Raw genomic sequence first — 72,089 nt, 5'->3', positions numbered from 1 at the left:
ATGTAACATTCTAGCTGTAATATCACGTTAATCCTCTTCACAATGACATTAACCCTGCTAATACAAGACCGAAATCTCCTAGCATTTCATTCTCTCCAAATATGATACAAAGCAGCAGCAAAGGCAGCACACAAGATCTTTGTAATAGCTCTACCGTCTGCATGAGAAATAAACCAAGCAATCTCACCGAGCCATAGCAAAGGATATCTCTCAATGCAAATCCAACATAAAATTATCTTCCAATTTATTACAGAGAAGGGGCATTGAAAAAAAAAAGATGAGCCAAATCCTCATGAACATAATTACAAAATGCACTTGCTCTTATAAATTATATTGAGATGCCTGCTTTGAGTTAGAAGCCTACACCAAAAAGCAATCCACATGATAAAAGCGTGTTTAGGCATAGCTAACCTCTCCAGATAATATTAGACCATGACACAAGGGGATATCTCTATGTAGAAAGCGGTGGAATGTAGAGCCTTAGCCATAGAGAACTTGAGTGCAATCGTCCATCCACCAAATTTAACAATCACAGCCTCCATGGATCCACACTTCACTATCAATCTCTAATGCTCAGGATCTATTTCTTCTAGTCAACAGACAACAAAGTCTTTAATGATTGCAAGTCATAAGTTGTGTTACTATCCTCCATTCAATCTCACTTTGCAGGTTTTCTCGCTTGGAAGCAATTGCATCTATCTCATCAATTAATATGATTAATGGAGCAGTTCTATATGCCTCTTTAAAACGGCCTCTTATAGTTTCTTCAGAAGCACCTACAACAATCATGAACAAACTTAAAATAAATTGATAATTGATATTAAAATAAATTGATTTTAAAATTTAAAAATGTCATTTAGTCATGAACTAAATGACAGTAATCACTTAGCATTTCCTATTGCATGTAGAATGTGGAAGAAGCATATTGGGAAATTAAAATGATAAGGATTTTCTTCAGATGCATTGTTCATGTTCTTTGCTAGGTTTTGTAGATTTATCTGTGCTTAAGGATCTATAAAAAAGATTATGATTTTTACACATAAACACGAAATAAAAAAAGACAAAAACACATAAGTATTGTGGAAAAAGGGCAAAAGCAAAAGAAAGTAAGGCTTTATACTCTCAGTTATAAATTACAATCTGCATGTCTGATGAGATATCCATGATCTAACACCAATAATCCCACACCCACCAATAATCCCTCATGCATTGTCTAACTTCAATAGGCTCACACCTACACAATAAACTCGCAAAGAGAGAACGAAAAATGAGCTTTTATATCACAAACAGTTGAAAAAGCAAAGAGATGAAATCACAATGGAAAGTTTTAGTCTTGCCTTGTACCCAAGCTTGAGATGATGATCAATGCTTATTTTGAGGTAACGAAGAGCAAGCCTCTGACCATCTACCTTGATTATGTACTTTGCACAAGTCTTACCTGGTGGAGGATGAGTGTCATATTCTACAAGTTCTTTCAATTTGACAATAAATAAATCAAGTATCAGCTAAATTAAATTGATACCTGAGATGTGGAAAATGGAAATAGTTGAACATTATCAGAATAAAATAGATTATACCGTTCAATGTTATACGGAGTCACAGTTTTTGGGTACGTGCAATTTATAAGTCACAGATTTTCAATGTTAAACTTGATAGTTGAATATACCTAGTCCGTCTAATCTAGTAAATAATGTCTCACCCGAGGGATCCTGAAGAATTTTTTTTGGTTTAGCCATTATATCAACAGAGAAATAAAGAGCAAACAACTCATAAATATACATGCTTAATTCCTGGATGTAAATGAACTGTGGAAAACCACACTGGATCCTCATTCTCTATAAAGATTTATAAAGTTACTGCTCCCTCTACTTCCTCATGTCATGTTGACGTCTATGTGAGAGTTAGCTGGTCATGATTATTGCACCTGATGAACTACCCAAACCCACCAATCTTCTATAAAACCCAGCAACATGTTTTATGAGTTTTAAACAAAAATATTCAGAAGATCTTATGGTTTCCAAACCAGGTCCCCTTACTGAATGACCATGGTGTTTTCAGCGAAAGTTGACTCCATTATCGATTTCATTAAACTTTGATTTGTTTACACGAAATTACAATGAAAATAAATAAAAATATAACTTTCGAGAAAATAACACAGAAATTGTCTATCAACTCCTGCTTTGTGGGACTTTGCCTGTGCCGTGAGTGCTTTGGCTCGTTGACCACCGATTCAAAGATCGTGTGGGTGCTTAGGGATCTCTCCTTCGTTTATCGAAGTAAAGATTTGAAAGCAAATATCTTATCGATGTAAGATGTTCGCTCTTCCAAAGATCAAGTCTGAGCTTAGATCTCTAGGAATCACCGAATGATACTTGTCAAAGGGTGAAAATTCTCTCTTTTTTCCTCAAAATCACCAAAGGCTTAAGTCTCTTCTGCTCTAAAATGCTCTCTCTCCTTTTTTTCGTGCCTAGGGGGGTATTTATAGGGGTCTTGGTGCACCACTGTTGAAATGGGGGCAAAATAACCGACCAGATAACTGTTCTTTGGCCGCTGCAGTCTACACTGCCGCGGCCATTGGCGCGACAGTATAGGCTGCCGCGGCCAAAGAGACGGTTATCAGCACGTTCCATCGTGCTTAAAACCGTTCTCCCACGACCTTTAACCACTTTTTTCGTGGTTTAACTGCTTGTCCACGTCAGCACACGTTCTATTTCTGATAGATACGTCGCCACGTGGACTTCAAAAACCATCAGATAACTCCTTTATAACTGTCACAACATCCTCTGCTTTAACTGCCGCGGCACCATAGGTTGCAGCGGTTAAGCCGCGACACCATAGGCTGCCGCGCCTTAGCCGCGGCACCATGGTCTGCCGCGCCTTAGCCGCGACACCATGTCCTGCCGCGCCGCCATGTGTTGCTTGATGATGTGTATATTGTTCTTCTATGTTATCTTGAGTGGTGTTTGGATGTTTGTAAGCATTTTTGACGCCTACAGATACCCCCTACAAAGTATCTCAGACTCATCATTTTCAGAGAGGGGTCTGGGACACTTTAGATATGATAAGCTTTCCCTGCAATTTCTCCAATGCTTTGTTGAGGAAATTGCGTAGAATGGTTTGTGAATGGCTTCAATCCTTGACTTCTTCATCTTTTAGCCTATTCAGTGCTTTGTAGAATAGCTAAAATTCCTCCGGTGCTACGTTTATCGCGTGGCCGTTGTCGAAGTCTCAAATTAGAACCGCTGTCGAAGAATTTGAGAAATAGTTTATACTCATATACTATATTGGAGTGTTTGGGAAATAGTTTAACCTCATATACCCGTTGGGAGGTTCAGGGAGATGCAGTTTATACTCACATACTCATCGGAGTGTTCGAGTAGGTATTCCAAATACAGAGGGAGATGTATGTATCAAGATACCCAAAGAATTACTGTATATGCACAGTGCTCTTGCACGACAGAATGGATTATGGCGTGTGAACTGCCGCGGCAGCTTCTACTGTCGCGCTTGAGCGCGGCAACATAGACTGTCGCGCTCGAGCGCGACAGTGTCGAGTGCCGCGCAGCGCTTCGGCCAGTCAGATTATAAATCTGATGTTGGGCTTCTTCGGGTCACTTTTCCCCGCCTCTCTGAGTTCGAAACCTCTTCAAAACCCTATAAAGGGATTTTCCTGGCTTTCCCCCTCTTCATCTCTTTGGGCTTCGGGTGCTAGGGTTTTCTTGAGACATCAGTGCCTGAGGAGGTCGAGGCTGCCGTTCCTTCTTTTGGGGGTAAGTTTCTTCAACTTCTTCTTATCTAAAATTGTTGATTATGTGCATATAGCCTCGTTTGTCTCCATTGAGAGGCATTCGGGAAGAGTTGACATCCTCCATCGAGAGGATTGATGCTTTAAAATACATATCTTGTTCAATCAAGACATGTACCACAGTCAAGATGCGAGTTTTCGTCGAACTCATGCCTTTTCGAAATCAAAGGCCACTGTTCAGTTACCGCGGCAGCCCGTACTGCCGTGGCTGAACACGGCAATATATGCTGCCGCGGTAACGCACAGCATCAACTGCTGTCGCGGCTATTTAGAGCGAGGGTTTTGCTCTATTTGCCCTTTTTTATACAACTGTTTTTCAACTTTTCTTTGCAGTCCCCTTTCCCTCTGTGGCCTTCTCTGATAGAGAAGACCCAGGTCAGAGCGGTATTCTTCATGCCTCCTTCAACGGTGACTTCCTGGTTAGAGAAGCCCGCCAATTTAGCGAGGGTTGTGATGATAGCATTCCCGGATTGATTCGTGAAGGCAATCGTCATACCTTACGTGCCTTGTTGACTGATTCGCCTTTAACTCCGACCCGGGATTCCACAGAACCTTTAAAGAAGACAGATTATTTATTCGGGGATTCAGTTGAAGATCTAGATAATCTTTGCCGCGGGCCTGAAATTTGGTTGAATGAGCACGAAAGTGCTTTTCTATTCCTTCCTCCATTCCCTCGACAGTATTCACTTCTGCAATTAAGGAATTTGGCTGTTTCGAGGAAAATGACGTGGCACCTGACAGAAGATCATGAGCGCATTCATTGCGGATTCATTGGTAAATATGTTAGTGCTCCTGGCTCTATCGGTAGGCATAATATCTGTGGTCTTCATCCGGGAATATTCGGACCAGATGGCGGGACCCAGAACGAATTGATGATAAGGGCCAACACGGTAAAGAATAAGCTCGCTCGGGTTGGTCGAGAACTTCCCATTCCAAAATTTAGATGTTACGGATGAGTTCACTCTCTTCCCGACAAATGGTGGGCTAGGATGACCAACTATGTACTCCATCGTTGGGATCAGGAGTTAAGGAACTTGGGGTTATACGTTCCAATCCGAGCCAGCATGCATGGTCTTCCAGTAAGTGTAGATCACTTTCTTGCTTTGTTTAAGTCTTATATTCCGGAGACCAACATATTTCTTACCAAGTATGGGGAGTTAGGGCTTCCGCTCCACGAAATGATGAAAGTATCCGGATTGCCATTAGGGAATACTCCTTATCAAGAATATTTTCCCAACAATCGTCAGCTTATGAAGATGAAGAAGGCTGGCTCTCCTGCTTATGACATTCTCTGGGAATTGACTTGTCACTACCAAACAGCGATAGCCAAGATCGAGGTAAAGAGTAAGAAGGCAGCTCGAGTCAGTTTAAAGCAGTTTGCCGATTACTTGTTTCAGAACCTTGAAAGCCCAACCAGTGAAGCAGTCTGCGAATCTCCTATTCTGACTCCTTCTGAAGTTAATATGCTGATTACCAAGATTAACGCCCAGTCCTATAGAACCGAGTCATCCGAAGGTGGTTTTCTTAGGGGCACGAAATTCAGTACCTTCTTGTGGCAATCCACAAAGAAAATGAGGCCTGAAACTCTCCTTTCTGGCTACCTGGCTATATGGCTAAAGAGATGTGTAGTGCCGCATCAGTCTTCCGAGGCGCTTCCTCTTGAAGTCCTCTTTCCCGCCGTGCAACTAGTTGTCAGAGGCAGATTATCTCTTCTCTCCTCTATGATTGCTGACCTCCATAGCGGTTTGCGTAACCTAGCCAACACTTTTACCAAAGTGGGTGCTGAGCCTTCAACTAAGATTCCTTTGTCGAGCGTCGAATTGTCGTACACCTATTTAATAGCGTGGTTAGTTCTCCATCGAGCGGACATGATGTCAGCACCTGACGTGTCAGATCCAGAAATTCCTTTGCTGCAACTCTTAGAAGGATGTAAGTGGTTGTATCCTTCCCGACAGTGGCCTGACAGAGTGAGGCAGTTTAAGAATGCTAAATGCTGGGAATTTTACAAGTGTTTCCCTTGGTTTTCTAGTGCTTATAATGACACGCTCGTTGATGAGGAAATACCTGGGGCCAACAGGACTTCTCTCGACACGGGTAGTTTCCATTGGCTCATGAACATTCGACCAGGTTATAATGTTTTCCGATCGAAGAACCTTTGCAGGATCGAGCCTTATTTTCCTTGCCGTTTTGCGCGACAATTCGGCTACGATCAACTGTACGTCGGGAATCCCAATAAATGGTTAATAAACTGTGGAGGCCTCATTGATGGAGTACGAGCCTGGTTCTGGAATGTTGCTGGCTGTACCGAAGCTCAATTTAGTTTGCCCGTTGCTGAGCCTGAACTCCACATGACCTTTGTTTATTGCCGGTGGATTTTAGCCGCCAACACTCCTCTTACGAAGAAGAAGCTTTCCGAACTGGAATCCGAGGCTGTGGTTCAGAGAATTGTATCTAAAAAAGGAAAGGAACCTGCTACATCTTCCCGCAAAGGAAAGCAGGCAGCTGATTCCGAAGAGAGTGACGACTTCGAAACATCCAATGAGGAAGATGAGACGGAGATTAATATTCCTCCTTCTCCTGTGGCCTACAGAACTCGTCGGGCTTCTTCACCCTCGTCACCGGGTATTCCTTCAAAAGGTATACAGATGAAGGAAAAGAATATTCCTTTGTCGACTTCCAACAAGATGACTGTCAAATGGCCCGCGTGGGAGGAAGAGGCGGAAGAAGAGGAAGAAGACGTTGTCCCGCTTCTTAGCAGGAAGAGATCTCGGCCTACTGCTCCTTCTGAGATTCAACCTCGGCCAGCTCAAGGAACCGAACTATGTACCAAGTTTCGCCATGAGAGCTCCGAGATTCCTCGAGATTCTCGTGCTTCAAAGAGGATTAAGAAGACGGCTCATCGACAACGTCAACTTTCCCTGTTATTTGAAGAGAACCTTACTCAGGATCTTCCAGTTAATGAAAGGGGTAAGATCTCATCCTTATCTCCTTTTTATTATCTTATCTTTGAATATAGCATCTTATTTATTCTTTTGCTATTGCAGTTGAGCCAGAAGAGGAAGGAGAAATCATTCCTGAGCCTTCTTCTCCGGGTTTAATGGATGTTGATGAATCCAGCTTCACTCAACAGGTACAAAGAGCGATGAGTGAAGAACCCCTCAATATAGACACTACCCCTCCTCCGGCCAATACATGACCTCGCCAACCACCGACACAAGTACAGATGTTTTCTCATTTGGGGGGCATTTCCGGGAGATAAGTGAATCGGAACGTGTTCCTCTCCTACTAACTTGTGCGCTTTATCTTCTTTTAGTTAAACTAAAGGAGGTGAGTGCGGGTAGTAGCGCTGCTGATCCCGCAACTGCTATTGAAGGTAACCTTATTTTGTTTGCTCTGATTCTTTCATACTTCTTGCATGTGCATTGACGGATTCTTTTGCTTAATAGACATCCCTGTCAACGAACCGAGAGACACGGAACTTACCCATAATATGGGTATCGGAGATTTCGATGAACGTGATTTCAATCTTGATATTTCCGAAGATGTACACCAGGAGATCTCCGATATATTATCAGCTCCAGCTCCGACCGCTACTGCAGGACCAACCACTAGGGTCGATTCAACTGAAGTAGGCGTATCAGAAGGTATGTACTTTATGATTCAAGTCTTCAATTGAGTTTTTTTTTAATGACTAGAATAAGAAATTTAGGTGTAGGACCAACGAATGAAGTTGATGCGTCTACTGTCATTGGTGAATGTGATCAACCCGAAGGCTTGGGTTTCCTTCTCTTAACGGGTCTCCCAGCTAAAGTTGAACCGCCAGTTACTACTCCTCCAACTTCTGCTATCGTCGAAGCTGAACCCGTCGTAACTTCCGATCTGACTCCAGTTGTTCATGACGCTGGAGGGTCGAACGTTATCGTGGAAGAACAACCCCCTGCAACCTCAGCTCAACTTGGTATGCCTCATCTTTGATGTATCTCGTAGTTGGATTTACACTTGTAGAATGTTCATTCATCCTCTTATCATTTATAGAGCTTATTCCTCGAGATCTTGTCGATTTGGACCCGACGCCATCAGAAATTGTAATTGAACAACAGCCTGATGTGGTGAATCCATCGTCCAACATTATCTCTAAACAAACTTCAACTGTCGTGGAGCGTGTCCCAGCATCGACAAATCAAGGTAATCAAACTATAGAATTTCCCATTGAATTTGGGATAATTCTATTCATTGCTGTATGCGAGCGTGCATATTTTATATCTATTTCTTTTGTTCTCTTTGCAGATCTTTCTTCATCATTGTCTGATCGTATTCGAGCTTTATTGGCAGATGAAGATCCAGACAAAGTTGTTCTTTGTGCTGACGTCCAAAGCTTCGTTCTTTTCTTAAACGTTATGGTTGATCGAATTCTTCTTAAAGGTTCACCCTTTGAACTTTTCAGGAAGTCTCTCAATCACCATGTATCAGGAATTAAAGAACAGGGGTGCACCGAATTATCTAACTCCATTGAAGCTTACTTGGTCGATCTTAAACACAATATTGAACAGTTGCAGAACTTTCGTGTTAATGGTGCACCTTCTTACATTGCTTCCCAAATGGATCTGAGACTACAAGCATGGCGTGATTCTCAGAAATCCGCTGAATCTGAACTTCAAGTACTGAAAACTCGCATTAATCAACTCCAGGTGAGCGCTGCCAAGAAAGCGCAAATCAAGGTAGACCTGTATCATGACTTGGAATCGCGTCGGACAGAGATAGCCCAGTTAGAAAAGTAACTTGCCGAAGCTAAGGATGCTTGTGAATTTTTGGAGTCTGATCTAGCGGAAGTAACTCAAGCTGAGATGAATACACTCTGGCAACTGAATCTCCAGGACAAGATTTTTGCTGACAAAGAGCAAGAGGTTGCCAGAATTCAAGGCGTTAATGATGAAAGTTTTATGGCTAGCTTGATACCTAAGCTCGAATTATCTTATGCAACAGAGCTCTCCCGATTAGAGGATCAAATCCGTCAATACAAATTATTGTAATTTGAGAACATATATTTTCCATAGCTCTGTTTGAACTCTTTTGGTAAATATAATGAACTCTTTGCTTATTGAGATTTTATTATGATTACTCATTCTTGTTTAGAATAAATAACCATAATACTCATAGGATTTTTGGCAAATCCTCAGCCATCAACGGATTTGATATGCCTTTACCGATTACCGTTTGAGTCGGGCTAGTATGTGAATTATCTAGGTCCGTTTCACATATAACGTTGTGCTAAAAGAATTAAACTCTTTTAGACTTTAAACTACAATGTTGAATATGTAGGCTACATGTGTTAGATGTAGGCTTATCTCTGATAAGAGATAGAGATAACATCCCCCATGTGTGAACGACATGGATTTTAAAGTGTGAGTAGGTTGCGTTTCCTATATAGGACAACGAACCCGAAATCGGAGAGGAAGAATTTTATATTCTATCTCCTGGTCTCTTGTTTGTTGGTAGAGATGAACCCGATGATGGAGAGGAAGAATTTTATATTCTATCTCCTGGTCTCTTGTTTGTTGGTAGAGATAAACCCAGAATTGGAGAAGAATAATTTTATATTCTATCACCTGGTGCAAAGGGAAACTCAAAGTGAGATCTTCACTTAGAGAATCTGGATTGGTTTGAATAATCCTAACTGTCATAAGGTTTGATTACTCAATTCAAAAGTGGACCTTTCGTTCGCAAAATGAATCGAAAGGAGATTTTGGTTGTGGTCCTAACTGTAGTAAGGTTTGACCACAAAGTGGGGGTTTTGAGACGATCCTAACTATAGGAAGGTTTGATCGTTTGATTTGTGGACCTCTCGTTCATTGAAAGAATCGAGAGGGGATTTTGGCTTTGGTCCTAACTGTAGTAAGGTTTGACCAAACGAGTAATGGGAGTGAGGTACAAATAACGATGGGAATGTTAACTTGTACACAAAATGAAAGGGTTTGATAATTGCTATGAATCAGCTGCATGAAACTTTGGAGGTTGTGTTAGGACTTCAACAATAGGAATGTTAAAGGCTTAAGCACAGTGGGGGTTCGAATGGTTTTAACCCATGTCAGATTATAATGGACCTCTCGTCGATCGATTTGATCGGTGAGGGAGTTTGCGAGGATCGATTTGAATCTCATCTCGACAAAAAGAACTTTATGAAAATCAAACAATGAATCATTCGAATGATCAGTTTCTCATTTAGAATAATCGACTAATCTCGGGTTATCCCGAAATATCCTTATGCAGGACTCTCTGGGAACTTCCCGTCTTACATAGGTTATCCTGAATATATTACGGATAATATTTTTTCAGGAACTTCCCATTTATTGGCATCATTAATTTATTGCCATCCTGGGTAATCAGGTGGTAAGCACCATTTGAATAGACTGTTTCTACTACAAACGTTCCTTCCCATTTGGGTTCAAATTTTCCTTTCTTCTTGGAGTTAAGGATCATAGGCCGTCTTTCGGCTAAGACCAAATCTCCTTCTTTGAAGCTCCGTTGTCGAACTTTCTTGTCGAAAGCTCGGGAAATTCTGGCTTGGTAGAACTCAATGTGCTATTAAGCTTCTAAGCGTTTTTCATCGAGCATCTCGAGCTCTTCGAGGCGTTTCTGATGTTGTTCTTCGGTTGTCATCTGGGTTGCAAGAGCAATCCGAAGAGATGGAATTTGTATTTCCAATGGAAGAACGGCTTCACATCCGTATACCAACGAATACGGAGTCATTCCCGTCGGTGTACGTACCGTGGTACGATAGGCCCATAGAGCCGCGCCAAGTTTATCATCTCAATCTCGTTTATTAGTTTTCACGAGTTTTGCCAAGAGCTTTATGATTGCATTTGCTGTGGGATTATAAGCTGTCGACGAAATATCCTGAATTCTGAACTTCTCGCAAAACCTGATGAAGGCGTTGCTGATGAATTGAGGACCGTTGTCATGTATGATTCGTCTTGGGACACCATGCCGGTAGATGATATGATGTTTGGTGAATGCAATGACGTTACTTGTTTTAACTTCTCTGAGCGGGATTGCTTCAGCCCATTTGGAGAAGTAATCAGTAATTGCTAGGATAAACCGATCACCTTTAACTGATGGTGGATTTATAGGACCAACTATATCCATTCCCCAGGTCTCGAACGGCCATGACGTTGCTGACGGGTGTAGATGCTCTGGAGGTTGGTGCATATAATTTGCATGTAATTGGCATGCTTGACATCATCGAGCATAATCAGCCGCATCCTTAATTATAGTTGGCCAATAATACCCAATTCTCCTAAGTCAGTCGCAGAGTTTAGGACCGGGTTGATGTGCACCACATGTCCCCTCATGCGCCTCTTTAAGTGCTTGTTCTGCTTCCTTATCGGATAGACAACGTAGCAATAGACCGTCGTACGATCGTCGGTATAACATTTGTGATTCAGCGTTGTAGTAAAATCTCGGCGCCCTCCGCCGAATCGAATCCCTTTCTTTCACGTCTTCAGGTAAGATACCGTGTAAGACATAATCAATAATCGGGAAACGCCAATCTCGAACTTCGGGTTCAACTCCTGTTGAATATGCTTCTTTAGCAACCGAATCGTAGATAGGAACAATAAGTTGGTGAGTTCTCACTGTAATTAATTGTTCTGTCTTGGGAGGCTGAGCCAGAGATACCGACAATGCCGCTAATGCGTCTGCATATATATTTTGGAGACGCGGAACGTACTCGATGAAAAATTCTTCAAACAAGCTTGCCATTTCGATGGCCACCTGGTGGTATGGAATCAGGTCTCGATTTCTGACTTCATACTCTCCTCGAATCTGATTAACTACCAATTGAGAATCTCCAAAAGCTTCAAGGTATTCTACCCCCAGCTCTTTGGCAAAATTGAGTCCAATTATCAATGCATTGTACTGGGCTACGTTATTAGAGCATGGTTTGGTTAATGAGTATGCTCTAGGTAAGACATGTTTTCCCGAGGAAACTAAAACGACCCCCACTCCTGAGGAGATTTTAGAACATCCGGAAGAACTTGCCACGTTGGTTGCTCGGGAAGCCCCATCGAAGTACAATTGCCACACTTGTTGATTTGAGGTGGTATTAACTTCGTGAGTTTCGTTCGGCAGGTCGTCGTACAACTCAACTACATCTTTTGTAGGATTTTCTGCCAAAAGGTCGCAAATGGCTCGTCCCTTGACTGATTTTTGTTGCTTGAAGTATAAATCATATTGCGACAAGAGCAAAGCCCATCTGGCTAGACGCCAATTCATGGAAGCCGGTTGGGTCATGAACACTCAGATGGGATTTATGTTGGAAATGACATAGATTGTCTGTCCAACTAAAAAATGTCGTATTTTCTGAATCGCGAATACCAAAGCGAGGCATTCCTTCTCAATCATTGGATAACGAGATTCAGCTCCTACCAATGTACGACTCAGATAATACACAGCTTGCTCGTGACCGTTATCGTCGTCTTGTGCAAGTAATGCACTTAACGAATGGCTCGTCGCTTTGACATAAATCAAAAACGGTCTGCCCGATTTCGGTGCAATGAGAATAGGTTGATTCGCCAGATATTTCTTAATATCTTCGAATGCCTTTTGGCATGCTTCATCCCAAACGAACGACATGCCTTTCTTCGCGAGTTTAGAGAACGGTTGACATTTTCCAGACAGATTTGATATAAACCGACGGATGCATGCCAATCGACCTTGCAACCCTCTGAGTTCTTTAAGATTTCTCGGGGGTTGTAGCTCGTGTATTGCCTTCACCTTATCAGGATCAATATGAATACCTTTTGTGGTGACGACGAATCCAAGAAATTTACCGCTCGACATTCCAAGGAAGGATTTAGTCGGGTTCATTTTCAACTGATGAGTTCTCATAAGCTCGAACATTGTCTTCAGATCGTTAATGTGGTCGTTTTTATCACGACTCTTAACGACCAGATCATCAACGTAGCATTCGACGGTCTTCCTAAGGTGTTCTTGAAAGATCTTCGTCATCGCCCGTTGATACGTAGCACCGGCGTTCTTCAAACCGAAAGGCATAACGGTATAACAAAAGACGCCAAGAGGTGTTCTGAAAGTTTTCATCTGGTGGGAGATCACCGCTAATAAATATAGGTTTCGGATTAGCTTCGTCACCCATATTAACTTGGACCACTTTATCTTCTGTAGGAGGTTCTCTTTGCTCAAATCGATCACCGTATTGGATATTCATGTAATGTATCCAATGATCTTCCCAAGTGGGTAACTGATCGTCTTCTTCTATTGTAGAAGGGTCAACCGTTGCCATGTTTGACATGAGAGTTTTAAACTTTTCTCCAATGCTCACATCAGAATCCCAATTTGAAGTATCGGATGAATGTTCGCTCCTATCTATTAATTGGTTAATGATCTGTTGTCCATAATCGTCATCGGATGATGAAGTATAACCCAGACCTCTATTACGATTGTAATAATTATCTGGTTTTTCTTTTGGTACATAGGCAGGACGGGGTGGAACCCTAATACCTTGACCAAAATAAAGACCTTCACCGAGCGAGAGGTCATAACCCTGTTTTGTCATATAACCATTCGCTTGTGAACTATACCGAGAGAAATGTCGCCCGGGTTTTTCTTCATCCGAATTGGTGTCCAAGAAATGATCTGGAGTAGGGGATGATTCCCCTTTTCCAAAGACTATCTCTTTTTCACCCCCCGTCTTCGTGGGTAGTATCATAGTTGTTCCGAATGAATTTTGGAGGTATTTTGTCGTCGTACAGGATGAACGAAGTGGCATATGTAGACTAGGGTCGTCGTACAATTAAGACAAGGCGAATACTCTAAATCATCCTTTATTATTTCATCGGCAAGTTGCCAGTTACAACTTTCGTCCGACGATTCATCACCGTCAAGATCGATTACAAGAGGTTCAATGTCATTTAGTACAAGACTTTCACTATAATCGAGCCCGGTTTCGGTATCAGCTTCTTCTCCGCTGTCCGTGCCATGGGCCGATGGTTCAGTATCGGACTCAGCACCATAAAGAAGGGAGTCAGTAAATTAATTTTCTAACCCCTTGAATGGTTGCTTATCCGTGACCACCGTCTTGACCTCCTCATTAGTGTCGACATACTTCAAATACTGATGAAGGGTGGAGGGAACTATAAGATTATCATGGATCCATGGACGACCCAACAATAAATTATAAGAAGTCTCCGCATCGATCACATAGCAGGTGACTTCAGACTTCAAATCTCCGAGTTGACACTTCACCCGGATTTTTCCTAACGGTCTTGACCCACTAGTATTAAACCCATAGATAACCGTTCCTGTGGAGGCTAACTTGCTGGCGGGGATTCTGAGGTGGTACATCAACCGACTAACTTGCTGGCGGGGATTCTGAGGTGGTACATCAACCGAAGTGGCATGATGCTAACAGCGGAACCCGAATCGACTTGGATCCGGTTGACAACGCTAGAGCCAATATATCCGGTAAAATATAGAGGCCTATCATGCTTCAAATTCCTGACTTGCATACCTTCTTTGGTGAAAGCGATGCAAGGAAATTTGGTGGCTGCCAGATTACAATGCTGCACTGATGACTCTGGCTTTTCAGGAGTTGGCTTGATCTGAGTGAGGAATACTTCAGAATCAGCCAAAGCTTCTTGTAAAGCTTCTCTGGTTTCTTTCGAGAGGAGCAACAACTCGTATAGCGTGATCCTTGCTGGGATATTAACTAACTGAGCCATGACGTCGAAACGGTATGGAGCGTTTGAGCTTTCCGGTTTGTCTCGTCCAATCGATCGACTAAAACGAGACTGCTTCAGAATTTGAACCTTTTTGTGTTGAGGTTCTTTCTCCTTTTGCTTAACAACTTTCTGAGGTTTTTCGGCTGCTACTGGTGGGGTTATAACTACACCCAGCTCCGTAAGAATTTTAGCATTTGGGTCAGAGGTTTCAGGATATTTATAATGGTACTCATTCCCACTTCTTGTAGCGAAAACTTCCTACTCTTCATCAGAAAGTGGTAAAGCTGCTATCTCCTCATCGTTCTTCTAAGGAATTGCCGATGCTCCATAATAGGATTTCTCTTTTCCCTTGCCTTTTGACTTCTTCTTCGACGTGGATGTTGTTGGGGGTTGTGTGAGATACAAGCCCCTTCTAGCGCTGTCCATGAGGGTCGTCGTTGATAGTTTGCATCTTGACCTTTGATACTGGATCGGCTTGAAACCAGGACAAAGGAACCGATCCGAAGCTAATAGAGACCGCGTTTGCGCCTACTTTCTTCTCTTTTGGCTTCGGCGTCACAATACCAACATCAATTAAGGTCTGTATTTTGTCTTTCAAGATATAACACGTCTTAGTAGGATGGTGGACCCTTCTGTGATATGCACAATACTTCGGGTCGTTGATCTTTGTTGCTTCTTCTTGGTTTGTGACCGGTGGAAGCTTGATCTTATTATTCTCCAACAAGTATTTGAAGATGACTGGAACTTCATCATCTTTAAAAGAGTATTCCTTCGGGAATCTGGGCTCTGAAGTCTTGGGTTGCCTCGGAGGTTGTTGATTCTGCTTTGGCGCCAGTTGGAAAGATGACTGCTGTGGTTGTTGTTGCGGCTATTGTGAGGTTTGATGAGCATCAACAGCTGCAATGGACCCTCTTCCTCTGCCACGAGGATTAAAGTTCTGCTTTTGATTATTCGCTGGTGGCAGGCCTCTCTCCAAATTTTTCCTCTTGAGAAAGCGTTCAGCTTGCTCACCTCTCACCTTCAATTCCTTCCAAGTTTTAGAGGGTACAACCCCCATCACTTCTAACACATCCAATGACAAGTTGTTATGACATGTCTGCAGAATAAATTCCTCTGTGAGTGGATCTCTGCAGTTCACCGCTTTGTCCCGGAATCATTTGACAAAGACATCAACCGACTCTCCATCCTTCTGCTTTTCATCCAATAACGTGCCAATTGAGACTTCTGTGTCGTCGTCGAAGAAATTGGTGAGGAATAATTCTTCCATATCCTCCCAGCTAGTGATACTCCCAGGCTTAAGGCGTCGGTACCAATCGAAGGTAGGCCCGCGAAGGGTTCCTACAAATGACCGGACCATCAGGGCTTCGTTCCCGGATATTGCGCCGAGATGCGACTTGAAATAGATCAAGTGCTGAGTTGGTGAACCCCTGCCATCAAAAGGAGTAAAGTTAATCAAATTAAATTTCTGGGGATAAGGAATCAGGTCCCACTCCCTCGGGTACGGGTATGGAATGCCCGTTTTCTTCACTTCTTGAGTCGTCATCAGAGCGTTGACTTTGCTCTCGAGATCATGCATCTTCTTGTCCTCTTCCTCGCTTTTCTTCAAATAGATCTGTGGAGGTTGAGTGGCTGACTTGGTCGGATCGCTTCCGGAGTTGTCTTTATCTGGAGGAGGATCGTCAAAGATAGTCTCATCCTCTTCATTACGCCGATTGGATTCTGCTCTTTGGCTTGATTCCGGTTGGTGTTGCTGAACCTGCAAATCTCGCATCTGCTGCATAGTCAACTCCATCTCGGTCTTGAATTCAGCTCTAATTTCTTCGCGTTGTTTAGCCAACGCTTCTTGTAGTATGTGAGCCAGTTGATCTGGTGTGATTGAGAATGATTCTCTGACTCGCCCAACACTGGACGCGGTATCGTCCGATGCAATGGCGGAACAAGTGTCTGATAATTCTTCGTCTGAAGATAGCCCCTCGTGCATTCTCTTGTAATCTCGACGCAGGTTGGCTCTTCTTTGTAACCGCGACATCCTTTGAGAAAGACCCCGCTCAACTCTCCCTCCCGGAGAGAAATCAGGGTCGGGATTGAGAAAGACCCCGCTCAACTCTCCCTCCCGGAGAGAAATCAGGGTCGGGGTTGACTGACTGTTGCTTTCCTTTGTTGGTCATGTTGATAGTGACCTCAGTTGCTTTCCTTTGTTGGTCATGTTGATAGTGACCTCAGGGAACTCATCTCGTCGGATTACAGGTTTCTTCTTGATGAAACGTCTCATTTTGGGTCTTGACGTTTCATTGGAAAGCCTTTGGAATACAGAGACTCTTGTTAAATTATTTTTAGAGCAACCGCATTCCGTCAGCACTGCTTTAATGAGCCTCTCGCATGCGCAATGAGACTCATCTTCTCGGACAATCCTCTTTATTGAGTTATTTTTTTGATAGTATAGCTCATCATTATTGTGATTCGAGCAACCTATCTTTTGCTTCTGAACTTTGTTAACGTGTACAGGACAACTGGTCGTCGACTCTGGGCGATCCAAAGTTGAATTTTTAAATCCACTCCTTTGCGGGAGTGGGGTTTTCATAGGTCCTAAACGAGAGTGAACTGATATTTTCTCATTCTGGACTTGTGCAGTTCTGACAGGAGGGTGTTTACGACCCCCTGTATATGAAACCACTAAGGGTTTATTTGCTGGACTTGGGTTTTCTTTGACTGGGGCTTTGCCTCGATCGTTAGCCGAAGGACCAAGGCAATCCGCCATTGTGATCTTAAATTTTGATAAATTTGGGCTAACCCAGGGTTTCACTGGTGTTGTGGTAGATGCTGTTGTAGTAGAAGGGCCAGGATTGGGTGTCGATGGAACTACTGATGTGGTTTTGTGACGGCGATGAACATCATGACCAAATGAAGTGCCGCGGCAGTCCTCACTGTCGTGGTTGAGCAAAGTGCCGCGGAAGTTCTGACTGCCGCGGTCGAGCAAATTACTGCGGCCGTATGAGCTGACGCGGTTAGAGTTTACATCCTTCTGTAATTTTTGGGTACCTTCGGTTTTTGGAACCCAAGTTTTGCAGTTCTTCAGTGGCTTTTCAGACACCATTTCCTTCTTGTTCCTCTGCGCTTGTTGACGAAGGGCACGAGCGCGAGCAGCCTTTGCCTGACGTCTTTGTATACGCTCTTTGAGAGTAGAACGGGCCCTTTTGACCAGAGTCCATTCCTCCGTTGTAAGTTGTGCAGAGATGTAATTAGTTTGCTGTTGAGGCAACTGGTTCACCTTTTGACTCCTCGGCTTTAGGTCCGTATAATAATGGACCCTGTCGGTCTGTTGTAAGGTTGCCAATTGACGAGCGCAGCGTTGACGTTGTCTCTGACGAGCCCTCTTCGTCATTACCGGTGCATTTTGTTTTAGAGACCCCTGAACTGGTGAAGGGTCATTTGGAGCAGAGATATCGCAGGTAGATTCCTTAGCCATGACTTGGCGAGAATCTTTATTTGCGTTCTTCATCTGAATTGAAGACTTGCAAACTTTTTTGGAAGAAGAAATCTTACTGAACTTGCGGGACGAGGAAGATTTTGAGAATGAGGAAGACAAGTACTCCTCGAATTTTTCTTGATCGAATTCGTATTCGATCTCTTCAGTGACGATGATCTTGATCGGCTGCGATACTGCGGTCTCGGCAGCGAGACCGCTGGCTCCCACTGTGGTCGCCAGTTTGTTTTCAGCGAAAGTTGACTCCATTATCGATTCCATTAAACTTTGATTTGTTTACACGAAATTACAATGAAAATAAACGAAAATACAACTTTCGAGAAAATAACACAGAAATTGTCTATCAACTCCTGCTTTGTGGGACTTTGCCTGTGCCGTGAGTACTTTGGCTCGTTGACCACCGATTCAAAGATCGTGAGGGTGCTTAGGGATCTCTCCTTCGTTTATCGAAGTAAAGATTTGAAAGCGAATATCTTATCGATGTAAGATGTTCGCTCTTCCAAAGATCAAGTCTGAGCTTAGATCTCTAGGAATCACCGAATGATGCTTGTCAAAGGGTGAAAATTCTCTCTTTCTTCCTCAAAATCACCAAAGGCTTAAGTCTCTTCTGCTCCAAAATGCTCTCTCTCCTTTTTTTCGTGCCTAGGGAGGTATTTATAGGGGTCTTGGTGCACCACTGTTAAAATGTGGGCAAAATAACCGACCAGATAACTATTCTTTGGCCGCTGCAGTCTACACTGTCGCGGCCATTGGCGCGACAGTATAGGCTGCCGCGGCCAAAGAGGCGGTTATCAGCATCGTGCCTAAAACCACTCTCCTACGACCTTTAACCACCTTTTTCGTGGTTTAACTGCTTGTCCACGTCAGCACACTTTCTGTTTCTGATACGTCGCCACGTGGACTTCAAAAAATCATCGAATAACTTCCATATAACTACCACAACATCTTATTGTAATGGCCGCGGCACCATAGGTTACAGCGGCTAAGCGCGCCTTAGTCGCGGCACCATGGTCTGCCGCGCCTTAGCCGCGACACCATGTCCTGCCGTGCCGCCATGTGTTGCTTGATGATGTGTATATTGTTCTTCTATATTGTTCTTCTATGTTATCTTGAGTGGTGTTTGGATGTCTGTAAGCATTTTTGACGCCTACACATGGCAGAGGCTGGGTAACTTTAAGGAAATCACTTTCATCATCATGCCTCCATAGTCACCGAGTTTATAACATGCAAGTTTTTTTTATTGATTTTGTGGCACTTATGTACACAATATTGTGTCCTACACATGCTACAGGTAGAAAATATTGGTACTCAAATTGAATAATAAAAGTGCTTTATGATTCCATCCTCTTCATGATCCTAACCACTGGGCCTGTTATGTATGGATAAGTAATACACAAAATTTTTAAGGCTTCTATATTCCTCATATTATCTTAAATCATTTTTAGATCTAGTAAAACAACAAAGCATTCTTGCTTGTGCATTGGCGCCTGCATTTTTTGATCGATATTTCTATCAACATAGACAACATCAAGAGCATATGATACAAACAGATCTAGAAAAGAAAATGGTTTTCAGGTTCCAAACAATTCAAAGCATTTGAATCCAAACAGAAGAACAAATATGAAAACCTTGATACTCGTGGCATATCAAGCTGAGAGAACACCACAAGCCTCACTTGTCCCTGGTTCAGTTATTCTAAAAGAAAACAGATTTAAGATTCTGGCAAAGAATACAGCCATTTAACATATCAAAACAATGGAGAAGAAAGACAAGTGAGATCCACAGGGTTGAAATTTGTAGAACATGCAAAGAAAAAAGTAAAATTATATTAAGGGTTGGACGAGCCACATGGTTGGAAGCATTTAAAATGTACCATGAAAACAATATAATTTTATAAATCTTATATTAGAAGACTAAGTTTATAATAACTTGCTTTGTCTCAAAGAAGGAAATGCGGGAAGGACAAACCTTTTGGGTTCTTTCACGGGGAGCTGGAAAGGCTTTATGTAGAGCACCAATATGATTCTTCATTTTTGTATGTCTCCTTGTTAAAAGGCATAAACAATGTTAGATAAGAAATAAAGTACTAAAGATCAACAACAAAATCATGTGTGACAAGTATGCTCATAGTATGCAAGCTTCTCATAGTTGTTCAAATCATGGTTTGGTCAATTCAATCGGGTCATGCCCACAGGGTTGAAATTTGTAGAACATGCAAAGAAAAAAGTAAAATTATATTAAGGGTTGGACGAGCCACATGGTTGGAAGCATTTAAAATGTACCATGAAAACAATATAATTTTATAAATCTTATATTAGAAGACTAAGTTTATAATAACTTGCTTTGTCTCAAAGAAGGAAATGCGGGAAGGACAAACCTTTTGGGTTCTTTCACGGGGAGCTGGAAAGGCTTTATGTAGAGCACCAATATGATTCTTCATTTTTGTATGTCTCCTTGTTAAAAGGCATAAACAATGTTAGATAAGAAATAAAGTACTAAAGATCAACAAAAAAAATCATGCGTGACAATTATGCTCATAGTGTGCAAGCTTCTCATAGCTGTTCAAATCATGGTTTGGTCAGTTCAATCGGGTCATGCCAATTAGTCTTTGCCCTTAAAAACTCTGCTTAACAATGAAATCTCTAGGATATTGATAACCATTGTTAGCAACCCATCGCAAATGATGGCAAGAGTTTTTACAGTGTAGATAAAATATAGTCATTATCATATCATGGAACATGTATATTACAATGGATTGTATGAATACAATCTATTTTCTTTTTTAAAAAGATCTACCTCTGCTTCCAATGTTCCTCGCAGTAAATCTCTCAGCTTGCCACCAATTTAAGCAATTACAAACATGTGATGTGGCCAACATCTAAGGAAAACAAGCAGGTACATAGTTCAATTAAATAGGAGATGAATGAAATTAACCAAATAGTTAAAGTGATTTATGGATCATGCAAAGAAAGCATAAATACATTTGTTTCCAATAGATGGAATATACAGTATTGTATTAACAAGTTTAATCAATTTTTCCATGTGGGCAGTAGAGTAGATAACATACTCGAGGCTTCTATTTCGTTCTGGTGGAGGGGAGCTTAGAGTTGAAGTAGCTTCAAAAGCAATCTCCTTGTCCTTTCTTCTAATTTTAACTGACCGTGAATTGTTTGAATTTTCATTATTGTCAACATCTTTGCCTGTGAAGAGTATAAACATGAAAACATTTAAAAAATCAACTTTATATATGGGAAAATGTTAACAAAAAGTAAGGTTTTATTTGAGATTGATGACAATGCGAGAATGAGGAACGCAAGTAGATTACTGACCAGAGAGAGAGAGAGAGAGAGAGAGAGAGAGAGAGAGAGAGAGAGAGAGAGAGAGAGAGGATTATTATCTCATGATTGAAAGGAATTAACAATATTAAACATGCATGTCAAAACTCCGAACAGTAAGCAAAGATTGGTCATTGAATACCATTGCAGATTTACAGTCCATTGATCCTCAATGATTTAACGGTAAGGATATAACAGTTTTCACCAATTTATCCTTTTAACACTTTTCAAAAAAAAGACACCTTTAATTTCACTTTAGCATATATTACAGCATATGTGTACCCGCAATATGAAATTCAATTGAAATCCTCATGGAAGGAACAAACATGATGCTATGTAAAGAACAAGTCTCATAAACATAATTGTGAGCTCTCTCTGATTATAATCAAACTATGGGTAGACTTTATTAGGCATGTAAGTTGAAGGAAATACATTTCCCCAGAGAGAACATAAAATGAATTTCTTTTTAAAAAGAGTAAAGAGGAAAATATCAAGATAGTTTAATTGGGAGGATTAAGATCTATTTCTAGTACATTTATAACCAGTCATATTTTGTTGAAAAGAGGAAAATGGTAAAAGGGCAATTAGCAAAATCCTAACAAAAATGATTTTAACATTTTCCTCTTCTCAACAAACAACAACTGACTGTAAATGTATTGGAAATAGTTTTTGCACCTCCCAATTAGACTATCTTGATTTTTTTCTACTTTTTTCAAAAAGAAATTCATTTATGTTCTCTCTGGGAGTCTCTTTCGACTGGTTTCAAAAGGATGATTGCAAGAAATTAAAAGGTTGACGCATATTAGAATGTTTATATCATTGTTTGAGATTGCTAGTGCACCACAATTTTGAGCATGCATTACAAGTTGCTGATGGTGGGTGCAACATTCTCTAATACAGCAAACACCGCCATGAATTGACCGTGCATCGAGTACACTATTGTGCAAAAAAATGCTCCACATTGTTTGAAACATGACTATTATGCACCTCAAATATTTTCCTGACTTTTTGAACCAACTTAATGATATAATAGCAAAAGTAAATAATCCCAAACCTTTATTTAATAAAATTTATTAGAAGTCAAACATTTTCTTTCCAAACTCAAACCGAATTTATTCAGTGAATTAAATTCCTTTCCAGATTTTATCTTCTCTCCATTTCAAACCTATCGTCATTAGAAAATAAGAATTACGTTAAAAAAGACATAAATGAAGTTCCTAACTTCATCATTGCGCATATCTACGCTACTGAAACCAAATTTTCGAGTGTTTAATTCACAATGTATGACAAAAAGGTGCAAACTTTACAGGATCATATATTCATCTTTGTCAATGACCTTCTTCAGCCTACATATCTTCCACCTTTACGCTTTTCGTCAAGTGATTTATTTACTCTATCTTATACCATACACATCTAAGGCATCGTTACCTACTTACCCCTATATTTTTGGATCAATGACATATAAACCACATGGTCAAAAACATTGACAAAAATGGAACTTGGTGACAGGGACCTAGCAATTCCTTAACTTTCTCAAGTCTAGATACGGGAAAAAAATAGGCCAAGTGAAAAGCTACAATGAAGAAGAGACCAAAATGAGCCTTACAAACATTTATGAGCACTTGCCATTATGGTAATGTAACTAATGTTAGCCAATTATAAAAGCATATTTATGGCCTGCTATCTGTATGACATGTTCGGAGGTCTATTAAAAAATATGTACTAAAGGATAGTCAAAGGGGAGTTCAATGGAAAAGCAAAACAATTAGAAAATCAACACAAGTAGAAATGAGGCAAAGAAACAAGGAAGAAGCAGACATAAGCTCTCTATGCCGTCCATCAGGGAGAAGGGATCTGGCATATCACAAATTATTGGCTTAAAAGTGTTGAAGTAATTTTCAGAAAAGCTTTTTCAAAAATTGAATTTACCCACCCATGTGCAAATTGTAATTAATATTGTTAGTGGTTTTTTTGTAATAAAATCTTACAGTTAAGGGGGGGGGGGCTCATATCTCCTAAACTTAAGGATGGCTTTATGATATTTTGATATTTATTCTGGATCACCTCATAATCATCGAAAGTTTGTGTGGGTGGGTGGGTGGTTCTGAAATTTGGCCTAAATTCAACTTTTCCCCCTCTATATGGTGTGTGAAAGCCATTTTGCTTCATTTATTTTTCATGATACTAGATCTATACATGGATAGCAAAGGTCATTTGAATTGTAGACTCATATGGCGATGTTGTTGGGCCTACATTCACTGAACGCATAGAAAGTCATATCAAACACCAATTATCTGCATCTGATGCACCTAGTATTTATACTTTCATGATTCTTCACCATCCTTGTCAACTCCAACACCAACAGAAAACTTTCCTCTACAACTTGGCAAATCTAAATCTAAAATAAATAACCAAGACATTGTTGTTATTGATGATATAGGCAAGTAATATTTATATTATCTAACATTGAGCATGATATATCCTAATCTTAAGTGTCACCACATCAACATGATAGCACAAACCCACTAAATAAGCCTTATATTGGTCAAGCTACAACTTCTAGACTGATTACTTCTATACAAAATGGTATTATTGAACCAAACTCAAAATATGTCAACTTGGAGATATCTTCATTCTCTAAAGACTCAAGTATCTAGACAGATGGACAGACTATACTGGCCTTTCACATTCTGGTCGATGAGCCAGTATGTAGAACTTTATGCTTTGTGTTATAATCATTCAATAAGAGTAGAAAAGTGTCGTAGTAATTTAAAATAACTGATCTAACTGTGAAATGGAAAGATTGAGATTAAACTTACTTTCTAATCTCGCTCCAGCTGCCCTATGTTTACTGAAACTCTCATCGCTTGAAACTGCAGGAAATTGAGAATTAGGGAAAAATTTCTAAATGTACATGAAAAATCCTAAACAAAGTATGATGAAGCAAATAAATTAAAGAGAGCTGGGGGGGGGGGGTATAAAGTAAATAAATAAGTATATATATTATACCAACCAAATAAATAATTAATTGAAAAGAAGCTCTTAACAATCATGAGCAAACAATCTAATATCATCAACTAAATATCCAAAAGGAGCTAAAGAAAAAGTTCTTAAGGGGTTGTTTGTTTCAAGTAAAATTTGTTAGAATAATTTCCATAATTCTAAGAAGATAAATACCTGAAAGATCAGCTGTAATATCTCTTGCGCATGGATCTCCGTAAATAAATTCTTCTCTCTTACAAAAAGAAAAAAAATCAAAAAATAAGGAAAAGGAAAATATGAAGATAGATAAGATAAATATCAGAGATAATATCAACCTCAGATAACTGTCTCTTTCCCATGGATATCTTCTAATTCTTCTCGTTTTCAAGAAAAATAATCAAAAAAATGATTAAAAAGAAAAAAAATAAGCTGGATAACAAAAAATCACATCAACTGAATATTTACAATCTTCGCAGAACAAAACTTTTCAAAGATAGCAAGCCTCCATCGCCAAAAACTCTAGAATCCATGGAAAAGTCGCAGAGGAGTTCCATCTACCGATCACTTCGAGTTATAGGTCAAGTCGCAGAGGAGTTCCATCTACCGATCACTTCGAGTTATAGGTCAACGGGTTCGCCTATCGTCGATCTATAACTTCTCTTGAAGTTTTCATTTTTCTACGATTTCGGTTTATTTGTTCGGTTTATTTCTTTAGTATAACTTGGTTGTAAAAGTGTTTCTTTTAAATCTCAACTTGTTATTTCTTTAGTATAACTTGGTTGTAAAAGTGTTTCTTTTAAATCTCAACTTGATGATGTTATATTATCTGTGAACTTTCTTAATATTTACATTTTAAATCTCAACTTGATGATGTTATATTATCTGTGAACTTTCTTAATATTTACATTTATGTACCTTCGGCTTTCATTTTATGTGTCGTTGTGACCATAAGCAATGTAAGCAACGAATTATTGGGAAATTTTACTCGCTTATAAACCATGAGCAATGTAAACTACACATTATTCAAAAAGATTATTCACTTATATAGCAATCAATTTCTTCAATGCCTCAAATTTAATAATAACAGATGACATAAAATTCTTACGAATTAAAAAAGGAAAGGAAAAACAATCATCTGTTTTAATCCCTAATGACTGTAAAATAAAAAAATCTATCTTCATTTAAGAAAACCTCTCCATAAGTTTGCAAAGATAACCACATTAAACTATTAGGTTGCTCAATTCTTATTATTTTAAAATTAATTCATCAAATCATTGAAATAGCTATTATAACCGCAATTCTTAAGTTATTTTCATTTCAGCTTCTCCAATCAAGAGTTAAAAAAAGCAATTAGAGGAAAATTAGTCCCTCAATTTGCAAATTATACCATTAATTTGAATGACTAATTTCAAATAACTTAAGAATTGAGTTACCTAATAATAATTTCAATGCTTTAACTTTGGTTTTTTGTAGTTTTAACTTTGGTTTCTCCGTTAAAAAAAAGTTTTAAGATAGTTTTGTGCAAAAACCCCAAAGTTCATGGTGGTTTTGTGAAGTTTTCCCCTAATAAAATTATGCCAGGTCATAATGCATGATATCCTCCTCAACAAATCATACCCAAACATGAAATATCAGGCAAATCAAATGATTGACGCCCTGTTTCATTCTCGAAGAACGAAACATGTGTCCTTAACAAATCATATCCAAACATGAATTATTCAGAGATTAATATCCGTGATATTTGAACATATTTGGAACGTAGTGCGCTTGTTTGATCAAGCATAAGCATGTGATTTTCCAAGGCCTAACAAGGTTTAGAGTGAATACGATGAAGAAGGCAAAAAGTTAAAGGGGGTTGCTTCAGCTATTAACAACATTACAAAATGCATTATGTACATTATGTAAGATTGAATATTCACACAAAGTTCAAGGGGATTGATTTTGCTTTTGAGAACATGGAACAGTGTAGCTTATTGAAGCATTATTAACTGAGGACTCTGTTTTCATTTATTGAGAAAGGATGAGTAATAATTAAGCAACCACAAGTAACAAAACATTATTCTAGATTTAGAAAAGTGTGTCATTGTACGTGCACATTACCAAAGAGAAATAAATTAATAAGCACTAAATTATATTAACTTTATGAAATATTATTTGTAGAAAATAATGGGCAACAATAAGGCACCTTAAACTTATGCAACTTGAGGATTTAATATAGAAGGATAGAAGACTCACTTTAAGTATGGAAGAGTCATGTTATTCAGTAATGATAGATTTTTATCTACAAATTCCTTCCATTCGTCCAGATCTATCTTTCCATCACCCTTCTTATCTGCCTCCATGAAAGTCTGTAAAAGAAAAGAAATAATTGAAATCCTCGAAAAACCAATTGTATATGTCACTATGTTGCGGCAATAAAATGCGAACAGAAAAGACAAATCCTCACCTTATCGACTATTTGATCAACAACATCATCAGAAAGGCATAAATCTGATTCACTGAAAAGAACCAGCACCATCTCTTTTAACTGTTGAGAGCAATAAAGAATACAAGGTTACTTTCATAGAATGACTTCCTACAAAATAGAAGAAGATCACAAAGTAGCCAATTAAGATTCTACCTCGACACGTTCAATATAGCCAGTGCGCCTTAAGTCATTCAGTCTAAATGCAACTGCAACAAAGTTTTCATTTTCTCTTGAAGTTTTAATACGAAGTTTTCGTTTTGTTTTTTTATTTTAATACGAAGGAAACCTTCGCAATGTCTCCACACCGAAGCTGGAGTTCGATCTCCAACCCTTATTATCAAGTAAAACCCAGTCGTAGACGGTTACATCTCTAGGCATTTTTTCAATCCAATTTCAGCTAATACCCTTAGGTATGATTACAAAATCTGAAATTGTAATTGTCATTATCTCACAAGAGCAAGTTCTAAAAACTATCAAAGCTCGGAATTGCACACTAATTCAAATAAAAACTCCAAATTGAAACTCATATAAATCAATCAAATTCAAAACCCAATCGCAAAGTATCAGCTTTAAAACAAAACTAAAAAAATAAAAAAAACAAAACCCAGTAACCATCAACGATCACATCGGAAACCCTATCTTCGAAACTGAGAACAACATCAAACGGGCCATCAGCAGCATTATCCTGCCAGTGCTGAGGCGCTAGCTTCACACTCATATTCCTCTTCAACATCGGCAAGATCCCATTACGCTTGTACCTAAATTCACACTCATATTCCTCTTCAACATCGGCAAGATCCCATTACGCTTGTACCTAAAAACTCCACAAAAGTCCCAACTTTACAATGGTAAAAATACCTAAAAACTCCACAAAAGTCCCAACTTTACAATGGTAAAAATAGTAAATACGAAAAAATGTAGGGGCCAAAATCGGCTTTCCACTCACAATTCAGGGTTCTTGCGGAGGAGGTCATTGTACATTTTGTGATAAGGAGTTCCGAATTCGTAGACGTTGGGCACTCGGTACGATGGACCGGCGAGCTTAACGTGTACCCCAGTGCCGTTGGAGGAGACGTCGAAGCCATGGCGCTGGAGGAGGGAGTGGGCTTCCATGCTTCGATTCTGGTTCGAGGTGCAGACCATTGCGTGTCGGAGCTTTGGAGATTTATGCTTCATTTTTTGTTTGATTTCGTTGGGTTTTCTTTTGTTTTCTAGGGTTTTTTGATGAATTTGGGGGAGTGGGGTTTTGAGGAGACGGGAGACTACCAGATTTTAGGGGCGATTTAATTTGGGATTTGAGTTTTTTGGGATTTGGTGGGAGATCAGAGGAAACCCTGGAGGAGAGAAAGACGAGAGGTCGTAGGGAACTCCCGGGTTCGGCTGTCGTCGATCTACAACTTCTCTTAAAGTTTTCATTTTTCTCCGATTTCTTCTGCTTTTTTTCTTTTTCCGCCATTAGGTTTTTTTTTGCTGGAGAGGGTGTTGAAGATTTTTGAAGGAGATGAATGAATAGAGACGATAGATACGGTAGCAGATTGTTTAGGGCTTTTGATTTTTGTTTTGGAGTAACGTAAGCAAATACTAAAAAATAATAATTCTATTAAATTTATGATAGATGAAGGGTATTTTGGGGTAGGAAAAGTTTTTCTCATACTCCCTCTTTTAAAGGGAGAATGATTGAATGATATAGAATATTCTAGAAGCAAAAAGAAAAGAAAAGATAAAAGACCACTTATTGTAAAATGACATTTTATCCCTTTTAGTTACAATTGGAGAGGAGGACTTATCGGCCACTCTCCCATCTTTGCACTACCCTTCGTTTTTTTTTGTACAGTTGTATAGATACCAGCGCATTGGCACATGCGATGCACGTGTGAAAATATTCATTTGTATGATTAGCCTTAAATTTATATTTAATAATTTTTTGATGATTTAATTTATGCAACTTTATTATGGAGCTCTACATAGAAAATATATCTTTAACTAATATATATCAATTAAATCTATCCTTAACACAATTTTTTTGAATAGCTTTCTAATTGAGGATAATATAATTAGAGTAAGTAATTAAAATAAATAATAATAAATGGGGATATTTCAATTTAATCATGTGTGCATTATCATTTCACGATTTAGAATGTTCTGGAAATAAAAAAGAAAAAAAGAAAAGAAAAGAAAGTAAATAAATATTGTAATGCCTGAAATTTTTTCTTGTGATAAGTAGGCACATGTGATATTACCAATTAGAAAATCAATTTTTTTTTCTCAAGGCGCAATAGTGTTTTAGCTCTAACCTGATCGGCCTACATCCACTACAACAAATCGGGTATTTAATGACCAAAATTAGTGAAGGGACCAGTTAACCGTCATTAATGTGTGTAAAATAATGACGGTTTTAAAGCCCTTCATAGAGTTATCACAATTATTAGAGAAATCATGTGAGATGAGATAACGGTTTTCTAATCCCTTTGTTGATTTGATTCTAATACCGTCGTTATTGGGTCTCCTGAAAGACGAAGGAATATTTTATCTTCATTAATAGGTCCCTTAATCATAATAGGAGTATTTAACCAAAATAGTATAAAGAATCCAAACCCAAACCCAAACCTCTCTCTGTGATTCGTCTCTCCGAGCTTTGATTCCTCTCTCTGCCACCGTCGCCGCTCTCTTCTTCCGACACTCTCCCTCCTCAATCTCCAGAACTAGGATTAGGGCGAGGGTTAGATCGATGGAGAGCGAGGCGGTGGTGCCGGCGGTCATCGTCGGCGGCGGGAGAGTCGGCTGAGCGCTACAGAGCATGGGAAACGATCGTAATGTGCTCGTGGGGAGGGGGCAGTCGGTTCCCTCCGATTTCGAGGGTTAGGGCGAGGGTTTTAACTCAGAATGATGATCTTGAGGTGGTGCTTGAGTCCACTCTTGCTTCTCGATGGAACGGTAATTGCCCTAGTTTATTTTGTTTTGTTTTGTTTTGCTTAAAAGCTTAGATTTTTGTTTGCCTTGAGGTAAAAAGATTTGATTTTGTTGAGTTTTTTGGTAGAAATTGTGATGTTCTGGTGTTAATTGTAGCAATGCCCTAGCCCGTGTTCTAGCCTCTTCAAGAAAAATGTAGCCTTGCTTTTATTACCGACCTCCATTGTATTAAATGTTTTTATAGCCTTCGTGCTATTTGAACGAGGATTGTAATTTTAATTAAACCTATCATTTATAATATTATAAATAACATCCAAGAGAGAGAACTAAGTATCTTCTCTAATTATTTATTAAAATAAACTTTGTATCAGGCTTCACTGCTTTCTTTCCCCATTTGCATGCTAAGACTCACATTAGTTATCAGATTAGTGATCTATCTGGTCAAGACCTATGATGCATTGTTGTCCATGATCTATATGATAAAGACATGGCATGTTATTATGCCTTTCTGAGTGATATTATGATGCATTGTTGTCCATGATCTATATGATAAAGACATGGCATGTTATTATGCCTTTCTGAGTGATATATGTACACTTGTTGCATATCTAAGCAGTAGATAAAGACATGGCATGTTATTATGCCTTTCTGAGTGATATATGTACACTTGTTGCATATCTAAGCAGTTATGGCAAACTTCACTCAATATAAAATGTTGGCATAGTTATTTACTACTGATGTTTTCACCATTTTCCTTTTTTGGTTTTGGGCTGTCATGAGAACCATGGATGGTATCATTGATACAGTGTTGGCTGTCTTTACTTTGTTAAACTTTCTATAGAAATCGTCTTTTATTTGAAATGCAGCCTAACCTTACCCATTATGTGTCGATTTTTCAAATGGGGAAGTACATTATTCTCCCTTTTAATGATGAATTACTAATGACTAATGAAGTTTATAAACTGAGTGCCGTCTTCTAAGATGTATTATCAAAGTGATATTTTTAAGATATCCTCTGTTAGAAGCAAACACAGATCCTTAACTCCATGGTACATGAGATTTCAAACCCTCTACACCTCATATATGGATTACATTTAGCTGGGAGATAATCTGAGGAACAAAATGGACACTACTATGAGTTGAGTTTAGAATAAAAGCATTCTTCTCATTTTAATTTCTATCTAGGATTGGCTTGTTTATAGATTGAGCATCGACGGCGAAGAAAAACTTTTAAGTTTTAAGGGATAAGTGATTGGAATCTTCTTCTACTTGTCATTAGCTGACTCATGCTTTTATTATGACTATTACCATGCTAGTCTCTAGAAAGGAGCACCTGGAAGTTTTGATTCTATTAAAACATATATAGTGCACCTTGTTTCTGTTTGGATAGAGATTTTTCTAAGTTGTGCATCACTTATGCGACGAGATTGTATGAGGTTATGTTTACATTCTTTATGGATTATACTTATTCCAGGTCTTTAAGGACTTCCTACGTGGTAGATGTTTTAGATCAGCCAGCAACTGCCGTTTTGCTCACCACATGCCGATCGATCATTGTGCTATTTATGAAATTGTTCTACAGACTTCTTTTGAATTGCTTTTGTCATTTTCCTACCTTTTGGTGGATAAAATTGCATGTTTCTATAGTTTTGATTGAGAGTGGAGCGTGACAAATTTATTTATTTGGTTTTATCTTCAAGTAGGAGGCGTAATAGCCTTTGTGTCATGTTTTGGTAGTTGAAGTGTAGGGTACGCCACGAGAATAAGAACAATTTTTCTTTGGATTTAGGCATCGCTTGTGGCGGGCAGAGGAGTGAACAATCGATGACTTTCGGTGCCCCGCTGTAGGTTGATGGAGGGGCTGGTGGAGTAAGAAGGTGCAATGATCAAAGAAAAGAAATCAATTTTCAAGAGGAATCATGGTTCAATTCTTTCAGCATTCTAGAGGAGTCCAATTCTGATGATGAGTACAATAGTGTTCATGGAGGTATTATTTTATATCTTATTTTCAATCTTATGTATGTTATATTATTACTGAAGTCTTTCTTTGTGGTAGATTGTTTTCTAATATCAGTGCGCAATTCTTCCGCGTGCAATGCAAATGCAAACCAAATGCTTCAGTATGAGAATGCTTCATGCTTTGTGGATTCCATTACCATGTGCAAGTTTGAGGAGTTTTGTGGAGGTAAATAAAAATATGATAATATATTCAACAAAGATCATCAATTTATGAGCATCAAAGGTTATGAATTTCCTCATGGTACAGAAGGGTTTACGAGAAGGAAACGGGTTCTAGAATCATATCGTAGCTTTAAACATTTGAAAGATGAAAAGTCTCAAGAGAACAACTTAAAGGTGATTACTAGTTATTTAGATACGTCCATCAGCTTCAATGGTAATATGTTTACGATCCATCCAATGCAGAATATTACCACTGCATACTGTCAAGTGACAAAGTCTACAGTTGTTAGGCTCTCATACAAGAGGAGGTCATGTGAGATGGAAGGTGGTGATCAATTCTGTGAGTTCCATGTCTTTTGCTTGCAATTCATCCACATCTTTCTAACTCTTTTAACTTTTCTTCAAGAGAAAGGTTAATTTCATAAAATTTTACAAAATTCCTCTGAACTTCTGTGATAAGGAAATTTCTTCTACTTTCCAAGACTGTATCAGGGTAAATTTTGGCATGAAAAGTTAACTTACTTTTCAATTTGGAAAGACTTCCCTTGAGAAATTAACAATGTATACCTTTTCAGAGATTTATAGATGATGAAATAGAAACGATCAGAGGATACACAATGGACTTCGTTGTTCCTTTAAGGGAAAGGTTGAAGATTATGGCTGGTTTAGTTAATCCAGAGGAACTTGATTTGAATTCTGCTGAATCATTCAATCATACAATGAGAAGCCAGTGCTATCTCGCCCCCAACACAACTTTTACAAGGTAAGAAGTTTACTTCAACATGCACATATCTAATACAAAAATTAGCTTTAGCTATTATAGACAACATTCCTAACAGTGATGGCGTTTTGCAGGGTGAAAACTACATTGAAATTGACTTGGATATACATCGGTTCAGCTATATATCGAGAAAGGGTCTTGATTCATTTCATGAGCACTTGAAGAATTGTACTGTAGATTTGGGTTTGACAATCCATGTAATATGTTTATGCATGCACCTTCTACTTCTTACCATAGAAACATATCCGATTATTGTCTTTAGTTATCATCATTTTTATGAACAAAAATATATTGATTATATACGTTGTTGTCTTGTTTGCCCTTTTAACATAATATACACTAGCTACTCAGTGGTGTAGTCAGATTACAAGACTTGAAAAGGCAAGAGTCTATGGACTATGGAGTTGTGGGAGTTTTATAGGCTTTAGTTGGGCTTTGGCCCATAGGATTTGCTCAAGAGTCGGGGGGCCGAGCCCTCCCCCTGTCGAAATGGTCGAAGTTAACGGGCAGTGATGAACTAGTTTGGTGGGTGGTTGATTAAGAGATAAACTGACTTTATCAAATGCATACAGGGACCTGATTTGTGCTTCTCCCCAAGTTCGTCGGAGCATTATGGCTTGGGAAGGGTATTCTGCTCCTCGGCATACATTTATCTTATGGTTGGTAGTGAAGGGCTCGTTTAATTTGATGTATCTTACTATAACTATTCCTTTTTTAGACATATGATGTTTCTTTTCTTCCTATTTTGAAAGTGGCTTTAATATTGCAGCAAGTGCTTCTACATTAGTGCACTATATATTTATTATTATGATTGTCCTTCGTGGTTTCTTTTTCTTTTATTCATTTCTCTTTTGACATTTGTTTCATACATAGTTTATAATACTTAAATTCCTTTTCATAGCAGGAAAATGAAAACTTAAGAAGTTACAAGTGAAAGCTATGCAGGAACTTTTTTTAAGGTAACCATCTTCATTGACTCCTCAAACTCGAGAACATGTGCAAGACTAGGTAATTATTTTTTATAAAATATCTTATATACTTTTATGATTGACTACTTGCACTAGAGAAAATGTGATTTTTACTTAATAAGATAATATTTACTTAATTGATATTTTTTTAATTATGTGATTTTTTTTAATTTTTCAGGCTATCCATGCAAGATTAGGAGAGGGGTAGCTCGAGTGTTCTTTTGACGATGATTAGAGATGAAAGGATGTGCCTTTCGCAGACTTTTATTTTGATTTGTTTTAGATAGTTTCACGCATTTTTCTTTGGAACTATTGGGATATTAACTCTTGTTATTAGTATTGAATATTTGAGGATGATGGAATTTTATTTCTTGATGTTGTTAATGAATGGAGTTTTTGTTTTCCCTTTTACTCATTATTGGGTATTTTTAATATATTTGTATTGTGACTCTTAGTGTCATGTTGAGAATTATATGATAGTTGCCTATGAATAAAAAATTTATTATTAATGTATATTAGAAATTTGTAGTCTACAATGATAGTTTTATAAACCGTATTTTGTTCATCAATGAAGGGAAAGCACTATCGTTAATGGGTTACTAATTACCCATTATGAGGACTTTTACGACGGTATCCAACCGTCATTAATTAGTCTTCAACGACGGGAAAATATCCCTGTAACTAATGGTAACGACGGGAAAATATCCCGTTACTGATGATAACGACGGGAAAATATCACGTTACTGATGATAACGACATGAAAATATCCCCGTCACTAATAGTAACGACGGTGATAATTACCGTCGTAAATATTAACGATGGTAATATATTCCATCGTTATAGACTCTATAACGACGGGTAGTATATCCCATCATGACCCTTTAGCGAAGAGGGCTTCAACGACGGGTGACGAATGGATTTTTTCATGTCGTTAGCATACAATAACAAAGGTTTTCAGCTCTTTAACAAAGGGAAATCCCTTTGTTAAAGATGTAATTTCTTGTTGTGATCATTTTGTACTGGTAGGGATTTAATACTTTTGAGGACTATTTGTATTTAACCATGACTTCACAAGCTCATGAATTTAACATTTAAAGTTTATGATATTTCCTAACCATATCTCCCAACAAATATCCAAGATTTTTTCTTCCCAATCAAATCGTGTGATTTTTCTATAGATTATTTTGTAACTAACATGTTTGCCACTACTTGAAAATCCCTTAGTCTTCGGGATTTTTTTAATCACAACCTTCCCTTAAAAAAACTATCTCCTCTCCTCTACCATTCTTGCCTCAGAACCTACACAAAAAAACAACCAACAGAGAACAAGAGAAGGAGATTTATTTTTGCTTGGATTTGGGGTTTAGAGTCTTTTTTCAACAAATCGGACATCGTCTCTTTCCTTAATTATTTTCTAAATTTTTTTATTAGCTTATTCTTCATGCAACACCATTTTCCTCTTTTATTCTAGTTCATAGAAATAAATAGTGGGCTTCATGTTTAAACTTATTAGAGATTTCTTAGTTTGTTTTATTTTATTCGTAGAAATAAATAATAGGATTTATAATCCTACGATCTATCTTTTTACTATCTTATTAATTTATTATATATATATATATATATATATTTTCCTCCATTATCTTAACATTATTGTTGCTATTAGTACTATTACTTTCACATAAATTTTCGTACAAATTAGAAGCTTAATTTTTGGCTTATATAATATATATAAATATATCATTTACTTATTAGAAAATATTTATTGAGGAATTTAATAAAAACCGACATTTAGCTATTACATGCATCACCTTTGACATAAAAGATTGATGCTTGTAGTGGTTAGTTGTATTTGACAATGACACAAAGGTCTAGAATTCGAATCCTAGGGACCTTGAGTTTTCACAAAGATGTTTTAGGATCGGGTTTTGAATCCCAAACCGACCCGGTTAGAGTTTAACATCAAATTATAGACCCGTTTGAGTCTAAGCCTCAAATTACTAAACTGTTTGACCCAGTTTGGACCCATTATCAAATTCCAGACCTGTTTGGGTTATGATTCAAATTATATAGTTGTTTGACCCAGTTAGGATCCCATATCAGATTTGCAACCCGTTTGGGTTTATGATTCAAATTACAGACCAGACTGACCCAGTTAGGATCCAATATCATATTTCAGACCTGTTTGGGCCTTTGCTCACTAAAAAATAGTTTTGTGGATTTCTATGTTGTCAAATTAAAACTATTTGGCCTGCTTTGACACTAAACAATTATGCTAATTAGTTATTTTCCGTTTATTAAGATGAATGATGATTTGTTTGATCTCTTGATGTTTATTGGATCACCTGATGCTATGTTTGATCACCTAGTGATATTTAGTAAGGTTTATTGTGCATGAAGATGACTTATGTTAAGAAATATAATTCATAAATGTGTTATCATAGCATGGCTATACCCTCGACATCGATATCCTAATGTGAGGAGTTTCTCTTGATTGTTACTATTATTACAATAGCATTGAGTAGATGATGCGTTCATCTTGATTGGACATGTTTTGATCACGATTATTTTTTTATAGCTTTACGACAGCCATTCCATGGAAACTCTGTGGTTAGTGAATAATATTTCATGCACAACCACTTAAAATTTATAGATAAATATGGGTTTTATAAAGGGAAATTTGATGGAGAATATAACGTGTATATAAGCGGGCTCATGCACATTCTTGATATCTAGATTTATATATATATATATATATAAGCTAATGGCCCATCCTAACTTGAAGCTGTGTTTCCAAGATGGCTTACGGGAACCCGACTTATATACATGAAAATGTTCTTCTATAATTCAAATAACACCTAAAATAATAATAATGTGTTTGTGTGCCTTGTGATAGACCTTTTTTAATATCTACAATTAATGTTGTTCTCTTTATCACCTTTAATTTAGTTTCCATCTTTTCTTTATACCTACTACATACACTTATACACGCTCAATTTGTTCATTTTACATGCTTGTTGGGAGTTTTCTAACTCCCCGGGATTTTGCGCACCCCAGACTTAGGGACTTTTCTTTCTTTGTAGGACCGAGAGTACTTTGAGAATCAAGCCTAGTGGCAGTGATCACCTTCTATCCTATCACTCTCTCAGCTTCAGTTTATTTAGGTAGTTATTTGCTTTAGACTTAGCCACATATGGTTCTTCAAACAATGATGTATTTTCCTCTTTCCCATTTTAGAAAGTTGTGGACTTGTCGTAGAATTTTGTAAATTTCAGAGATTTCTTTACCTATCTATTTTTCTTTATTATCTTAGTTACATGCTCTATGTTATAGTTTTTTTTGACAATATATATGTATACAAGATAATCTAGAGGTGTGAATGTGACCATATGGTTGTACTACTGGCCGAGTCATGTTCCAAATTATTATATTTTGGAACCAGGGTGTGACAAGGTTTTTATTGGTATCAGAGCCATGCTAGATAATTGTTGCCTCATCCTGTATATATTAAAAAAATTAAGATTAGACCAAGAACAGAGCATGTATAGAATAGGTTCTCTGCTTTTCAGAAAGATGTCCTTTGACTCCCAATACCGTGATTCTTAGTCCTAATCTTGACCAATCTTATTTCAGGTGATTACTATAGCCCCAAAACGTTGACCCCCTACTCCAGTTGTCCCTGAGGGACACCAAGTCAATCAGGCTGATCTTGTAGAAGCTATTAGGGAGTTGGCAGCTCATAATCGCCAGAGGGATGGGTAGCAGTTGGTTGTAAGGTCGGGTAATGTGTTCGATTTTTAGAAGCTCGACCCGCAACACTTTGATGGTATTGAAGGCTGATATGAGGCCGAGATGTGGTTACAGACCATGGACCACCTATTAAGGGTAGCAAAGATACTAGAAAAAGGAGTGGATATTGGACAGCTGCAGCTCGTTAATGTAGCCAGGACCTGGTGGGACGTAGAGGAGGAGAAGCTGCATAAGCCAATTTTGTGGGAGACATTCCAGGAGAGTTTCTTAGAGATATTTTTCCTGAAGACAGCTCATCTTGAGATGCAGAGACAGTTTGTAATATTGAGACAGAGTGCTAGTATTGTAGATGAGTATGCAGCCGAATTTGCCAAGCTTAGCAGGTTTTGCCCTGGGGATTGTGTCGAATGAGGTGGATATGGGACAGAGGTTCATGCAGGGTCTAAATTTTGAAATCCAAACTCAGATTTACAGCCAGAAGGGGATTGAGACTTATGTGGATGTCCTAGAGTCTGCTCGAAAAGCAGAACAGCTGATTAGGATCACAAACTCGGTGAGGAGAGGGGAAAACAAGCGCCCTACAAGACAGACCTCGGGAGGTAACCAGCAGGAGACTCAGATGGGAGGAGCACCAGCCAAGCACCAGCAGACAAAGACTTCGAGACTAGCTCCACAACCAACCAACATGATTTGCCATTTTTGCAGCAAGCCAGGGCACTTGATGAAGGACTGCAGGAGAGCTAACGGGTTGTGCCTAGCATGTAGGGCGGTAGATCATCATCTTACCACTTGTCCTAGTAGAGGAGTTTCAGGAGGAGCTCCAGGTGGAGCGATAGTGTCAGCAGGCCAGACTAGACATGGTGAATAACAGTTGAGGCCATCACTTCCCACGCAACAGCAGATGTTTCGAGGACATCATAGGGGTCAACAATTTCAAGGCTTGAGATAGTGGAGAGGTCCACATTTCCAACACCCATACCAACCACAGTATCAACAGAGATGCCCAGGGTAATACGGTCAGCAAGCTCAGTAATAGCAGAGATAAGGTCAGGTTCTAACACTTACCGCTAAGCAGGCAAACGCATCTGCTAATGTAGAGCAGGAAGCTTGTGGCGATGAGACTCACTAGACAACGGGAGTTACTAGCTGAGTTTTGGAGGATGAACATGGAGATTACATTGCCTGGAGTAGGGAGACAGTTGATGAGTTTGTATTTACAGTCAACTCTGGTGGACCGGATCAAGGCTACCCAGTTGGAGGATGCACGATACCAAAAATTTAAGAAATAAGTGGAGTCTATGGAGAGAATTGATCTACAAATACATGAGGATGGATCCTTACGATTTTGTGGTAGGTTGTGTGTGCCTAAGGACAATGTTAGAAGAGAGCTGCTAGAGGAGGCGCACAGTTCAGTGCTTTTTATTTATCCAGAAGGCACAAAGATGTATCAGGACTTGAGAGAGCATTACTGGTGGTCAGAAATGAAGATGGAGATAGCCCGATTTGTGTCAAAATGCCTAATATGTTAGCAGGTGAATGCTGAGCATTAGAGGATAGTCGGGTTATTATAACCCCTTTCTATTCCTGAGTGGAAGTGGGAACATGTTACAATGGACTTTGTCATAACTCTATCAAGGGGCCAGAAGAGAAATAATGTCGTATGGGTAGTAGTAGACTGACTCACCAAGTCAACTCATTTCATTCCATTTTGAGTTGGACAGACAATGAAGAGCTTAACGGAGCTGTACAGGAGGAAGATAGTATGCTTGCATGGGGTACTAGTTAGCATTGTTTCTGATAGAGACACAAGATTTTTATCACACTTTTGGAGGAACTTACATCAGTGTCTTAGGGCTAAACTGAGTTACAGCATGGCTTACCATCCTCAGACAGATAAACAATTAGAGAGCACTATACAGATTCTGGAGGACATGTTGCAGGCATGCATGCTGGATTTCAAGGGATCTTGGGAAGACCCTTACACTTGGTGGAGTTTTCTTATAATAACAGTTACCAGACCAGCATCTAGATAGAACCTTAGGAGGCGTTATATGGAAGAAAATATAGATCTCCTACCTGTTGGGATGACTTAGGAGAGCGGCACCTGCTAGGTCCTGAGATAATAGTGCAAACAGTAGACAAGCTAAGGACAATACAGGAGAGCTTTAGGTCAGCTCAGAATAAGCAGAAGAGCTGGGCTGATGCAAAGAAGAGACATCTATAGTTTCAGGTTGGAGAGCATGTTTTCTTGAGGATATCCCCAACCATAGCAGTTATCAGATTTGGCAGCCGCGGGAAGCTTAGTCCACGTTTTATCAGACCATTTGAAATATTGGAGAGAGTAGGAGAGGTGGCATACCTACTAGCTTTGCCTCCGTTGTTAGAGGGAGTGTATTATATATTCAACGTATCACATCTTCGACGATATGTGCGAGATGAGACCCATGTCCTAGACATTACAGTGCTTCAAATTGGGACGAACCTATCATATAAGGAGAGACCAATGAAGATTATGGACAAACAGGAGAAGATCCTCAAGAATAGGACTATCCCTCTAGTATTGGTATCATGGGCACACCATGGACCTGGTGAAGTGACATGCGAGTGAGAGGATGATATTCGTCAGCGCTATCCATATCTCTTTATTTCAGGTAACATCTAGTTCCTCGTGTGCTTGGATTTAATTTCGAGAATAAATTTCTTTTTTTTAGGTGGATAGGATGTAATACCTAAAATTTATTCATGTGATAAGTAGGTGTTCGCGGGAAAAATCGTATCTTTCTTCATTGACGTCATTGCACTCAAGTAATCGTTTATCGGTTACAAAGATCCGGTCTTTTTATAAGATCCGGTTACAACGAGATCAAAAAAGGAAATAAAAATTACAACTTTTCTCTTTTGTCGAACAAATCATGAGCTCCTGTTTTGCGGTCGCTCGCTTTGTGGGTTCTTCGCCTGCGCCGGGGTTTATCCGTGGACCACCGTGAGATCTAGATCCGGTCGGATCTACGCAGTACGACGGGTATTATTTCGCCAAGGAAATAATAGCCGAGGGTACTATTTCGCCAAGGAAATAGTAGCCTTTAATTCTCGGGATCAAAGACCAAGCTTTGATCCGGAGTACGCCTGCATAGATCTGAGATCCGGTCCTCTCGAACTCTTGTCTTATTTGGCGTTGACGATCGCCGAGCACCAGATCTGGATGAACAAGTCCTCGAAGTCCCAAAGCTTGGATCTTTTTTTAGATCTGAGTCTTCAATTCAGCAGGGCTTCGCCTCCAAAAAATCCAACCTCTTGAAAAATGAACCAAGGGGGCCTATTTATAGGCTCTCTGAACTATGCCCGCGCACAGATCTGGGTCGGCCACCTATAGGTGGTTGGCTCTGGGCCGAGCCACCTAGAGGTGGCTCAGTTTTGGCCGAGTCCCCTTTGGTGTTTGGGTTTTGCCGTTTTTTCCGGTCTCATGGTTGATTTGGACTCTGATTTGTTGATCTGATTTGGCAGTAAATCCGATTCCTGATTTGGCAGTAAATCCACTTCTGAGTTCGAGTCCGAAACTGATCTTGATTCGATCGTGATTCGTCCGAGTATGCCCTTGGTTGGATGACTCGTTGACTCTTCAACCCGTTAGCTTGATTCCGCACGCGAGTGGATTTATTCCGTTGTTTGCGTGCGATTCGTTAACCTCGTCGCCTCGTTGGTTCGTCGGTTTGTGCTGAGCTGTGCTAAGGGATCTATAAGCAATTTTATATGCCTACAGTAGGCCCACGTGATATTAACAATTGGAAAATCAATTTTTTTTCTCAAGGCTCAATAGTGTTTTAGCTCTAACCTGATCAGCCCACATCATTTTGTGCTTGTAGGTCTTTAATACTTTTGTGGCCCATTTGTGTTTAACCATGACTTCACAAGCTTATGAACTTAACATTTAAAGTTTATGATATTTCCTAACCATATCTCCTAACAAATCTCCGTGATTTTTTCTTCCCAATCAAATCGTGCGATTTTTCTACAAATTATTTTTGTAACTAACCCATTTGCCACTACTTGAAAATCCCTTAGTCTTAGGGATTTTCTAATCACAACATTCCCTTAAAAACACTTATCTCCTCTCCTCCACCATTCTTTCCTTAGAACCTCCACAAATAAAAACCAACAGAGAACAAGAGAAGGAGAGGGATTAGATTTGGATTTATTTTTGCTTAGATTTGGGGTTCAGAGTCTTTTATCGACAAATTAGCAAGCATCTCTTTCCTCAATTATTTTCTAAAAACTTTTTATTAGCTTATTCTTCATGCAACACCATTTTCCTCTTTCATTCTAGTTCATAGAAATAAATAGTGGGATTCATGTTTAAACTTATTAGAGATTTCTTAGTTTGTTTTATTTTATTCGTAGAAATAAATAATAGGATTTATAATCCTACGATCTATCTTTTTACTATCTTATTTATTTATTTTATATATTTTGTTTTCTCCATGATCTTAACATTATTGTTGCTATTAATACTATTACTTTCACATAAATTTTCATACAAATCAAAAGCTTAATTTTCGACTTATATAATATATATAAATATATCATTTACTTATTAAAAAATATTTATTGAGGAATTTAACAGAAACCGACATTTAGCTATTACCTGTATCACCTTTGACATAAAAGATTGATTCTTGTAGTAGTTAGTTGCATTTGACAATGACACAAATGTCTGGAATTCGAATCCCACGGACCTTGAGTTTTCTAATTCAAATAACACCTAAAATATTAATAATGTGCTTGTGTGCCTTATGATAGACCTTGTTTAATATCTACAATTAATGTTTTTCTCTTTATCACCTTTAATTGAGTTTTTATCTTTTCTTTATACCTACTACATACACTTATACATGCACAATTCCTTCATTTTACATGTTTGTTGGGAGTTTTCTGACTCCCTGGAGTTTGTGCACCCTAGACTCGGGAACTATTCTTTCTTCGTAGGACCGAGAGTATTTTGAGGATCAAGCCCAGCGGCAGTGATCACCTTTTGTCCTATCACTCTCTCAACTTCAGTTTATTTAGGTAATTACTTGTTTTAGACTTTTCCTTTAGCCATATGTGGTTCTCCAGACTATGATGTATTTTCCTCTTTCCCATTTTGGATAGTTGTGGACTTGTCGTAGAACTTTATAAATTTTAGAGATTTTTTACCTATCTATTTTTCTTTGTTATCTTAGTTACATGCTCTATGTTGTAGTTTTTTTTTTGACAATATATCTGTATACAAGATAGTCTAGAGGCGTGAATGTGACCGTATGGTTACACTGTCGGTCGAGTCACGTTTCAAATTATTATGTTTTGGAACCGGGACGTGACAAATATTTTTCTTGAAAAATTACAATCTTAATTATGTAAGTTCAAATTCTATTCTCATATAATGAATTAGAATCTTCTAGAAATAAGAATGAAAAGAAAGGGAAGGAAAAAATCTCTTTTGAAAATTACCATTTTACCCTTCATATTAGAAAGAGGAAAATGTCCACCACTCATCCAACTATTACTACCCTCACTTGGACCATTATATAAGTACTAGAAATCGAACACTTGCAAATACATGTGATATGAGTACAAATTATTTTCGCATGTTTCTATGTGGAAAGGATATGAAATAATTATCATTTTAATTAGAACGTATATTTAATAGTAGGAGGAGATAACGAGGGGCACTTGACTTTTAAAGAGATTTTACCCTCATATTATTTGAACTAAAAAAATAAATTGTAGTATAGATATATGCTTAGAACCTTGTCTTTTTATTGATAGATATTTATTCTCTTTGTTTCTTTTATAACATAAAATATTAAAAAGATATTCACTTATGTATGCTTCATCTTCTTTCATGCTATTTGAATAACATAGAATGTTGTTCTAGAAAGAAAAGAAATAAAAAAGATAAATGAATCATTCCTTGTAAAATTAGGTGGAATGTTGTAGGAAGAAACAAAATAGAAACGAGAAAAAAAATGTTGCATTGTAAAATTACAATCTTACCCTTTCTAAAATAATTGGAAATGATGGTTTGTCCACCATCATTGAATTTACTTTCATGAACGAAGAAAATTCATTTTCATGAATGAAGAAAATTTTCTTTGAGCTACACACAAAAGAATGTCATATCAATATTGAATTAATTTTGATAAAAATTTTTAGCACGTGCATAATGCACATGCCTGTGATTTAGTATATGATAATAATTTATGTAAAGTAGATCCTGAAAAGACCCACCACATTAATTTTTTTAGCTACAAAACCTCCAAAAATGATTTTGAATTAAGTCATGAAATAGGTTTCATAATTTTTTGGTAAACCAGCAAAACAGCTAGCCCCTCATTGTATTATTTGAAAGTTGAAGAGAACGGACCACGCCTGCATGGACAGGCGAGGAAGCTTGCATGCGTGAGGTGAGGAAGCTCGCATGCATGGAGAGGCGAGGAAGCTCGCCTGTCGCCTGGCATGGATCTCGCCTAACGTGGTGGGATCCAGGTGGAGCTTGAAGAGATCGAGGCGAGGAAGCTTGCCTGGCTTGTGCGTGGAGCTCGCCTGATGGTTTCGAGCTTGCCTAATTCCCAGCGTGGAGAGCGTGTGACCTAGGGTTTCCCTATAAAAAGGGAACCCTGTTCATGAGATTTAATATGAGTCATTCTTCTCGTGATTTCTCTAGAGAAGTTCCTATAGCGGTGGTGATTCTCAAGGAGTTTTGAGAAGATATTTTTTGGTCAAGAAAAATTCGCTACAGTGAGCAGTGAGTTGAGATGAGATTCAGTGGTGATTTTTAGAAAAAAAATCACACGCAGTAGTATAGTAATTCTACAATAATTGATATTTTGATTGAGAGATCTCAAGTTTGAGATCTTCTCTTTGCAAGTTTTATAATTTTTTATGGTTAAATAAGAATTATTTGTGTGGCTGCCGTGGATGTTGGTAAGTTTGTCGAACTACGTAAATCTATTGTCTCATCTCCTTTACTTGTTATTTTTTTGTGTATGTTTGTGAAAAAATTGTAATAAGAAAATAATAAAAGAATTGTATCTGATTTTATTCTCTCTAACTACTTAGAAAAAGAATGTTTACAACTCTCTCAACTCTCGATTACAATTTGAATTCCTGATTACAAAATAGAAGAGAATTGATCTGAATCCTCCCCTTTGTTTAAATCTGGGTTCTTCAGGGTGGCGATAGAGTGCTTCCTTCAAATGCTCGCGTCAAACTTGCTCTCCGTTGACGATCCGAAAATCTCAATTTACTGGAACAAATGACTTGTATGGTTGAACTGATCAAGAACTCTCCACGAGTGTTGTAACTCAGAACGAGTGACAAACTCTAGTAAGGAAAGAGTTGTTTGAACCGAAATAATTCAGTTAATGAGCCAAGCATCAAATATCTGGAAATCTTCCATTGTTGAAGATTGTTGCCTTCAGATTCTCTCCTCTTCCGAATCTGACCTCCAAGTTACTATCCTGAACTCTGTTGAGTTTGTTGATATTTATAGAAGAATTAGAGGTGTAACTGCCCCATAATCCACGCCTATATGAGGGTTTAGTCGCCCTATTAATCAGGTATAACAACCCACTTAAACCACTCCCAGATCGTGGGTGAACAGCGGTTTTCTCGAAACCGTATGGATCGCGTTTGAATGAGTCAACGTCTTGACTTGCGTTCTGGATATGATCCTGCGTCTAAACGCAGTGTCTGGAGTAGCGTTTGCAGCGATATGAAGCTGCGTTTGTAGCGACTGTAGAGCTGTGTTTGTAGCGATATAGAACTGCGTTTGTAGTGACTGAAGAGCTGTGTTTGCAGTGATATAGAGCTGCGTTTGCAGCGACTATAGAGCTGCGTTTGTATTGATATGAAGCTGCGTTTGCAGTGGATGAAGCTGCGTATGCAGTGATATGAAACTACGTTTGTAGTGATATGAAGCTGCGTTTGCAACAGATGAAGCTACATTTGCAGTGATATGAAGCTGCGTTTGCAGCGGATGAAGCTACAGATGCCCTCTCTGTCTTTATATATGGATGACACTAATGACCAGTCGAGAAGGCCCTATTCAGGCCATTTGTGATAATTGAGGCATCTCAATAACGCTCTATCAACTATAGGTCACGATCTCCACTAAGATCTCTTTGCATGGCTTTAACCATGCGCTTCTCAGCATGTCGAATATTTACCAAGCAACTCACCAACTAAGTCCAACCTTTTATTTCTAAAATCATTACACTGCTCATCAGCACCTCTAATAGTTGCTAATATAATATTAGTCATGTTGTTGTCGCAGCCATCAAGATCAATCATCTCAAATATGAGGCTGTGTTTGCAGCGATATAGAGCTATGTTTGCAGCGATATAGAGCTGTGTTTGCAGCGACTGTAGAGTCGCGGATGTAGTGATTGCGTTGACGTTGGAAATTACTTGTGTTCTGATTGCAAGGACGAATTCTGCTTCTTGGTTTGAAGGAATCATTGCCTTGTAATCTCTTCTTGATCCATAGGGGAATCCTTTGATTGCAGCTTTTCTTTGGTAACAAGAAAGTCGTCTGATTGTAACCTCCTTAGTCAAAACTGTCAGTTAAAGTTTGATAGGGGTGAGCTATCTATTGTGATTTTTTTTAGACAGCCTACAGAACCCCCTCCAAAGTTTTCGAAAGTTCGCGGTTGACTGGGACGAATTTTCAGAACACTTTGGATCCTAAAATTTTATTGACTGATTGCTCACTTTGTCTTACTCGAAGACATCGTGAACCTGGTTGTCTGGATAGTAACTCTTGCGTCTTGATGACAACGAACTTAGTCAAACAAGCTAAAGCCCAAGTCATTACTGACGAACCAAACAAGAATAATGATGACAACGAATTTGTCTGAGTCCTTGAGATGCTCCACTCAATCTGCGATGAGGTGTATTCATTAGATTTCGTCTGGGTCTTTGAGATACTCCACTCAGTCTGCGATGAGGTGTATTCAGTTGTTTAAAAAATTCTTGTAGGAATTTTGTGAACATGTGAGGCGTAGCTGCAAGAGTTGGGTATAAGAGAGCCAAGGACATTAAAGTTTGATAGGGCCTTATCCCAAGTTTAGTCAGGAGGATAGTCTCAGAGGAACCCACTTTATCTCCTTTCTTGATCAGCTTAACTGGGGTACTGATTTTGACCATGTTGTCATTACTTGGAATATTAACCCCTTTGAAAGGGTTAGTTGCGTGATAGGCTGGGGTCGGTCACTAAAACGCATGGCTAAATCATGCGTTCGACCATCTGAGTGCGGCAATGTGTTTAGAAGTTGAGACCCCTTATTTGAAAATGCGAAAATCGCGTTTTGGGTGGGATTTTCACCTAAAATCCCGTGCTGATTTGGCAACTACAGCTGTATATAAATAGACCACTGAGGTCAAATCAAAAAGTCGTTCGACTTTTCTCTTTCTTGCTTTTCTGTCGACCGCTTAACAGGGTTCCTGTTCATCTTCTCCGTTGCTTCAACGAAGGAAAAGTCCGTTCTTAAATCTTTCATCATCAATTCTGTTACAATTAGAATGGCTCCCAAGAAGAGATTGGCCTCCAAATCAAAGATCGCCCCAGCTCAAGGTGCTCCTTCGGCTTCAACCCTCCCACTGTGGTCGCCAGATTGTTCGCGGGAAAAATCGTTGCTTTCTTGGTTATTGATTCCATTGCACTCTTAAATAATAACTTTTTGCGTTACAAAGATCCGGTCTTTTTATAAGATCCGGTTACAATGAAAATCAAAAAAAAATAAAAGAAAGATTACAACTTTTTATCCTTGTTTGTCGAACAAATCACGAGCTACTGTTTTGCGGTCGCTCGCTTGTGTGGGTTCTTTGCCTGCGCCGGGGTTGTTTGCCGTGGACCACCGCGAGATCTAGATCCGGTCCGATCTACGCAGTACGACGGGTATTATTTCACCAAGGAAATAATAGCCGGAGGGATTATTTCACCAAGGAAACAATCGCTCGAATCTCGGGATCTGCGTAGATCTGAGATCCGGTCCTCTCGAACACCTGCCTTATTTGGTGTTGACGATCGCTGAGCACCAGATCTGGAAGAGTGAGTCCCCGAAGTCCCAAAGCTCCAATCTTTTTTAAGTTTCGAGTCCTGAATTCAGCAGAGCTTCGCCTCCAAAATTTCCAACCCCTCGAAATGAACCACCCCCTCTCCTATTTATAGCCAAGCGTCACTGTGCCCGTGCACGGGACAGTGTCGGCCATGGCTCGGCCACCGAGCCACTCCGGGTGTGTTGTTCTGTCGTTTTCCGCTCTTGGTTCTATCTGTGATTCGGTTCTGTGGTTGATTTATCCAGACTTGATTCGTTGACCTGATTTGGCAGTAAATCCGGATCCCGATTAGGCAGTAAATCCACTTCTGAATTTGAGTCCGAAACCAATCTTGATTCGATCGTGATTCGTCCGAGTATGCCCTTGGTTGGATGACTTGTTGACTCTTCGAACACTTAGCTTGATCCCGCACGCGAATGGACATATTCCGTTGCTTGCGTGTGATTAGTCAATCTCGTTGCCTCGTTGGTTTGTCGGTTTGTGCCGAGCTGAGCTAAGGGACCTATAAGCAATTTTATATGCCTACAATCTTGTCGTGTGCCATGCACGCTGACATACACCTATTTTCTATGGTGTACGTCAGATTTAGGAGACAGTCAACCTTAGTTCGGGATCGTACAGGAGCCAGAGGATTCTCAGCAGGAGTGCCTTGCAGATAGAGTTGAAGAGTAAGCTGAAATTCAGTTATCTTTTCTTAGTTGATGGTCGTAGTTTACTTTTGCAGTATTTCCTTTATTTTATCGTTAAATGGTGTATTTTATATTTCTTCAGTTTTTAGTTGTTCAATTTTGCATAAGGGCATGTTGACCCGAATATTATGTTTTCGATGATATTCACTTATGATATGGATATTCTGTTCTGAGTTGTTTATTATATTCTCACTATCTATGATCGGGGACCTGTGTCATTGCATTTATTCTTGACGGTTAACGTATTGGGTTAAGAAGAAATATTTATTTTTATTTATTATCCTCAATCCAATACGTCACAGGGACATGTTCTGATTCCCGGTATTTTAGGAAGCGGGACGTGATAAAAACTCTTGTCTATTATTGATTGGTCTACCCTTGTGCTCATTTAGATGATACTGCACTCCTCGATATAGGGAGATAAAGCTATGCATAGTAGCGTAGCCCGCATCACACAAATAATAATTTTCTACAATTATCAAAAGGAAATTTAGTATATTTTTTAATTATAATTAAGACATACTTTATTTGATTGATTTATTATCATCATAAACTCTCAATCCGTGAGGTTGTGGTCTAGATAACACGTCTTGCAAAACTCTATAATCATTTGCAGATCTCTTCCATCCAGCTAGAACATACGAAAATAACTTGTTAGGAGTGCATGCAACTAGAACATTTATGACCTCTAAAACGTGCAACAAGGCTAGCGGGAAGCATGACATCGATATGGGTTCCATCTATCATGCCAATGCAATCCTACATGATACATTAAATAGTTATTAATAATAGAAAGGTAAAATTAACTGTTATATTATGAGTAGTTATATTATAATAATGATTATCTTGAAATAATGATAGTATAATGGGTTAGTGGCAATCTCTAGCGATACTTCACTTGGTGCATGCTTCATGTACCACTCCCTTAAACGACCAACGACTTCCAAGCACTTGTTAAAGTATTTTAAAATGGTTTCCCCCGATATTATGAAATGTGACCTAACAATTCTATTTTTTATTTTATGGCCTAATATATTAAGGAACATGGGCAATTGTTCTGCTACTTTAACACCCCGTGAATCTTTTAGTAGGCCGGTATATCTCATTATTCTAAAAAGATTATGAAATTCACGCGGCCTCATTCTAACATAAGCTGTACAACTCTCATCATAGCCATTAAACACACGACTTATGTGCCTAGCTCTGGATTCTATCTTCTCTTTATTTTTCACCTTAGGGTGATAAGTGATTGATTTTCTTCTACTACGTATCCTCATCAAACAAGCAAACACACAAATCACCGCAGATATAGTAGCATTAGAAGCCATCCTCATTAACATCTCTTCATCAATATCGTCCATCTACATTGTTTTAAAAAGAGATTCCACATATAAATACTATGCATCAATCTTAAACAAGTGCTCATATAGTAAATAGAAATCAACAATGTTCAAGGAGTTAAGTTAAATTAACCTTAATAAACACATAAAATAGATGAACCCAATCTTACAAATTCCAAGAAACTAAGAGGAAAATTATGAATGCAAAGTTCTAATCTGCCGTTTTTAAAGTTTCTGGCATGAACTATGAAAAACTTGTCTATAAACTGACTATATGAAAAACATATCTATAATGAATGTCATGAACTATTTTTAAAGTTTATGGCTCCACACATTTTCAGACTAAAGCACCAATGAAGCTTCATAGTTCAGAAACTATATAACCGTAGTTTTATGTAAAAGCATAGAAGATGTCCAATGAAAACTACAAATGCTCTCAAAACCCATCATGCACACAATCCAAACCCATCAATCCAAATCACCCAAGATCAAAATTTGAAGACTACCCAACCACCAAAATCATATTTTATCAAAAATAATTTGAGATTAATGAAACAAAAACCCTAACTCTAAATGATCTAAAAGTCCTAAAATCCAAATCCAAGCAATGAAACGAGAACAATTTTGTCCCCAAATCCGCCACAAATTTCACAGACTAAAAATTATGCCAAACCAATTTCACCAAACCTAAATCAATTTCACATATAACCCACAAATTAATTTCACAGAAACTCCAGAACATTTTCACCAAATGAAAAATTTACAAAGAAACCCTAATTTACGAAGAAAGGGAACAAGATTTACCTGTCGATGAGGAGGCGTAGTTCGGTCGGAGAACTGTTCGGGCTGAGAGATGTTCGGTTGAAACAATAGAATCCCCAAATCAATTTACCCCTCAAAACATTAGAGAGAGTTAAGGAGACGCAGGGCGGTGGAGCTGGGAGTTGGGGATGCTGAGGAGGAGGCGGAGCCCGCTGAGGTTCAGAGCCGAGAGGAGGGAGGGGATGGCGTCGTAGTTGCGGAGAGGAGGGATCGAGATGTAGGGTTTTCACGGGGAAAATAGGACGGTGGGTAAAAGAGGAGGGAGACAAAAATGGGAGGGGGAAGCGGTGAGTGAATGCGATGGGTTTTTAGGATCATGAGATAAGGTGGACTCGTTTTGTCAGAGATCCACTCCAAATCCCCTCTCAGATGTAGGATTTCACAAATGCTAAAATTTGAGAGTTTTTAGCACTTTAAGAATTTTATATCCTAATTTTTTTGAAACAAACATGGTTTATGGAATTCTAAAACCCAAAAAAACCCCTTTTTATACCCCAAAACTTGAAATCCATCCTATATCCCCAAAAAAAATGAAACAAACACCCCCTAATTTTATAACCAAAAGAGATAATTAGATGAGGACAAAGGAATTAACGTGGGTCAAGATGAGAGGAGAAAATTGAACCTGACCAATTTTAAATCCGAATGAGAATGTGTAAGCATATGTAGATTATTTTCTGATTTCGCATTGTATTTATATACCCAGATCCTCATCCCTCCACACAATAAAAGAAAAAGTGTATACGTGAACTATATATATGAAAGAACGATTGTGGGCCTTTTGAAATTCTGATGGTGATTGATTGGCAATGTATATATTGAAGTCTGGCTCTTCAGATGCATGGCATCGATATAGTACTTTTGTTGGGGGAGAGTCGCCCACACCGTCACGGAAGCTAAATCACCCAGAGAGAAAACAACAAACACAAGCAATAGTGAATACACAGAAAAACAATAAGTAAAGGAGATAAGACAACAGATTTACGTGGTTCGGCAAACTTGCCTACGTCCACGGGAGCCGCACAAATAATTTCTAATTTAACCACAAAAAATTAAAAAACTTGCAAAGAGAAGATCTTAAACTTAAGATCTCTCAATCAAAATATCAATTTTTGTACTACAGTACCGCGTGTGGTTTTTACTCTAAAAGTCACCGCTGAATCTCTTCTCAACTCACCGCTCACCATAGCGAATTTTTCTTCACCGAAAAATCGCTTCTCAAAACTCCTTGAGAATCACCACCGCTACAGGAACTTCTTTGGAGAAATTACGAGAAAAATGGCTCATATTAAATCTCGTGAACAAGGTTCCCTTTTATAGGGAAAACCCTAGGTCACGCGTTCTCCACGCTAGGAATCAGGCGAGCTCGAAACCATCAGGCAAGCTCTATCCTCGCCTCAGTCTCTTCAAGCTCCAGCTGGATCCCACCATGCCAGGCGACAAGCGAGCTTCCTCGCCTCTCCACGCAGGTGAGCTTCCTCACCTCACGCAAGCAAGCTTCCTCGCCTCTCCACACTGACGAGTTCCATTCTCTTTAATTCTTCACCTCGTACATCATTTGATAAACCTTAAAATTTAGACAAACACTAGAAGAATACCGTGAACGTCAACACGGCCAAACTAGGCCAAACCAGCTATACCATTATACCGTGGCTGCTTACGTACCCTCCAACCGGGTTTAAGCTAATCGTAGTTCTTCTTGGTTCCTCTTGGGCATATCGACACGGGCTGATATGAAGCAAGTCCAAGCAATGCTGAAACTTGCTACCTGTCACCACCTTGGTCAACATGTCTGCTGGATTCTCATTTGTGTGCACCTTCATGAGAGAATATCACCTTCCTCTATGACATCCTGCACAAAATGATACCTGACATTGATATGCTTGGTACGAGCATGATGAACTTGATTCTTAGCCAAATGAATCGTACTATGACTATCGCACCACAAGTTCACACAATCCTGCTTAATCCCCAAACCATCTAGAAGACCCCACAATCACAATGCTTCCTTCATTTCCTCTGCCATGTCCATATATTCAGGCTCTGTAGTAGAAAGTATCACTATAGCCTGTAACATCGATGTCAAATAACTGGAGCACCATGTATTCTGAATATATAACCAGTAGTAGATCGCTATCTGTCTAGATCACCCGCATAATCTGAGTCCACAAACCCATCAATCTAACATGTATCTCTACCAAAATACAGACCTGTATTAGCGGTACCTTTCAAGTAACTCAGGATCCATTTCACTGATTCTCAATGTGCCTTTCCCAGATTCGCCATGAACCTACTAACAACATCGACCGCCTGTGAAATAACTGGATGTGTACACACCATTACGCACATCAAACTACTAACTATACTAGCATAAGGTACATGCTCCATGTGTGCCTTCTCTTCAGTTGTAGTGAGAGATTGTTTACCTAAGAGCTTGAAGTGTAGAGCTAATAGAGTCACCACCGACTTAGCATTTTGCATCCCAAATCTTGTGATAACCTGCTTAATATATCCTTTCTGACTCAAGAATAATCACCGATTTATCCGCTCTCTTTCAATCTCCATTCCTAGTATTTTCTTAGCAGCACTCATATCCTTCATCTCAAACTCTTTACAAAGTTGAGATTTTACCCTATTATCTCCACCTTTCTTCTCGAAGCAATAAGCATGTTATCCACATACAAAAGAAGATAGATATAATCACCTCTATGAAGCTTCCGAATATGGACACAATAGTCATAATCGCTTCTAGAGAACCCATGATTTAGCATGAAGGAGTCAATTTGCTTGTACCATTGTCGAGGAGATTGTTTCAATCCATAAAGTGATTTCCTCAGGCGACATACATGATTCTCCTTATCCTCAACCTTGTAACCCTCAGGCTGATGCATATAGATTTTCTCCTCCAAGTCTCCATGTAAGAATGCCGTTTTAACATCGAGTTGGTCCTATTCAAGATCACCATGAGCAACAATACTTAATAGTACGCGAATAGAAGTGTGTTTTACCACCGAAGAAAAGATCTCATTGTAATCCACTCCCTCTCTTTGTGCAAACCCCTTATCCACTAGTCTAGCCTTGTACCTTGTACCACCGAGCTCAGAATGATCCTCCTTTCTCTTATACATTCACTTACAACCAATAGCTTTCTTCCCTATGGGCAATGGAACTACCTCTCATGTTTGGTTCTTCCGGAGAGATTCCATCTCTTCTTCCATCGCAGCCAACCAACTCTCACTATCCCTATCCCGAATAGCTTCTTTAAAGGTGACCGGCTCATCATCCTTCACCGAGAGTGCGTACTCAACCAAATTTACTTGCCCATAGTACTTCAGAGGCTGATCTGACCCCAGTTTCTGAACCTGCTTGTATGCTCGCCTTGGCCTAGTAGAAACCAAACTATCTTTGAGCTGATGTAGTTAAAATTCTTGTATATTTTCTTACTGAAACTCCTCCTGTTCAAGCTCATCATCTTCATGATCCTCCTCTTGAACATGACTAGAACCTGGTTGGTCTTTAGGTTCTATTTCAATCACCTGGGACTTTGAAGTCCCAATAGTCCTAACACCATCATTCTTAGATACCCTAGTAATTATAGATTTCTCATCAAAGGTAACATCTCTACTGATCATGAACTTAGAATCTTTTGTACACCAAAGGCAATATCCTTTTATACCCTTTGCATACTCTAAGAATATTACCTTCTTGGCCTTTGCATCAAGCTTTCCCTTGTTGACGTGATAGTAGGCGGTACATCTAAAAATCCAGAGCCTATCGTAATCTGCATGCTCCCCTGACTATACCCGATAGGATACATTACCATCCAATGTCGAATGTAGAGAATGATTTACTATGTAACAAGCTGTAGCAACCGCTTCTGTCCATCATTCTTTGCCCAAACTAGCATATGATCACATACTCATTGCTTTCTCCCGTAATATTTAGTTCAGTCTCTCTGCGACTCCATTTTGTTATAGTGTAGACCCGACTGTCCAGTATGGAGCAATACCCTCCTGATCACAGAACTCCTTGAAAGCACCCTCTGTATATTTTGTACCATTATCAAATCTTAGTGTCTTCAATTTTTTGTCTGTCCTGTTCTTAACCATTGCTTTCCACTTCTTAAATATATCGAATACCTCATTCTTATGCTTCAGAAAATAAATTCAAGCATACCTAGAATAATCATCTATAAACGAGACAAAGTACCTGGAACCACCCTTAAAAGTTGTTTGAACCGTACCCCAAATGTCTGTATGCACATAGTTTTATATACCTCTGCTCTTGTGCTTGCTTCTCAGAAATTGAACCTTGTTTGCCTTTCCGTACACGCAATCCTTACAGAAATCCATGCAAGGTTTCTTCATGTTCTTTAGCAAACCTTCCTTACCAAGCAGATCTAAACCCTTCTCTGACATATGCCCATGCCGCCTATGCTATAATCGAGTATGCTCACATGAGTCTCCACCACTTTCATTAGTTCTAACCGCTGCATCTCCTGTCACTATTGTACCTGAGAGAGTATATAGATTACTGTGACGAATGCCCTTCATCACTACTAAGGAACCCCGAACAACCTTCTTTATTCTGTTCAATGTTACTATCTTGCAACCACCAGAGTCCAAAGCACCACTTGAAATAAGATTCTTCCGCAAGTCGGGAACATGCCTCATGTCCGTTAGGATTCTGACCACTCCATCATGCATCTTGATTTTTATATCACCAAGCCCCACCGTTTTACAAGCATGGTTATTCCCCATCAATACAGTGTTAGTACCTTCGTTTTGATGATAATTTACAAATAATCCCTAACATCATTTGTCTAATATTTGTGTTTGTTATTAGGCATTCTAGACAAACAACGATGTTGGAGGTTGGTTGGTTGCGCCTACATGATCATCTTCATTGGAGGTTAGAAGGAGAATCATAATGAATCTATGTATTTAAGTCAAAGATTCAAGTTCAAGCTTCATCCATGTTTACCAAGACAAGCTTAATTGAAGATCAATATTGCTTGGGTATAATTTTTATAGTTTAGAGTTTATACTTTGTGTGTTGATACTTAGAGCTCAAATTATGCACACACATTGCTTTCGTTTTTATTATTTTCATTTTCAAGTTTAAATCGTATAAATATGAAACTAATATTTATATACATATACATATATACTAGTTTCCTATTTATCGATTTTGTTTTGAAATAATGTGTTTACTCATATAAATATGAAACAAATGGATATAGTTATATTTACACAAATTGTTTTATGTTTATACATGCTTACAATGATTTCATTAATATCAAGCTTTAACAAATTAATAAAATCATATTTATTTGTAAAAATATGTGTTTATGGATTGTGGACTTAATTACACCATTTTATATCTTTTCCTAAGTCCATTAATCCATTCAAAATGAATATGCAAGTTTATTTGTCAAAAAACATGTGTTGTTAAGTTTTCATGTATTTGTGTGTTTTTGCAAAATGTTGAGTTTTCACATTTGGGAGATGCAATTTAAAAAATTCTTTTTGTAACATGTTTATTTTCATGTTTATAAATATTTTCTAAAGTTTTATATTTTTTGGAATTTATTTTCTATTTTTAAAGGTACTTCAAAACTCAGATTTTATACATGAACAGTGTGTGTGCATGTTTATAAGTCGACTTATGAATTGTAGCAAGTCAACTTATGAACTGTTCTGGAAAATATAGTTTTTATCTGCTGAGTTGACTTATCACCAAAGCAAGTCGACTTATATGTTATAAGTCAACTTATCATTTTTGCAAGTCGACTTATATGTTATAAGTCAACTTATCATTTTTGCAAGTCGACTTATATGAGTTTTTCAGCCTGTAACGACTAGTTATAAGTCGACTTATGAATAGTAGCAAGTCGACTTATAGCACTGTAACGGCTAGTTTTCTAGAATGCATAGTTTTCATTTTTTTTATCTTTTTTCTTGGTTTTTGGGGTTTGTCTTGTGATCCTATAAATACCCCATTCCTCATAACTTCTGAGTTAACTAAGAAAAATAAAAATCAAGTTTTGGGCTAGGTTTGTTTAAGAGTTTACAACTGTTTTCAAGTTTGTTTGTGAAGAAGTTTTCACAAGAGGAAGAAAAGATTATCATTTTGTGTTTGGACTTTCATCTCATCTCCCTCTCTTGATTTTCAGAGAAGTTTATGCTAAACTCATCTCTAGCTTTATTTATATTTGTTTGATCATAATTTCTTAAGCTAGATTACTTTTTGAGTTTGCATCTTATATTTTCTCATTGATTACACACACCCACTTGAGCTTAAGTATTTCATACATAGTATATTTAGGGTTGTGTGATTGTATTCATTGAGAGTGAGCTTACATAGAGTTCTTATCCATTGTAGAGAACAAACATTTTGTATTTGAGCTTTCATTGTGAGATACACTTTGTAATATACTTGTACACCGAGAGGAGTGTGTGGTGAGAGACGGGATCGATTCTAAGAGAAGTAACGTTGGTAGTAAAGCCTAGGGAGAGGTTATTAATCCGAGTCCTTGAGAAAGGCGACACGAGCTAGACCAACACTTAGAGGGTATTGAGTGTGATTGCAAGAGTGTGAGTTGTGAAAGTTTTCGGTGAGCTAGAAAACCGAGATTGTGTGAGTTGTAAATGTTTTCAGTGAATGTTGAAAATAGATAGTGGAGATTCTCCTCGAGAGTGAGGAGCGGAGACATAAGTCGAACGTGAACGAACTCCGTGATCATATTAACTGTTTGACTTCACATTGGCGTATTATTTGTGCTCATTATTTATTTCATTCTATATCTCCATTGTCTCATGTTTATATCGCCCATGTTTTAATTACATATCCTTGCATATAATTTGTTGTATATCATAATTCCTAAGATAATTATTAACTAGTTTTTAAATTGGTATTATTATCGGATTAGATTAGAAATTTACCCTATTCACCCCTCTCTGGGGTAATTTCATACGGTTTCATCATCAATGCTTCTATAGGTAGTAAATCACTTCCTATTTGGACATATATGGTAAGAGCAACCCGAATCAAGAATGAACTTACCAAAGATATCTTCGTCACCCATAACAACGTAGCATTCTTTATCGCTCCCTTCCTCCGAGATGTAACTCACATCTTTCTTGCCTTCTCTCCACTCAGTTTTATTATTGTTTTTTCCCACCTACTCTGTTGTTGGGATAGTCGACCTTGAAATGCCCAAGCTAATCGCATTTAAAACACGATCTTCCCGCAAGAGGTATTGATTTCGATCTAGACTTTCCTCCCTTGCCTTTTTCTCACTCATTACCCCTTCCTCTAACAGACAATCCTTGTGTCTGCTCCTTGTTACCACTAGTGGCCATATCCTTAGTTGTAATTTTTCAAAGATCATCTACTAGAAGCATCGTTCTAGTCTCATCCATCTTTAAATTGTCACACACATGTATTAATGTATGTACCAGGTTCTCATAAGACTTTGGTAAAGAAAGAAGTAGAAGAAGTGATTGATCCTCATCTTCTACTTACACATCAATGTCCTTCAAATCCGACATGATCCTATCAAACTTGTTGATGTATTCCCGGATTGATAAGCCTTCCTCAATTTTGTAAGTATACAATTTGGATTTCAAATAGATCTGATTTGTTAGACTCTTCGTCATGAAGGTACTCTCTAACTTTGACCACATGCCTGTAGTCGTTTTCTCTTCATCCACCAAGAAAGCAACATCTCTCTCAAGGCATAGGATAATCGACACTCGTGCTTTGAGATCTAACTCTTTCCAATTCTCATCTGACATATCTTTGTGCTTCTTTTCTCTTCCTACCAAAGCCTTGTGTAATTTCTGCAAAATTAGCAATTATTTTATTTCCATCCTCCAATAGAAAAAATCATTCTTCCCATTGAACTTTTCGATCTCGTACCTTCTAACTTTAACTATTTTATTGGTGACGCCATCCTCAACTTGTTTTAGTAAACCGCCTCTCTCAGGAAATTTCAACAAATACCTTGTGTGCACCACACAATAACCAATCACCACCTCAAATCAAAAGCTCAACCACTGCTAATCTGAATAAGGGTTCTGATACTAATTGTTAGGGGAGAGTCGTCCACACCGCCGCGAAAGCTAAATCACCCAGAGAGAAAACAACCAACACAAGCAATAGCGAATACACTGTAGGCTGTCTAAAAAAAATCACAATAGATAGCTCACCCCTATCAAACTTCAACTGACGGTTTTGACTAAGGAGGTTACAATCAGACGACTTTCTTGTTACCAAAGGAAAGCTGCAATCAAAGGATTCCCCTATGGATCAAGAAGAGATTACAAGGCAATGATTCCTTCAAACCAAGAAGAAGAATTCGTCCTTGCAATCAGAACACAAGTAATTTCCAACGTTAACGCAATCACTACATCCGCGGCTCTACAGTCGCTGTAAACACAGCTCTATATCACTGCAAACGCAGCTCTATATCGCTGCAAAAATAGCCTCATATTTGAGATGATTGATCTTGATGGCTGCGACAACAACATGACTAATATTATATTAGCAACTATTAGAGGTGCTGATGAGCGGTGTAATAATTTCAGAAATAAAAGGTTGGACTTAGTTAGTGAGTTGCTTGGTAAATATTCGACATACTAAGAAGCGTATGGTTAAAGCCATGCAAAGAGATCTTAGTGGAGATCATGACCTACAGTTGATAGAGCGTTATTGAGATGCCTCAATTGTCACAAATGGCCTGAATAGGGCCTTCTCGACTGGTCATTAGTGTCATCCATATATAAAGACAAAGAGGCCATCCGCAGCTTCATCCGCTACAAACGCAGCTTCATATCACTGCAAACGTAGCTTCATCCGTTGCAAACGCAGCTTCATATCACTGCAAACGCAGTTTCATATCACTGCATACGCAGCTTCATCCGTTGCAAACGCAGCTTCATATCACTAAAAACGCAGCTCTACAGTCGCTGCAAACGCAGCTCTATATCGCTGCAAACACAACTCTTCAGTCGCTGCAAACACAGCTCTTCAGTCGCTGCAAATGCAGCTCTATATCGCTGCAAACACAACTCTACAGTCGCTGCAAACGCAGCTTCATATAGCTGCAAACGCGACTCCAGACACTGCGTTTAGACGCAGGATCATATCCAGAATGCAAGTCAAGACGTTGACTCATTCAAATGCGATCCATACGGTTTCGAGAAAACCGCTGTTCACCCACGATCTGGGGAGTGGTTTAAGTGGGTTGTTATACCCGATTAATAGGGCGACTAAACCCTCATATAGGCGCGGATTATGGGGGCAGTTACACCTCTAATTATCCTATAAATATCAACAAACTCAACAGAGTTCAGGATCAGATCTTGGATGTCAGATTCGGGAGAGGAGAGAATCTGAAGGCAACAATCTTCAACAATGGAAGATTTCCAGATATTTGATGCTTGGGTCATTAACTGAATTATTTCGGTTCAAACAACTCTTTCCTTACTAGAGTTTGTCACTCGTTCTGAGTTACAACACTCATGGAGAGTTCTTGATCAGTTCAACCATACAAGTCATTTGTTCCAGTAAATTAAGATTTTCGGATCGTCAACGGAGAGCAAGTTCGACGCGAGCATTCGAAGGAAGCACTCCATCACCACCGTGAAGAACCCAGATTTAAACGAAGGGGAGGATTCAGATCAATTCTCTTCTCTTTTGTAATCAGGAATTCAAATTGTAATCGAGAGTTGAGAGAGTTGTAAACATTCTTTTTCTAAGTAGTTAGAGAGAATAAAATCAGATACAATTCTTTTATTATTTTCTTATTACAAATTTTTCACAAACAAAAGATGGCGACTCTGCTGGGGACTAGCTTCTCTGACGATGAAGTGGTGGCGCAATCCGATGTCCATCTCGCTGGAACAACTGTTGAAACTCTCGTTGTAGAGTTTGATCAAGCCAAGTACGAGGAAGCTCTTTCCTCTGGATCGCTTAGCCCCAAGGCTAGACACAACATCTGAAAAATCTCCAAAGAGATCCAACCTGCTGCTGAAAGGTCAAAGAAAGCCCTCTCCTTTGGTCGATATTCATCAAATCACCTCTCCTCTGACGGAACGGACTTAGCCTCTGATGGACTGGTCCAACAAGTTGAACGGTCCACATCTACATCAACACGACGTGCTACGAGCTACAAACGGTCTATAGAAGAGTCAAATTCTGTAAACGTCAATGACGTTGCTGCAAAGGCTTTGAAAAAAGCCAAGAAGAACGCCGCTCGAAGATGGAGAAGATCCATCTGACGTGCGCATCTCTGAGAAAACCAATCCCCGGTCAAACACAAGGATTGCGTTTTTGAGGCTCCGTCCAAACATTGCGTTCCTACTCCAGAACGCGTACTTCACGGCAATGAGCCCAACTATGAACCTCGGGTGATACAGCTTAAACGTGATCCTCAGTGGTGTGTTATCCGTCCAAAACACAGTGTTGCTAAAGATAAAAACGCACCTCATGAGTGCGTCCAAACAAAACAGGACCCTAAGGGGTCTATTTCATCAATTAAACGCAGGCTAAAGCCTGGTGTTTTCAAATCACAACGTAACCCTCGCGTTTCGTCTCCAGAACGCGATGTGGTCCACCAAGTTCAAGGGAGTCGACATGGGCTTAAGATTCATGTCCAACAAGAACCAGTCTCGCCCACTCAAGGACAGGGGGTTTTATTTCCGACCTCATGCCCGACGAGGAATTGCTCTCAATTCTCTGATTTGTGAGAATTACTCTCTAGAGGGAAACCAACACAACAAGTAGCTCATTCATGCCATTGTGAGTGGCTTATTTCAGCAGTCCTTTCCGAATGCCACTGTTGTACACCTAAGCCTCGCAAGTCTGTGTTCGATAGACTGGCTGACGTCGCAAGACCTACCAAGTGACGACGCCATCAGAAGAAGAAGGTTTCTAAAGCTGAATATCCTCAGGTCACTATCAACATGATCGGCAGAGGGAAAGCCTCGGCTCCCAATTCTGATGAATCAGAAAGAAGCCATTCCCCGACCGTTCGAGAAATTTGCGACGAGTTCGAAGGAGTATATCGACATACTCGGACACGGACAAGAGCTATCTGCTCGGTTGACTATCAAAAGTTAGCCAAAGGAATCACTTTCGATGATGAACATTCGGCAATCGTCGAATCTCAATCTTCAAGCTCCGTCGTGGCACGAGAGGTTTCCGTTTACATGACTGGAGGCCCCGAGAATTTAGCTAAAAGAGTTGACGAACACCATGTTATGCTCCAAGCACAACAGGAGACACTTCTCCAAATGAAGGATATGTTGGCCTAGCTCCTCGCCGAAAAAGGTCAAAGACCAGAATCCTCTTGGAGGACAATCTCTAAAGGGAAGCAGAAAGCGCCCGAGAACTTAGAACATGAGACTCATAATTTGGAGTCTTCTTCCGACAACGAGAAGGAGATGGAGAGAGAACCGAATCCTCAGTCAACTAAAGTGGATGAGCTAGAAGTCCACCTTAACGCAATAGCTAACAGAAGTGAGCTCCGTGAAGGAGTGCTGCTGAATGGGATACAGCTCCCTATCCACCGAAGTTTAAGGCTCCTACTTTACAACCTTTTGATGGTACAGGGTCACCAAACCAACACATCTACTACTTCAAGTCACAGACTGGAGATGTGGTAGCAAACGACGCCATCCTAACCCGTTTGTTTATCGATACTCTTAAAGGAGTTGCATTTGAATGGTTTATGAAACTACCTGCTGGATCTATCCAAAAATGGGTAGATTTGGAAAGGCTTTTCTTATCCAGGTTCTTCGAAGATGACACGGAAGTTTCGGTCCCGACTCTTCTCACCACCAAGCAAAAGAAAGGAGAGTCCATCAAGACTTATGTGGAAAGATTCCGTAGCATGGCATTGCGATGCCTGTCAGGTATGACCCAATCAACCTTAGTTGAAACTTGGAGGCACAACTTGCAGACTCAGCTCCTCGCTCAGATGGGAGTGACAGAATGTCGCTCCTAGAGACAATTAGTTTCGCAAGGAGAACAAGCCGAAGAGATTGTTGCTTGGGTCAAGGCTGAAGAAATTACTCAACCCAAGCCACAACAGCAACACAACCAGAACAATGCACCGCGCTCCAAGGGAAAGGAGACGTTAGTTGCTGATACTGATGTACGCACGCCATCAAGGAAACAAGGCAAGGCACCAAACCAACAAAGAATGCCTAAGCAATACTCGTTCAAAGAAGAGCATGTGGACACTCTGTTCCAACTACTTCGGAAGAACAACAAATTACAGCTCCCCGAAATCAGAAAACCAGATGAAGCAGGGAAGGTGGATGACCCCAATTACTGTCGCTATCATAGGTTCTTAGGACATCCTACCCGAAAATGTTATGTGTTCAAAGACATCTTACAAAACTTGGTAAACGCTAACGTACTTACCTTGAAGCCGGAGCAGAAGACTGTATCCACTAACTTGATAGCGGTCCAGTTCGGTGATTTCCTCCCTGTAGCTGCTACAGATGGCGTCATTCCCATCCGTAAAGGGGAAATGCACTTGAAGAACACCGACTTACACAGTCAGAAGGACAGGGGGTTGGTACCCCTCACTACCCCAAAAAGGGAGATCATGTGGGTCCATCCTGACCTAATTGAAGATCAACAATGGACAAAAACCACGTCCAAAAAGAACATGTGGGTCCATCCTGACCTAATTGAAGATCAACAATGGACAAAAACCACGTCCAAAAAGAAGGGAGACATAGCTAAGTCATCCAACATGATTAGAACAATGGACAAAAACCACGTCCAAAAAGAAGGGAGACATAGCTAAGTCATCCAACATGATTAGCCCCTATGTTAATGAGAATGATGATAATATCAAACCTCTCACCGACTCAGAAGAAGAGAGAATCGTCCTCACGGCATATCCAGGAGACAATCCTGGTACTCAGTCAGGAAAGGTTTATTTGAAAGATTATAACCAGCCTGCCCAAGAGGTTGAAGAACAACCCCAAGATGCTGGGGGTTCTGTATCAAAAAAACCGGTCGATAAAGGGAAACAGAAGGAGATCCGGTTTAACAAAAATCTTCACCAGGATCTTGGGGAGTCGAGCGCTCCCTTCCAATTCAATGTCATGGCGCAGCTGGCCAACATACCGGTCAGGATTACTCTATATGAACTCCTGAGGTTGTCCAAAACCATCAAAGAAGCTCTAATTTAAGCTTTAAAGAACACGGAGAGCTTTATCACTCAAGTCACTCCGATTCCTGAAGCAGCTGAAGATCAGTCTTGCCTGCAATGCTTACAAACAGTAAGAAGTCTACCGTGCATATCATTCACTCAGGAGGATATGCAAGTGAAACATAAACATCATAGACCTTTGTACTACACAGGATACATCGGGTCATCAGAAATCAGCCGCGTTCAGGTTGACCCAGGTTCGGCACTCAGTATCATGCCTTACAGAGTCATGCAAGTCTTAGGAATTCCCATGCATCGGCTGAACGCTACTCAGACTACTATCTTCGGATTCAACGCTAACAGCACTCGGCCCCTGGGAAAGATCAAACTCAGATGCTAGATTGGAGATCTCAAGTCCGAAGTGACTTGTTACATCATAGATGCGGACACGTCCTACAATTTATTGTTGGGACGACCATGGATTCACGCAAATCGCATTGTCCCGTCCACCCTACATCAGGTAATAAAGTATGCCAATGAGGAAGGAGAAGTTTGAACCTTGATTGCAGAAAAATACCCTTTTAGGGGAGTGGAAAACTTCCACACAGATTCAGTATTCTACTTAGAATCACAAGAGAAAGAAGGGATTGACAGCGGTAATGAAGCAGACGTCGAGCCAGACCCTGAAGCAAATTGTCCATGGGAGTTGAACTTTAATGTAATGGGTCCAGATGAGAGCAATAATAATGTACCGAGTGAGGGCGAATGGTGCATTAATGAAGATTTTATTTTGGCGTACTTGTCTGATGAGTCATCTGATAATGAACAAATAAAGAATAAAACTAATGCAGGTACCAACCCGTGGCACACATTATGCGCAGAGGCATCCCTCACATTGCCAATTAAGTCATCCTTCGGGTCAAATGAAGAAGCAGAAGATGCACAAAAGGCTTTCTTCAAAGTCCCATCCAAAAGGAAAGGGCAGAGGCCGATCCATTTCGGTAAAGTCAAACCCGAACCACTCAAACGGGGAAGCTCGGAAGAAGATGATGGAGTTCCTCAATCCCATTATCATGAACCCAATTCTATACATTTAATAAAAAGAATGAGATATAACTTTAAAAAAAAATAGGGTTTAAACTTCGGGAAAGGAAGGCGAACACCGATTCGAATGTCTCTAACCCCCGAAGGAAAACCTCCGGACTACCATCAAAAAACCGAAAGGGGTGTGGGTTACGTCACAACTCCCTCTGTCTCAGAAAATGAAATTAGTAATTATCTGCGTCAGGACCATTCATCCGGAACATCTTCCTGGGAATCCGACGTTAGCGTCGGGCCTTTCTTTAAAAGTCTGACTGTGAACATGGTTTCAACTAGTCATCCAGATAAGATGCCGGGGGTGACGAAGAGTTAATCGAATCGACCAATGATCCTTGGATCAAATACCTCAACATCTTGTGGGATATGCGATTCGAACAACGCGAACCACCCACTGAAGATAAAGTGATCCAGGTCAACATGGGAGATGAATATGATCCTAAGCCCATCTTCATAGCTGAAAATTTATCATCATCTGAGAGAGAGGACCTTATATCTCTCATCCGAGAATATATAGATGTCTTTGCTTGGAACTATGAAGACATGCATGGTCTTGACCCAAAAGTCGCCATGCATCGGCTCAATATAGATCCGGATGCAAAACCCGTTAAACAACAATGCCAGTTTTGTCCAGAGATCAAGGAAGCAATTGAGTCCGAAGTTAAAAAGCTTATAGACTCGGGTTTGGTCAGAGAGGAACAACATCCAGACTGGGTAGCCAACATTGTTCCAGTCCCCAAGAAAAATGGTAAGGTCCGAATATGCATCGACTTTCGTGACCTCAACGCAGCTTGTCCAAAAGACGAGTTTCCTCTTCCTATCACTGATGTCATGATCGACAATACCTGCGGATATGAAAGGATGTCTTTCATAGACAGATTCTCTGGGTACAATCAGATCAAGATGCATCCTAAAGACAAAAAGCATACTGCATTCAGAACTCCACTGGGGTGTACTGCTACACAGTGATGCCTTTCGGCCTAAAAAACGCAGGTGCAACTTATCAATGCGCAATGAATGCCATCTTCCACGAACATCTATGAAAGAAGATTGAGTGCTACGTTGACGACATAGCAGTAAAAATCCAGCATAAAGGTGATCATCTTACATACTTGAAGACAATGTTTGACATCATGCGAGTTCATCAACTGAAGATGAACCCAACAAAATCTTTCCTTGGAGTATCAAGCGGGAAATTCTTAGGATTTATCGTTACATCCAAGGGAATCTCTCTTGACCCAGAAAAAGTGCATGCTATCCAAGACATACCACCTCTGAAGAATCTCAAAGAGCTCAGAGGTTTGCAAGGTAGACTGGCCTACATTCGAAGATTCATATCAAATCTTTCAGGGCGCTGCCAACCTTTCTCTAAGCTCATGAAGAAATGAGTATCCTTCGTTTGGGATGGGGATTGCCAAAGAGCATTCGAGGAGATCAAGAAATATCTTACTCAACCGTCGGTTCTTGTAGCCCTAATATCGAGAAAACCATTCCTGTTATACGTGAGAGCTATGGACCATTCTCTAGGAGTTTTGTTAGCCCAGAACAACGATCAAGGTCAAGAGTAAGCCATCTATTACCTAAGCAGGACTATGATGGGAGCCAAACACCGGTATAATCCAGTTGAAAAAGAATGTCTCGCTTTGGTATTCGCAGTCCAGAAGATGCGACATTATTTGGTAGGACAAACAATTCATGTCATCTCTAAGGTGAATCCCTTAAGAGTTCTAATGAAGAAACCATCATCTCTGAATTGCCGGTTGGCAAAGTGGGCTATCCTCTTGTCACAATATGACATGCAATTCATGCCCCAAAAAGCAGTCAAGGGTCAAGCGTTGGCAGATTTCTTAGCCGATCACCCGGTACCAGGGACATCTAAACTGTATGAAGAATTGCCCGATGAAGTCGCTGAAGCTTGTGTCACTCAAGAAGCTACGCAAGTGTGGAAATTATTCGAACGGTGCATCCAGAGCAAATCCTCATGGAGCAATTACCGCGGGAGTCGGAGTGGTGTTCGTTTCTCCGAATGGTCACGTGATCCCAAGAGGATTTTCCCTGATCGAACCTGCACTAACAACGTAGCCGAGTATAATGCTCTGCTACTAGGAATACAATTTACTGAGGAACTTAATATTCGACATCTTGAAGCTTACGGTGACTCTCAGCTAATCGTGAATCAAGTCCGAGGGGAATACGAGGTGCGTCATGAGGATCTGATCCCGTATTACTCTGTAGTGCTAAAGCAAGCTAAGATGAGGGGAATACGAGGTGCGTCATGAGGATCTGATCCCGTATTACTCTGTAGTGCTAAAGCAAGCTAAGAAGTTTGAAGGTTTCTTTATTGAATATATTCCACGAGTTCAGAATGCTTACGCTGATGCTTTAGCCTCGTTGGCAACCTCATTAGCATTGCCTCCGGGGGCCGAAACTACGATTCCTGTTACAGGACACGAGTTATACTGTTCCAAGATTCCTATAGAGGAAAGTTCAGATAAGTCACTGACAGGAGAAGTCTGCACAACCTCGATCGAACTCGAAGCTAGAGATTGGCGATTCCCGTACATCGACTATGCTATATATGGAATTTTGCCTGAAGACCCTAAGGAAACGGCCGCTATCAAACGAAAGGCCCTCTAATTCTATTATAATGCAGTTTCTCAAATCCTCTATCGTAAATCACATGATGGAGTTTTGCTTCGATGTCTCTCTCGGAAGGAAGCAAAAGAGGCCCTCAAGGAAGCTCACGACGGAATGTGCGGAGCTCATCAGCCTGGAGCCAAGTTAGGCGATCGTCTTTGATGAATCGGTTATTATTGGCCAAGGATGTTCGCATACGCAGTGGACTACGCTAAACGTTGTCACGTATGCCAAATTCATGGTGATTTTATCCATCAAGCACCAGGAAACTTACATCCCACATCTGCTTCTTGGCCATTCGAAATGTGGGGCATGGATATCGTAGGACTAATTTCTCCTCCGATTTCCGAAGGACACCGGTTTATTTTAGCTGTAACCGATTACTTCTCCAATTGGGCAGAGGCAATCTCGTTGAAAGAAGTCAAGACGTCGAGTGTGATTAAGTTCATCAAACATCACGTCATTTACCGTTTTAAAGTCCCGAGACGAATAGTTCACGACAACGGGACACAATTTGTTAGATTTGGGTTTCAAAGATTTTGTGATAAATTTAGAATCCAAAGTGTCGCATCTACGGCATATTATCCGCCAGCAAATGGTCTTGCAGAAGCTTTTAACAAAACCATTGTGAAACTTCTCAAAAAATTTGTTTCCAAGAGCCGACGAGATTGGGATGAAAGACTCGGCGAATGTTTGTGGGCCTACCGCACCACAGTGAGGACCCCTACAAGAGCTACACCGTTCTTTTTAGTATACGGCTGCGAAGCTGTATTGCCATTAGAAATTCAAATCCCTTCCCTAAGAGTTGCCATCGCGACCGGACTGACAGAGGAAGAGAAACATCAACGACGTCTTCAGGAACTTGAAGCCTTAGACGACAAACGACTTCAAGCTCAGCAGCAGATCGAGTTATATCAAGCCCGTATTTCTAAAGCCTATAACAAAAAGGTCAAAGAACGGATTTTCAAGAAAAACGATTTGGTTTTGGCTAATTGACGACCTATGGTAATGACCCACAAAACCAAAGGGAAGTTTAATCCTAAATGGGAATAACCTTTTGTGATAGAGACAGTCTATTCCAATGGAGTCTACAATCTAATTGATAAAAAAGGCGATAGACTCATGATGCCAATTAATGGGAAATTTCTTAAGAAATATTACCCATAAATTACAAAGTCTCTTTTCACCAAACTTCCCCCCGAGTAAGCAAAGCTGGGGGTTGCCTACTAGGAGTTCGATTGGATGAGGAATAATAATTTGTTTCTCTTACTGTATATGTCATCAAGTTAACATTACACCTCTGACGATTGAAGCTGTCGAGAACTGTTATAATGAAGAAAATTTCCCAAAATCTACCAGAAGATCGTCAGATTGATTTGATTCAGTGGAAAAGTCTTAACTTAGAATACACTCTCAGGGTTGGAAGAAAAAGCATCTAGCCTCCCTGAACGTAAGTTCTATAACTGCGTTTCAAGTCCTTTGGACGCAAGGCACGACACTGCGTCTTTGGTTTCTATAAAAGGAACAGACCCACGTCGAGTTCATTCAAATACAGAAGTTCAACTATGAAAAAAAAAATTGCCAGAAGTTACTCTAACAATGGCAAAGAAGATTCCTAACAGATTGGAATGCGTCAGGTCTTCCTAATGAATGCAGCTTAAACCTCAGGGTTGCGTTCAGACCCGTTTAGACGTAAGGACAAAACCATGCATCCTTGACAGCTGAAAGGAGATAGGCCTGCGTTCAAATCATTCAAACGCAAAGGGGCAATTTTCAGAAATTCCAACATCACAAAGGGGCCACAGCATTTCAGACAAACACAGAAAATGCAAGGAAAAGATAAACAACAACAGTTCATGCAGATAATAAGCGTTCAATGTAAAGTTATTACAAAACGAAAACAAAATAAGAGTGGCTGGGGCTTAAAATAAAGAGAAGCTTAATAGATGAGCATTTGTTTCAGATACATGTCTTTCATGCTCCGCCAGCACTTCTCCTTCAACCCTCTTACGAAGCTGGACATCAGAAGCCGTGGCAGCAGCAGAAGCTTCTTGTTGCAACACTTGGATAGCCTCCTTTTCAGTTCGGACCCTCGCCTCGAGGGTAGCATCCCCAAGGTCGAATTCTTCTTGGGTTAGCTCCCCTGCAACGAGTCTGGCCTTGGCTTGGAGACGCTGCTTCTGCAAGCTCCAGATGAGGGCCTTCCTCTCCGAGATGTCAAGAGCTCGGGCTCTGGCAACAACTCTCTCTTTCAGCCTGGCATTGCTGATGGCCCATTGTATCTTAGGCCTCAGGTCTGTCTGCTTCAACTCCTCTAAGTAATGAGCGGCACCTGAGAAGCGGTGTATCTTCTCTGCATAACGTCGAGCGTGATAAAGGTTGACTTCAGCCAGATTATTCAAGCTCTCCTCGATGGAAACTTGAAATTCAAGGAAAGAGCCCCAGCCATGCATCACGATGGAAAAGGCTTGCTTCACCTGATTCTCCAGGCGCCTAAGGAGGAAGAGAGTGCAGTTGGGTGCCAGATAAGAAACCTCATCAGTCACCCACTCGAAACCCTCGTTTGGAAGGATTGCAGAGATGGGTGGAATGAGAGGGGCATCACCTGAATTATAGGGTATGAGGGGCTCAGAAGCAGAAGCCCCACCTTGCAACAAAACAAATAAAAGCAAGGTCAATAAAATAGATGAATTCAAGCGCAGTGGTATAGACATGCGTCAAGATCAACTTGAACGCAAGGGATCTAGACCCGCGTTGAATCATTGTGAACGCAGTGAATTAAAATTGCGTTATGAATTTTCAGGACAATAAGGCTTAATTCTGTGTCAAACCCAGCAGGATTAAACCAGTATGTCAAAACGAAGGGATCAACCCTTCGTTTCGTCTTCATGCGCTCAAGATTATAAACCAGTATGTCAAAACGAAGGGATCAACCCTTCGTTTCGTCTTCATGCGCTCAAGATTAAGGGGTCGACTCCTCATTTCATCAATGAACGTGATCAACCCTTCGTTTCGTCTTCATGCGCTCAAGATTAAGGGGTCGACTCCTCATTTCATCAATGAACGTAGAAATTTCTTCCTGCGCTCGAGATTAAGAGATTGACCCCTCGTTTCGTCAATGAACACAGGAATTTCTTTTGGCGTTCGAAATTAAGGAGACGAACAGTTTTCATCAAAAGACGTAGAAGATGCTTTCTACGTTCAAGATTGAAGAGACGAATTGTATTCGTCATCATCAATCAGAATCCATCTAAGGGATTTAAAGAAAACTTATAAAAAAAATGCTAAACAGAAAAGACAGCGTGGCTTACCTTGATGTCCAGGCATCGGTGAGGGAGGCGTCGATGTCGGTCCGGAGGTGGACCCGAAAGCATTCTCCGACGACGGTATGGTGTGCGCCGCCTTTTCATCTCCTCTCGAGCAAGGTTTCTTGGAGGCCATGGCCGGGGGACGAGGCGAAATAGTCGAAGATCTTTTTAGAATTAACGAGAAGAAACTCATTTCTGAGTTCAAGAAGGAAGCTTAAGCGTTTGAGGCTCTTGACAAGACTAATCAAGCCTATTTATAAACAATTAATGACGGTAATATAGAGTTTCGAGACTCCCACCAAGTATGGTCTCTTCGTCATCATTATAGTCGTTTGGACTTCTGATGAGACGCAGGATAAAACCCTACGTTTAAAAGATATGTAGACGAAGCCAGACGCGACGATCTAGAGATGCGTCTAAATACATAACGCTGTTACGCAGCTCAGTTCAAAGACCCAAATGCAGGAGGTACCTATGTCCCTACGTTCTCAGAATATGGTGCTGAATCTCTACAAACCACATAGTGAGTAATTCTAAAGCCAAATCACTCGACAAAATTGTCAAAGTGGCATCATATTTACAACGACTTTCATTGTCATGGAGTTTAAATTCCGCCTGCATCACTCCGTCACATAATGATAATTCTTTTGTCGAAATCAACTTATCGACTCTCGTCAATAGAGCGATAGGTCCTTAAAGTTACTCCGATCGCAACACTTTCAACTTATCGACTCTCGTCAATAGAGCGATAGGTCCTCAAAGTTGCTCCGATCGTAACACTTTCAACTTATCGACTCTCGTCAATAGAGCGATAGGTCCTCAAAGTTGCTCCGATCGCAACACTTTTAACTTATCGACTCTCGTCAATAGAGCGATAGGTCCTCAAAGTTGCTCCGATCGCAACACTTTTAACTTATCGACTCTCGTCAGTAGAGCGATAGGTCCTCAAAGTTGCTCCGATCGCAATACTTTTAACTTATCGACTCTCGTCAATAGAGCGATAGGTCCTCAAAGTTGCTCCGATCGTAACACTTCCAACTTATCGACTCTCGTCAATAGAGCGATAGGTCCTCAAAGTTGCTCCGATTGCAACACTTTCAAACTATCGTCTCTCGTTAATAGAGCAATAGGTCCTCAAAGTTGCTCCGATAGCAACACTTTCAACTTATCGACTCTCGTCAATAGAGCGATAGGTCCTCAAACTCACCATGTTAATATGGCACTTCTGAGATTTACAAATTTCTTCCAATGCTTAAAGCAAAAGCATATAAACAATCTATCCTTTGATATTAAAACGGTATCTCATCGTTCCATGCCAAAATATGATGTGCAAAAGAAACAAAAAAAAAAACGAAATAGCATTACTTTATTCAAAGGAAAACAAAGCAACAAGAAGATAAGTGTTGTTTCTACCAAATGAGCGATACAAGAATAGGCTCATCAATTCATCAAACTGAATGAGGCAAGCTGAGACTTAATGTCAGAAAGTTTCTCTTCATGATCAGCTCGCACCAGCATCTCTAC

General features: G+C 39.6%; 2 protein-coding genes across 2 annotated transcripts; both read right to left on the bottom strand.

Annotated features, from left to right (window-relative positions):
* LOC109846891 (calcineurin B-like protein 7) lies at window positions 26,574-31,702 on the bottom strand. Its single transcript, XM_020416130.1, has 5 exons — window positions 31,691-31,702; window positions 31,260-31,278; window positions 26,963-27,015; window positions 26,789-26,869; window positions 26,574-26,690 (listed from the first exon to the last, which is right to left on the bottom strand). Exons 1-5 carry the CDS (start codon window positions 31,700-31,702, stop codon window positions 26,574-26,576), a joined length of 282 nt encoding a protein of 93 aa, XP_020271719.1.
* On the bottom strand, window positions 27,342-27,985 carry LOC109848254 (RNA polymerase II subunit A C-terminal domain phosphatase SSU72-like). Its single transcript, XM_020417678.1, has 3 exons — window positions 27,756-27,985; window positions 27,422-27,567; window positions 27,342-27,376 (listed from the first exon to the last, which is right to left on the bottom strand). The coding sequence occupies exons 1-3, from the start codon at window positions 27,983-27,985 to the stop codon at window positions 27,342-27,344; spliced, it is 411 nt and encodes a 136-aa protein (XP_020273267.1).

This window comes from Asparagus officinalis, chromosome 7 (genome assembly GCF_001876935.1).
Source record: "Asparagus officinalis chromosome 7, Aspof.V1, whole genome shotgun sequence".
NCBI lineage: Eukaryota > Viridiplantae > Streptophyta > Magnoliopsida > Asparagales > Asparagaceae > Asparagus > Asparagus officinalis.
Note: the sequence above shows the minus strand (reverse complement) of the source record. Positions and strands in the feature narration are given on the sequence as shown.

What these genes read in the sequence shown, in the direction of transcription:
- LOC109848254 (XM_020417678.1), bottom strand. Translation starts at nt 27,985, where the DNA reads ATGAAGCATAAATCTCCAAAGCTCCGACACGCAATGGTCTGCACCTCG. An exon ending in CTCCGCAAGAACCCTGAATT is followed by an intron (nt 27,568 to 27,755) that starts GTGAGTGGAAAG and finishes GTGTGAATTTAG; the next exon opens with GTACAAGCGTAATGGGATCT. An exon ending in TTCCGATGTGATCGTTGATG is followed by an intron (nt 27,377 to 27,421) that starts GTTACTGGGTTT and finishes TTTGTTTTAAAG; the next exon opens with CTGATACTTTGCGATTGGGT.
- LOC109846891 (XM_020416130.1), bottom strand. An exon ending in GCTATATTGAACGTGTCGAG is followed by an intron (nt 26,870 to 26,962) that starts GTAGAATCTTAA and finishes TGCTCTCAACAG; the next exon opens with TTAAAAGAGATGGTGCTGGT. An exon ending in TTGATCAAATAGTCGATAAG is followed by an intron (nt 26,691 to 26,788) that starts GTGAGGATTTGT and finishes TTTCTTTTACAG; the next exon opens with ACTTTCATGGAGGCAGATAA.